Raw genomic sequence first — 71105 nt, forward strand, 5'->3', positions numbered from 1 at the left:
TTTTGCGATACTGGGGATGGAACCCAGAGGATCGTGGTTCGCGGATAGCCTCAGCTACTTAGTGAGGCCCTTTGCAACTGAGTGAGAACCGGTTTCAAAATTAAAAAAAAAAAAAAAAAATTGGGCTGGACTTGTAGCTCGGAGGTAGAATGCCCCTGGGTTCTATACCAAAAAAAAAAAAAAAAAAAAAAAAAGATGGGCATGGTAGTGAACGCTTGTAATCTAGTGTTTGGGAGGCTGAGACAGGAGGATTGCAGGTTCATGGCCAGCCTCAGCAACTTAGTGAGACCCTGTTTAAAAAAATAAAAATAGGGCTAGGGAGCTGGGTGTGGTGATGCACACTTGTAATCCAAGTACTTTGGTGGCTGAGAGGAGGATTGTGCAGGTTCAAAGATAGCCTCAGCTACTTAGTGAGGCTCTCAGCAACTTAATTAGACTCTGTTTCCAAATAAAATATAAAATAGGTCTGGAGTGTAGCCTGGAGGTAGAAAGACCCTGGGTTCCACCCCCAGTACCTCAAAAAAAAAAAACAACCTAGGGCTAGGGGTGTAGCTTGGAGGTAAAGTGCCCCTGGATTTAATCCCTAGTACTGCAAAATAGGGGGAAAAATAGGGCTGGGAGCACAATAAATAAATAAATAAATAAATAAATAAATAAATAAATAAGTATGCCTGGGTAGCCAGGTGTGGTGGCTTATGCCTATAAGTACTACTTGGAAGGCTGAGACAGAAAGATCTCAGCCTCAGCAACTTGGACCCTGTGTCTCACTCACTCGGTAAATAAATGAAAGAGCCAGGCATGGTAGCACACATCTGTAATTCCAGTACTTTGGAGGCTTGTTATAGGTTCAATATCAGTCTTACCAACTTAGTCTTTCTTTCTCTTTCTTTCTTTCTTTCTTTCTTTCTTTCTTTCTTCTTTTTCTTTCTTTCTTTCTTTCTTTCTTTCTTTCTTTCTTTCTTTCTTTCTTTCTTTCTTTCTTTCTTTCTTTCTCTTTCATACTGGGGATGGAACCCAGAAGCATTCTACCTCAGAGCTATACCCCCAAGCCCTATTTTTTATTCTTTATTTTTTTTGTGTGTGTGTGTGTAGTACTGAGGTTTCTGGAAGCCTTTCTACCTCCGGGCTACACTCCCAAACCAATTTTTTTAAATTTTTATTTGGAAACAGGGTCTCTTGCTGGCTTCGAACCTGCGCGATACTTCTGTCTCCGCCTCCCAAGTGTGGGGATTACAAGCGTGTGCCACCATGCCTGGCTTTATTCTTTATTTTGAACCGAGGTCTCACTGAGTTGCAAAGACACTCACTAAGTAGCTGAGGCTGTCCTTGAACCCAGATCCTCCTGTCTCAGCCTCCCAAATGCTGGGATTACAAGGGTGCGCCACCACGCCCAGCTAATGCGACCCTATTTCAAAATAAAAAAATCAAAATGAGATCTAGAGCATAACTAAGAGGTAGAATGTCCCTGGGTTCATTCCCCAGCATCCCAAAAAAGGGGAGGATCTGGAGGGGGATAGCTTGGAGGTAGAATACTTTGGGTTCAATTCCCAATACTAAAAAAAAAAGTCTGAGATAGACAGATATTGGGGGTAGAGGGGGAGTCTCACTATATTTACCAGGCTTGTCTTCAAACTCCTGGGTTCAAATGATCTCCTACCCTAGCCTCCTAGACACCTGCAAATACAGGCACATGCATTGTCCCTGGCTACTGCTGTCTTCACCACATCACTCAAGAGTTTCCTGCCAGCTGCAAGGACCATGGCAGTTTGCTAGGGTTCTGGAGGCACCTGCCTGCTCCCAGCACCCAGGCACTAACCTAGAACGGCCCAGCCAAACCCAGGCACTAGATGGGCCCAACAGGATGGCCCCATGGCAGACATGGGCGAGAGAAAGCCCAGCCTGAGAGGAGAGTGTAAGGCAAACGAAAGCAAAGCTTGCTTCTTCACTCTCTTGATTTTCACCATCATGAACACAGGGGGACCCAGCCAGGAGATTGTACCATTTGTGTGTCCAAGCTCTACAGAGAACCCCTCCCCTGTTTCCTTGTGACCCCAATATCCATCTACCCCTAACTCCTTGTGGTCAGCCTTGTGCAGGTGATGGGGGCAGCCAACCGTGGGCAGACCCTGTCCTGCCTTGGTCAGGACCATACTTCACCCCAAGCGAGAGCGGTAAGGGCTATGTCCTCTCTGACCTGTACACAGTTGCCTATTCTCCTACCTCAGCCCTGTATCTGGCCTACCTTGGAAGAAAAAGCCAGGTTTATCAAGTTGGAGAAACGTGTAAAGAAGTGGAAAACTTAGAGAAAAGATGCTTCCAGTGAAGTAATTAATTGACTCCATCTAGTCTTCAAATCTGACCCTGCCGAGGCCTCCCTAATGTAAGAGTTTCTGGGGAGGATTGGCTCTTGTGTCACCTTATCACAAGGGGGCAGATGGGGTGAGAGAGAGGCACCTTGGCAGTCAAAGCTACCTTCACACCAGCGTCCAATTCCCAGAACACAGCCCCAGCTCCTCCCCAGTGCTCCACACTGCCCGGGGAAAGTCCAGCTTGCAACACTAGTTCTCAGCTCAGACTCAAAGCCCCTGTCCTCAGATTGCCAATTAAAAGTGCCATAATTACTACTTAAAGATCTGTGAGTGCTTTGAAGTTTGAAAGACTTGCTCAGGGCCCAGAAACTAGACTCAACTCCTCTGCTTTCTGCCCTTAAACCCAACTTCCCACACCATTTAATTAAAAAAAAAAAAGTGTGGTGTGTGTGTGTGTGTGTGTGTGTGTGTGTGTGTGTGTGTTACAGGGCAATGAACCCAGGGACATCTCCTAGCTCCACTCCAACCCTATTTTATGTTTTATTTTTACAGGGTCTCACTAAGTTGCAGAGGGCCTCACTCAAAGCTGTGATCCTCTTGTCTCAGCCTCCCAAGTACTGGAATTATAAGCGTGCTTCACCACACTTGGCTCCCCAGACCTTTTTATGTTTTATTTTGAAACAGGGTCTTGCTAAATTGCTGTGCTGAGAGTCTTGTTATGTTGCTGAGGTTGTCCTTGAACCTGCATCCAGCCTCCCATGTACTGGGATTACAGGTGTGCACCACCACGTCTGGCTTAATCAATTCTTTAGGATCATACAACCCTTAAATGTCAGCCCCACTCCATTCTCAGCTACTCATCTCATGGCATGCATACTTTCACCAAAGGAAGGGCTCCCTTTTCTCTCTGCTACTCAAAGTCTTTGAGTCTCAGCCCTCAAAAAAGTAAATTTAAGCAAGGAAGAGGGTTTCTCCCGGGCTTCATTGGTGCATTGGGAGAAATGTTTGTGTGCATTAGATAAACTCCATCTGAGTGACCAGAGTGAAAAGTAAATGTCCAGCTTGCTTGAGCAGGCTACTAAAATAAGGGAAGGCACTAGCTTGTACTCCAAAGATGCCTAAAGTTCCTTGGGATGTTTATCTGTCTTTCAAGGAATAGAATAAACAAAGAAGTTTGACTCAAGAAGCTAAATCCTGCCCTAGGCTAGTACAGCCATCCTTTAGTAGATATCTGTGGATACGTTTTCAGGATCCCCTTGGATATAAAAATTTGCTGAAGCTCAAGTCCCCTATATAAAACGGTGAAGCATTTGTATATATCCTACACTCATTCTCCTATATACCTTATTTATTTTGCACTACTGAGGATTGAACCCAGGGACATTCTACCTATACTCCAAGTCCTATTGTTGTTGTTGTTATTATTATTATTATTATTATTATTATTATTAATTATTATTATTATTACTACTGGGGATTGAAACCAGGAGCATTCTACCTCAGATTATGTCAGCTATACTGGGACATCTCTTCTAACATGTAAAAGAGTCCTTTTTCTTTTTCTTTTTTTTGGTGGTACTGGGGGTGGAACCCAGGGGCTTTTCTACCTCCAGGCAATACTCCCAGACCTATTTTATACTTTATTTGGAAACAGGGTCTCACTAGGTTGCTGAGAGCCTCACTAAGTAGCTGAGGCTGGCTTTGAACCTGTAGATCCTCCTGTCTCAGCCTCCCAAGCAGTAGGATTACAAGTGTGTGATACCAAGCCCAGCTTAACAGAGGCCTTTTATTCAGTTATTTTTATTTTATTTTTTGTGGTACTGGGGATTGGGTGATCTACTTTTGAGCCACATCCCTAGCCCTATTTTATTTTTTATTTTGAAACAGGATCTCACTAAGTTGCTGAGGCTGACCTTGAACTTTTGATCCTCCTGTCTCAGCCTCCCAAGTACTGGGATTATAGGGGTGAGTCACCAGGCCCATCAACAGAGGCCTTTATAGAGGGCTTGTCCTCTGCATGCAGGGAGAGAGCAGTTCATGCAGGAGTTCTCAACACACTAAACCTTTCTTTAGCATGGGCCCCACAGTGCTGTCCACGTTAGCTGAACTATACATAAGGCTTAGCCATACACTGAATGAATATGCCCCAGACACCTGCATGCTGAGGAATGATGCTGTGTGCAAAGTGGCCACTCAGTGCAGGACATGCACAGGGCTCCTCAACAAGGAGGACGGAACAATTCCAGTGGGCTCCTGAGTTATCCCTGCCTCGGATTGGTTGGTGCTGGATCAAGTTGTAATCCTTATCAGAGAGGACTATACCAGCTCCTTTTTTTGGGGGGGGGGGTACTGGGGATGGAACCCAGGGGCATTCTACCTCTGAGCTACATCCCCAACCCTATTTTTATTCTTTATTTTGAAACAAGGTCTAAGTTGCAGAGGGCCTCACTACGTAGCTGAGGCTGGCCATGAACCTTGATCCTCCTGTCTCAGCCTCCCAAGTCCTGGGATTACAAATGTGTGCCAGCAAGCCCAGCTACCAGCTCCTTAGAACCTCTTACTGCTGTGGGTATGCAGGAAGTGGACTGTCTGCTGAAAGCCCTCTGCAAAACAAGACTCTGGTGCTGGTGGAGACCGGCTGGAGGTGGCACCAGAGAGGCCAGATTCCCATGTGGAAATGCTGGTGTTAGAGCAGCTAAAGTCCTGGCTGGACATCTGCCACTTGGGGCTTGGGGACTCGTGACGGGAAGAGTGCAGGCAGTGCATGGGGTCAGAGTGGTGGCTAGAGTATGACTGCTTTCCCGTGTGAATATTCTGGACAAGCAGGCTGGAGATCAGAGAAACATGACTTGTAAAGGAAACTTTTGCTACTTAGCTGTGTGAGTGCTTCCGGGATGAGGAGAGGGTGGCCCTTGTCCAGCTCTTTCCATGATCAGTGGTTGGCTCCTTAGAGGTGGACCATGTGGGCTATTATTAGCAAAGGTTTTAGGACAAACAGGCATCATGACAGAAGAGGCTTGGAGCTGGAAGCTGCTCCTCTAGAGGGCCACTTCATTTGTGGAAAGATCTTTGTGATTCTATTTGTAAACCTGTATTGAGATAATTTTTTGCCAGGCTTTTAACACTGTCATTCTCCAAATTACTACTCTTCTTCTTCTTCTTCTTCTTCTTCTTCTTCTTCTTCTTCTTCTTCTTCTTCTTCTTCTTCTTCTTCTTCTCTTTCCTCCTCCTCCTCCTCCTCCTCCTCCTCCTCCTCCTCCTCCTCCTTCTTCTTCTTCTTCTTCTTCTTTCTCTCTCTCTCTCTCTCTCTCTCTCTCTCTCTCTCTCTCTCTCTCTCTCTGGTGGTACTGGTGTTCCTGGAAACTCTTCTACCGCCGGGTTACACTCCCAGACCTATTTTTATATTTTTATTTGGAAACAGGGTCTCTTAAGCCAGCGAGCGCGGCTGGCTTCGAAAGATCCTCCTGTCTCCGCCCTTCAAGCGCGGGGGATTACAAACGTGTGCCACCACGCCCAGCCGTTCTTATCTCTTTTAAGGAGAATGGAAAATGCCATCTTTCCTTCATTTGTCTGGTTAGGCAAGAAAACACAACCCATGGCTGCTGCCCCCAATCACTCACACAGGACAAATTAGCTCATTAGCTGTCAAGAATGCTACCAAACTTGTTTCAGCAAGGATAGAAAAATGACAAGATTGGACTATTGTCTTTCCAGGGTCATTTTTGCCTGCATTCAAAGCTATACCCAGGGCAGTGTTCTGAGGCCCCCTTCCTCTACAATCTGGAGAATTCCTTAAAGGCCATACGGTGGTTCTTTCTCCATCCAGTTCTTCTCTCTACTCCGTCACTCTCATGGGCAAGCAATCCTGCATCCCCGTGAGAAAATCTAGGAACCAGGGAGTAACTCTCCTAGGGATTGAATTAAACTCAAGCTTTGGGGGAAATGGAGGGGAGCAGTAGACTGATAGGAAAAAAAGAAAGGGGGGAGATTTCCTCTGCGAAAAGAGCTCTAGCTTGGCCCCTTCAGCACCTGGAACCTGTGGGAAGTAGAAGGAAAGGGCGGAGTAAGGAGTGTGGAGAAGAGAGGGGGAGGAAAGGTGTTTATCCTTACATGCCTGGGCTTTCTTCAGATAAAACATAATGGAGGGCAAATAGGGGTGGGAAAAGTTTTGAAAGCACAGGCCAAGCTCAAGGGGAGATGCCTGGCACACACCTCCCACTTAATCCCCCAAGCACTTCGGGGGACAGAAACGGAACCGACCCTTACAGCCCGGCAGCCTGCGGGATCGGGGCGGAGAGCGCAAGCCCTGTTGTCCAATCACTGAGCTCACCGGGCAGTGGGGGCGGCGCCTCTGGGATGGAGGCGGGGCTGTCTCCTTGGCAACTCTCCTAGCCCTGCAGGAGGGGGCAGGAAGGGCTAGGAGCGGGGACGGGAGGGGGCCTGGAGCCGGGGTGGGCGCGCGGGTGTGGGAGCCTGGAGTTCAGCGGAGGGGTCCCAGGCTCCAGAGCCTAGTGAGGTCAAAGCGGCGTCCGCCTAGGCTCCCGAGCGCGGCCGGAGCTGACCCGGAGGCCGGGAGCGGAGAGGCGCTCAGACACCGCCCCCGCTGGCGCCGGTAGCGTCGCTCCTTCTCGTTGACCTTGGTCTCTCTTGTCGCCTCGCCCTTGGCCACACGCACTGACGGACACAGGGCCCAGGAGATCAGACAGGCCCCTGGACGGACGGAGACCCAGGACACAGGCACACAAACTGCCGTAGCTTCTCCCGCCGGCTCCGGGACGCCGGGTCTCCCCTCGCCCCATCGCCGGGGCCATCCAGCCCAGGGTTAATGCCAACGAGTTTCCACCTCCAGCCGCTCCTAGAGAGGCCGCGGCGCTAGCCAGAGGGGGGAACTGGCCGCGGACGGACACTTCCTGTGTGGGGGGAGGGGGTCGCGAGCCGCAGCCCAGCCCAGGGCTGGGGGGCCGGACCGCGGGGTCTTGGGCGAGCCGCGGCGGCCAGGGGCTGCGGGGCCAGTCGTGAAGCCCCTCATCTCCGAGGCCACGACGCGTGGGGGGGGCGGTGAGGGCCACAGGACCAGCCGAGACCTTGGGGGGCGGGGCCGCGGGTGGGGAGGGGCCCGGCAGGCCCGAGAGGCCCAGGGTCAAGACGTCCGGCCTCTGGGGCCGGGGCTGGGCAGCCGGGTCCCCTGGGCAGCGCTGAGCGGGCGAGTGGCGAGGGCCCAGGTCTCAAGGTGTTCAGGCAGGGTCGCAGGATCGTCCACCATCACCACCGCCGCTGCACTGGGAGCTGGCGGGGATGGAGCGGGAGGCGTCGCCGTGGGGCCTCGAGCCCCGGGAGGTGCAAAGTCCTGACGAAATGGGGAACCCCGAAGGGTGCCTCAAAGGTGAGGGAGGGAATACTCCTCCGAGGAGTGTACCTGGGAGTGGGAGAAGGGGCCGTGGTCTGGGAGGGAAAGAGAGCGGGAGGGGGCTTGGACTCCTGGGACTTGGGGTGGGGGCTGGGGACTGGGTTCCCGGGTCTGCCCCCAGGGATTGGGAATTTCAGCACCTGCTCTAAGGCCAGCAAGCCTGCTTGGGGAGCTGAAGAGATTTGTGGCAGCTAATGGGTCAAATGACCTTCCAGGCCCCACACACAATCTGGATTTTCTGTAATTCTCTGACCCTGCAGGCAACACGAATGAGAATGAGGAAGAAGAAATTTCTCACCAAGAAGGCAGTGGGGACTATGAAGTTGAAGAGATACCTTTTGGGCTTGAACCACAAAGCCCTGGGTTTGAGCCACAAAGTCCAGAGTTTGAATCCCAAAGCCCCAGATTTGAGCCGGAAAGCCCAGGGTTTGAGACCCGAAGCCCTGGGTTTGTGCCCCCAAGCCCTGAGTTTGCACCCAGAAGCCCTGAATCAGATCCTCAGAGCCCTGAGTTTGAAACCGAGAGCCCTGGGTATGAACCCCAAAGCCCTGGCTACGACCCTAAGAGTCCTGGATATGAACCCCGGAGCCCTGGGTATGAGCCCAAGAGCCCTGGGTATGAATCCCAGAGCCCCGAATTTGAATCTCAGAGTTCCAGGTATGAATCCCAGGGCCTGGAGTATGAGCCCTCAAGCCCTAGAATTGAACCTCAGAATGCTGAGTTTAAAACCCAAAGCCCTAAATTTGAAGCTGAAAGTTCTAAGTTTCAGGAAGGCGCAGACATGCTTCCAAACCCAGAGGAAAAGAATACCTTAAATATCCCCTCCTTAGGAGTTCACCCCCTGGACTCCTTCACTCAGGGGTTTGGGGAACAGCCCACAGGAGCCCTGCCCCTAGGGCCGCCTTTTGAGATGCCTACGGGGGCTTTGCTGTCTACACCCCAGTTTGAGATGCTTCAGAATCCCCTGGGTCTGACAGGGACCCTTCGGGGTCCGGGTCGACGGGGCGGCAGGGCCAGGGGTGGGCAGGGCCCTAGGCCTAACATTTGCGGCATCTGCGGGAAGAGCTTTGGGCGGGGCTCCACCCTGATCCAGCACCAGCGCATCCACACGGGTGAGAAGCCCTATAAATGTGAGGTCTGTAGCAAGGCCTTCTCCCAGAGCTCCGACCTCATCAAACACCAGCGCACTCATACGGGCGAGCGGCCCTACAAGTGTCCCCGTTGCGGCAAGGCCTTCGCTGACAGCTCCTACCTGCTTCGCCACCAGCGCACCCACTCTGGCCAGAAGCCCTACAAGTGCCCACACTGCGGCAAGGCCTTCGGCGACAGCTCCTACCTCCTGCGGCACCAGCGCACCCACAGCCACGAGCGGCCCTACAGCTGCCCCGAGTGTGGCAAGTGCTATAGCCAGAACTCATCCCTGCGCAGCCACCAGAGGGTGCACACCGGGCAGAGGCCCTTCAGCTGCGGCATCTGTGGCAAAAGCTTCTCACAGCGGTCGGCACTTATTCCCCACGCCCGCAGCCATGCCCGTGAGAAGCCCTTCAAGTGCCCGGAGTGCGGCAAGCGCTTTGGCCAGAGCTCGGTGCTGGCCATCCACGCCCGCACCCACCTTCCAGGCCGCACCTACAGCTGCCCCGACTGCGGCAAGACCTTCAATCGCTCCTCCACGCTGATTCAACACCAGCGCTCGCACACGGGCGAGCGGCCCTACAGGTGCGCCGTGTGCGGCAAGGGCTTCTGCCGCTCGTCCACGCTGCTGCAGCACCACCGGGTCCACAGCGGGGAGAGGCCCTACAAGTGCGATGACTGTGGAAAGGCCTTCTCCCAGAGCTCTGACCTCATCCGCCACCAGCGGACCCACGCGGCGGGCCGGCGCTGACCCGGCCCCGTCAGGGGTGGGGAGGTGGCGGGCAGAAGGGAGGGGGCCGGGAGCTGGAGAACCCGTTAGAGAGGATAGTGGAAAAGCTGGAGGAGAATGCAGGAGCTGAGCATTCTAAGAGATGGGCCAGGGCGCAGGAACTTACATGCCCTGGGGACTTATGGGAAATGGGCTGTGGAGAGGGGTTGGAGGGAGGCCAAACGGGCAGCAGGAGACCCTGGGAGAGATGCGGAGAGAGGTCAGCGAGAGCGGCCTGGGCAGCAGCATGCTCCTTCCTGGGTGCCTGGCTTGGCAACTTGCTAGATGGGGAGGGGGGAGGGAGAGGGGGGCTAATTAGAGTGGGTAGTTTAGACTGGTAGCTGCTGAGACGCTCATTGAATCAGGAAGGGGGTAAAAGGGTAGGTAGGGTGGGGACCGGGGCCCTGGGGTAGGGCCTGGGCCTCGAGTGCAAACCCCAGCCTGCCTTGTCTTCCTCAGGCTTTGGAGCCCCTGACTTTTAGTTCAATAAAAACCTTCTGTGGTAAAAGAGACTTGTCCTTAAAATGCGTGTGTGGACAGTGCCCTGGGCAGCAGGAGACGCTACGCATAACTGGACAGCCAGGGAAGCCCTAGGGCCTTGTCTAGGAAGTGTTTTTATGTTCAGTGTTTCCTTGGAATCTTATCTGAAATTCAGGAGCCATGATTTGCCCATATCCAGGTTCACGTCCCGTGCTTTGTGTACTGCACAAACTCAGGCCCAGTGCAGGAGGTATGAGAGAGCCCTTGACACTGCGGATCCCACCCCTTAGACCCAGAGGGTCGTTGGGCATGGGCGTGGTGGAACACACCTATAATCCCAGTACTTGCGAGGCTGAGACTGGAGGATTGAAGGCTTGGGGACAGCCTCAGCAACTTAGTGAGACCCTGTTTCAAATTAATAAAAAGGAAGCCTGGCGTGGTGGTGCACACTTAAAGTCCCAGCATTTAGGAGGCTGAGACAGGAGGATTGTGGTTCAAGGACAGCCTCAGCTACTACTTAGGCCCTTTGCAACTCAGTGAGACTCTTTCAAAATAAAGAATAAAAAATAGGGCTGGGGTGTAGCTTGAAGGTAGAATGCCCCTGGGTTTCATCTCCAGTACTGAAAAAAAAAAAAAATAATAATAAAAAGGGCTGGAAGTGTAGCTCAGAAGTAGAATGCCCCTTAGGTCAATCCCTAGTGCCCTACCACCAAAAATTACAGGGCTTGTCCTTGGGCCAGAAAACAGACACTGATTCTCATCTCTCTCTGGTTCCTAGCACTTATCTGCTAGTTCCCCAGGCTGGAACCTCTAGCCATCATCTGGGTGAATCATTTCTCCAGGCTTTAACTGCTATGCCAGCCTCACCTAAAGGAGGGTATATATTTGGCTAAGTGTGAGGATTGGCCCACTGCTTCAGTCCCTATGATTCTTCTAACAGGCTGGGCCTGATTTGCCAGTGTTGCTTCCTTTTTAGGACTCCTATGCCGATTGGTGGGACCACCCTGCCCTGCCCACCTTGAAGCGGCCTTCCCATCCCAGCTCCACTTGGCCGCTGTGGAATGGAGGTGAAGTCAGCACCATCAGTGAGTCTGAGGCTGTTGGGAGTGTGACCTGCTGTGGTCTTAGCTCAGGAGGACAGCCCACACCTTGGGCGCCACTTGCTGCTGGCACATCTGGAGATAAAGTCTACTAATAGCCTGATAGTCCCCTCCAAAGGCTTACTCGTTTTATTTCACAGATGAAGAAAATGGAGCTAACAGATCTAAGTGACTTGCTCAGTCAGTCTGTGGTTAAGAGGAGTTGTGATGCTCAGATCATGTCTACCTGGCTCCACGTCCCCCAGGACATGGCCACAGAGGCGTACTGTGTCTTTTGGATCTTTGAATCCAGATGTCACTCCCAGCTCAGTGCTCATCATCAGGGCCTTGTATAGCTTATAAAGAGCAAATAACCTCTCTGAGCACATTTCTATCAGCCTCTCAGAACCCACCATCTCTGGAAGAGACCCAGTGTTCATGTAGCTCAATTCAGTTTGCATGGTTTTCAAACCATTATTATTATTATTATTATTATTATTATTATTATTATTTTGCAGGTCTGGGGATAGAACCCAGAGGCATTTGACCTTTGAGCTACACCCCCTTCCCAATTTTTTATTCTTTATTTTGAAACAGGGTCTCACTGAGTTGCAAAGGGCCTAAGTAGCTGAGGCTGGCCGGGAACCACAATTCCCCTGTCTCAGCCTCCCAAATGCTGGGATTACAAGCATGCGCCACCATGTCCGGCTCTTTATTATTTTTTTGGTGAATCTGGGGATCAAAACCAGGGGCTTTCTGCCTCTGGACTATACTTCCAGCCCTATTTTATTTTTTATTCCTTTGAAACAGAGTCTCACTAAGTTGCAGGAGGGAGGCCTCGCTAAATTGCTGATCACAAACCTGTGATCTATCTCAGCCTCCCAAGTACTGAGATTAAAGGCATGTGACACTACACAGGGCTTGCTTTTCAAACTTTAAATATTTTTTGAGCCAGGCATGGTGGTGCATGCTTATGATCCCAGTACATGGGAGGCTGAGACAGGAAGATGGCAGGTTTGTGCCAGCCTCAGCAACTTAGGCCCTCTGCAACTTAATAAGACCTTGTTTTTTTTTGGGCGGGGGGGTCTGAGGATGGGATCCAGGGGCATCTGACCTCTGAGCTACACCCCCTGCCCTATTTTTTATTCTTTCTTTCTTTCCTTATTTATTTATTTTTGGTCATACTGGGGTTCTTGGTAGCTCTTCTACCTTCGGGCTACACTCCCAGACCTATTTTTATATATTTTTGGAAACAGGGTCTCTTAAGCCAGCGTGGCTGGCTTCGAACCTGCGCGATCCTCCTGTCTCCGCCTCCCAAGCGAGGGGATTACAAGCGTGCACCACCACGCCCGGCTTTATTCTTTATTTTGAAACCGGGTCTAAGTTGCAGAGGGCCTCACTAAGTAGCTGGGGCTGTCCGCAAACCGCGATCCTCCGGTTTTTGCCTCCCGAATGCTGAGATTACAAGCGTGCGCCACCACGCCTGGCCGAAACCCTGTTTTAAAGTAAAAAATAAAATAGGGTTGGGGGTGTAGTTCCAAGGTAGAATGCACTTAGGTTCCATCCCCAGTGCCACAATAGCAACAACAACAAAATTTTTAAGGTAAAACATTACTCCTGTAATCCTAGTACTTGTGAGGCTGAGAAGAGTTGCAGGTTCCAGACCAGCCTCAGTAATTTAGGGAGACACTGTTTCAAATTTTAAAAAAAGTAAAAGGGGTTGGGGATGGCTGGGGATGTAGCTCAATGATAGAGCACTTGCCTAGCATGCCCAAGGAACCTGGTTCAATCCCCAGGAACGACAACAACAAAACAAGAACAAGAACAACAACAAAAAAAGAGGGGTCGTCTAGGGGCATTGCTCAGAGGTAGAATGCCCTTGGGTTCACTCTCCAGAACTACTACTACTATGAAGAAGAAGAAGGAGGAAAAGGAGAAGAAGAAAATAAACTGGGCATGGTGGTGCACGCTTGTAATCTCAGCATTTGAGAGGCTGAGACAGGAGGATCCAGTTTCACAGCCTCAGCTACTTAGTGAGGCCCTTTGCAACTCAGTGAGACCCTGTTTCAAAATAAAGAAAAAAAAATGGGGCTGGGGGGTATTGTTTGGAGGTAGAATGCCTCTGGGTTCCATCCCAGTTCCATCCCAGTCCTGAAGAAGAAAATAATAATAAGAAAGAAGTGGCTTGTATGACCCTGAGTATAGTCATCCTTAGTATCCATGGCTGACTGGTTCCAGGACCCTCTGTGGAAACCAAAATCTGAGGATGCTCAGGTCCATAATAAAATAAAATGGCCATCATGTGTGGTGGCACATGTTTGTAATCCCAGTACTTGGGAGTCTGAGACAGGAGGATCACAGGTTCGCAGACAGCCTCAGCTACTTAGTGAGACCTTGTTTTAAAATAAAGAATAAAAATAAGGCTGGTGGTATAGCTTAGAAGTGGAATGCCCCTGGGTTCCATTCCCAGTACCACAAAAAAAAATACAATAAAATAAAATGGTATAATACTTGCATATAACTTATGCACATCTTTCCGTAGTTTTTTTCTTTTTTTTTCAATACTGAGGATGGAACCCAGGGACATTCTACCTCTGAGCTACACCCCCCGCCTGAATTTTTTATTCTTCACTTTGAAACAGATCTCACTGAGTTGCAGAGGGCCTCACTAAGTAGCTGAAGCTGTCCACAAACCTGGATCCTCCTGTCTTAGCCTCCCAAATGCTGGGATTACAAGTGTGCACTGTCATGCCCGGCCTTCCTGTAGACTTTATTATTTATTTATTTATTTATTTATTTATTAATTTTGGTGGTACTGGGGGTGGAACCCAGAGGCTTTCTACTTCCAGGCTATACTCCCAGACCTATTTTATATTTTATTTGGAAACAGGGTCTCACTAAGTTGCTGAGAGCCTCACTAAGTAGCTGTGGCTGGCTTCGAACCTGCACAATCCTCCTGTCTCAGCCTCACAAGCGCGGGGATTACAAGTGTATGCCACTACCCCCCGATGGTATCATACTTCTGAGCCACACACCCAGCCCTATTTTCTTTTTATTTTGAAACAAGGTCTCACTAGGTTGATGAGAGTCTCAGCCTTACTGAGGCTGTCCCTGAAGCTACCATCCTCCTACCTCAGCCTTCCAAGTACTAGGATTACCGGCATGTACCACCTCACCTGGCTTGATCTGCTTTTCTATACAATCCTATCTCCTTATCCACAGGCTTCACATCTGCCAATTCTACCACCATGGACTGAAACTGCTTAGGACACTGAGTGTTGAGCTCAGAGGCGAGAGCGTGCCTAGCATGATGAGACCCTGCATTCATGCTCTAGCACCACCAAATACGTATTCAGGGGAAAAACTGCATTTGTTCTAAACACATATAGACATTTTTTTCTTTTTATTATTCCTATGTATTTATTTACTATGGCACTGGGGATTGAACCCAGGGGCATTCTACCTCCAAGCTACAACTCCAACCCTATTTTATTTCTACCACCACACCTGGCTTCATTGTTCCTTAAGAAATACAGTATAGGCGGGTGTGATGGTACACGCTTGTAATCCCCACGCTTGGGAGGCAGAGACAGGAGGATTGCGCAGGTTCAAAGCCAGCCTTGCTGGCTTAAGAGACCCTGTTTCCAAATAAAATATAAAATAGGTCTGGGAGTATAGCCCAGAGGTAGAAAGCCCCTGGGTTCTACCTCCAGTACCATCAAAAAAAAAAAAAAAAAAAAGTTCAATACCCCTGGTTTAATCCCCAGTACTGCCAATATTAGATAAATAAGTAAATAAATAGCAGAATCAAGCCATGTGTGGTGGCACACGCTTGTAATCCTAGTACTTGGGAGGCTGACAGGAGGATCTCAGTTTCACAGCCAACCTCAGCAACTTAATGTGGCCCTTTGCAACTTGGTGAGACCCTGTTTCCAAATAAAAAATAAAAGTCGAAGTCAGGCGTGGTGGTGCGTGTTTATAATCCCTACGTTTGGGAGGCTGAGACAGGAGGATCACACAGCTTTGAAGACAGCCTCAGTTACTTAGTGAGGCTCTCAGCAATTTAGTGAGACCCTGTTTCCAAATAAAAATATAAAATAGGTCTGGGAGTATAGCCCGGATGTAGAAAGCTTCTGGGTTCCACCACCAGTACCACCAAAATAATAATAATAATAATAATAATAATTATTATTATTATTATTATTATTATTATTATTTAAAGCTGGGCATGATGGTGTATGCTTGTAATCCCAGCATTTGGGGTTGAAATCAGAGAACTACAGCAACATATGCATACCCATGTTCATAGCAGCACAATTCGTAATAGCCAAAATATGGAACCAACCCAAGTCCCCATCAACAGATGAATGGATTGCAAAATTATGGGAAATACACACAATGGATTTCTATTCAGCTATAAAGAACAATAGCATGTCATTTGCAAGAAGATGGAAAGACCTGGAGAGCATTATGTTAAGTGAGATCAGCCAAGCACAGAAAGAGAAGGGACATATGTTTCCTCTAATATGCCCAAACTAGGGAGCATTGGGGACACCATAGGGACTCCAGAGATGGAGGGGAAACCTCAGGAAAGCTAGAATGGAAGGATAGGGGAGGAAGAAGGCTGAGGTTGATTAATGGAGGAGCTACATCTGAATATGTGTAAAAAAAAACCTGGACACTCATTGTTGGGAGTGGGGGGAACGGAAAACGGGGCGGAGGGAGAGGGCACCAAGTATAGTATAAGTGTATACCATTTATTTTCAATAAAGATAAATAAAATAAAATTAAAAATAAATAAAGATGAAGAAAATAAGCCCAGGAATGTGAAGTCATTGCCTACATGACACATCTGGGAGGCAGCACAGCCTGAATCCAACCCGGGGAGGACTGGGTTTTGACTCTTCCTCGGCCATACTAAGATGTTTTGTACTTTTTTTTTTTTTTTTTTTTTTTTTTTTTTTGCGGGTTTGGGAATGGAACCCAGGAGCATTTGACCTCCAAGCTACACCCCCTGCCCTATTTTTTATTCTTTATTTTGAAACAGGGTCTCACTAAGTAGCTGAGGCTGTCCGCAAACCATGATCCTCCGGTCTCAGCTTCCCGAATGCTGGGATCACAAGTGTGCGCAACCACGCTCAGCTTTGTTCTGTACTTTTTATCCTCTTTTTCTTTTTCTTTAATACTAGGGATGGAACCCCTGGGCATTCTACCTCTGAGCTATACCCCCTGCCCTATTTTTTATTCTTTATTTGAAACAGGGTCTCACTGAGTTGCAGAGGCCTCACTAAGTAGCTGAGGCTGAGAACTGCGATCCTCCTGTCAGCCTCCTAAATGCTGGGGTCACAAGCGTGCGCCATCACACCCGGCCATCCTCCTTTTATTGTAAGTGCAGTGTTTTCTAGAGGCCACAAGGCAGGGGATGACAGATGTCATCACCCTGGCAGCTCATGTGTAGTGTGGGCTTGAGTGTTCTCATGTTTTAAGATTTTCTCACTTTAACTTCTAAATTGATACATATCATGTAAAAAAAGGATCTTTGGGACCCTGGGCACAGTGGCCCATTACTGTAATCCCAGTACTTGAGAGGCTGAGACAGGAGGATTGGTTTGAAGCCTGCCTCAACAACCTAGTGGGATTGTTTTAAAAAATAAAAAATAAGCCGGGCATGGTGGCGCACACTTGTAATCCCAGCATTCGGGAGGCTGAGACCTGGAGGATTGCGGTTCGCAGACAGCCTCAGCTACTTAGTGAGGCCCTCTGCAACTCAGTGAGACCCGGTTTCAAAATAAAGAATAAAAAATAGGGCAGGGAGTGTAGCTCGGAGGTCAAATGCCCCTGGGTTCCATCCCCAGACCCGCAAAAAAAAAAAAAAAAAAAAAAAAAAAAAGCCGGGTGTGGTGGCGCATGCTTATAATCCCAGCATTCGAGAGGCAGAGACCAGAGACCAGAGGATCACAGTTCGCTGACAGCCTCTGCTACTTAGCGAGGCCCTTCACAACTCAGTGAGACCCTGTTTCAAAAAAAAAAAAAAAAAAAAAAAAGCCCGGTGTGGTGGTGGCACACGCTTGTAATCCCTGTGTTTGGGAGGCAGAGACAGGAGGATCGCGCAGGTTTGAAGCCAGCCTCGCTGATTTAAGACACCCTGTTTCTTGAGCCGGGCATGGTAGCGCACGTTTGTAATCCCAGCATTTGGGAGGCTGAGACTGGAGGATCGCAGTTCGCGGACAGCCTCAGCCACCTAGTGAGGCCCTCTGTAACTCAGTGAGACCCGGTTTCAAAATAAAGAATAAAAAATAGGGCAGGGGGGTGTAGCTCAGAGGTCAAATGCACCTGGGTTCCATTCCCAGAGCCACAAAAAAAAAAAAAAAAAAAAAAAAAAAAAAGAGAGAGAGAGAGACCCTGTTTCCAAATAAAAATATAAATATTGGTCTAGGAATGTAGCCCGAAGGTGGAAGGGTTTCAGGAACCCCAGTCAGTACCACACACACACAAAAAAAAAGACTAAAAAATAGGGCTGAGGGCATAGCTTGGAGGCACAATGCCTCTGGGTTCCATCCCTGGTACTGCAAAAAAAAAAAAAAAAAAAAAAAAAAAAGTCAGTCCTGGTGGCAGAGGCTTGAAATCCCAACATTCAGGAAGCTGTGACAGATGGATTGCAGTTTGTGGCCAGCCTCGGCTACTTAGTGAGGCCCTTTGCAATGTAGTGAGATCTTGTTTCAAAATAAAGAATAAAAAATAGGGCTGGGGGTTTAGCTCTGAGGTAGAATGTCCCTGGGTTCAGTCCCCAGTACTGCAAAAATAAATAAATAAAGAAGTAAATAAATAGAATATAAAATGGCCTTCTCCATCACCCCCTAAACTGTCATCCTGCGTTATTTTCTTCCAGCCCTTTTCTCCTTTCACTTCTGTACTACTTTCTTGCTGGAGCAAAGTTCCTGAGAGTGGGGACTCATCTTCTCATGACTACATCGTCAGACCTCAGAACAGAGCCTGGCACAAAGCACTCGAGAAATACTGGATGAATAGAATCTGGCCTACATTTCATGACACCCACGTGTCTTTTCCTGTGTTCTTAGTAATTCCGTGATATTTCTGACAGTTATACATTTTCTCCACGCTGTGGGAAAATGGGTCTGTTTCCTTCTTGATATATTAGGAGCCATCCGCATGGTTCCTTGCGGGCTGGACCAGGGGCTGGTGAGACTGGAGCGACTGGCAGGCTTTGCATGGCTGTCTCGGGTCTTTCCGGGCTTGGGAGCGTTTGTGTACTCCCCCTAAGCAGAGGGGCTGTCAAAGGTCACTGACTGTGCTACCTCTTACCTCTTGCCTTATTCAGATGCACCATTGTCTCTTTTCCCAGTGCCAGATCAGGAGCTGCCTTAGTGACTCAATATTCCAGGGGTGGGGAGTATCCTATTAACTATACTAGGGTAGAGTGAGGCCCCCCTCTCCATTTCTTTTTCTTTTTCTTTTCTTTTTATTGCAGAACTGAGGATGGAACCCAGGGGCACTCTACCTCTGAGGAACACCCCCAGCCCTAGTTTTTACCCTTCCTTCCTTCCTTCCTTCCTTCTGCGGCTCTGGGGATGGAACCCAGGGGCATTTGACCTTTGAGCTACACCCCCTGCCCTATTTTTTATTCTTTATTTTTTGAAACCGGGTCTCACTAAGTTGCAGAGGGCCTCACTAAGTAGCTGAGGCTGTCCGTGAACCTCTGGTCTCAGACTTCTGAATGCTGGGATTACAAGCGTGCGCCACCACGCCTGGCTTCTACCTCTGAATTATATCCCCAGCCTCATTCTCTACTCACTAAGTTGCATAGGGCCTCCCTAAATTGCCAAGGCTGGCTGCTATCTCAGTTTCCCAAGTACTAGGATCACAAGTCTGCATCACAACAACCATCTCCATCCTTACTTTTATTGGGGGGGGGGTTTACTGGGGATTGAACTAAAAGGCATTCTACCCTAAACTATACCCCAGCCCAATTTTATTTTTTATTTGGAAACAGGGTCTCATTAGGTTACTGAGAGCTTCACTAAGTAACTGAGGCTGGCTTTGAACCTGTGATCCTCCTGTCTCAGCCTCCCAAGTGCTGAGATTATAAGAGTGCACCACCACTCCTGGCTTCATCCTTCTTTTAAATAAAAGAAAGTTGGGTGTGGTAGCACATGTTTATAATCCAAGTACTTGGGAGGCTGAGACAGGAGGATCGCAGGTTTGAGAACAGCCTCCACAATGTAGAAAGTCTCTCAGAAACCTACTGAGACCCTTTTTCAAAGTAAAAAATAAAATAGAACTGGGGGTGTGGCTCAGACGTAGAACTCCCCTGGGTTCAATCACTAGTACCACAAAAACAAATAAATAAATGAAAAAGAAAGAGGTTCATAATCCCCCCTTTTTTTGAGGTGCACATGCTAGCTGGGCAAAAGCTCTACTACTGAGCTACACTTCCAGGCCCGTCTACTCCCATCTCTTTTATATATTTTTCTTTTATAGTATTGGAGATAAACACAGGGCCTCATGCATTTTCATTCTGCCTCAGCCTCCCATGTAGCTGGGATTACAGGAATGTGCCACCATGCCCAGCTTTCATATTCTCATCTGAATGAATTGTGAAATTCATCTGACCCCTGCCTTTTTCTCTAGTTCAGTCTCATTTATTCCTATTCTCTCTGTCTGTCTCTGCCTCAGTCTGTCTGTCTCTCTCCTGCTTCCCCGCCCCCAACCCCTGGTTCTTTTTATTCTTTTTGCTGTGTTGGGGATGGGACCCAGGGCCTCATGCATATTGGCAAGTTTTCTACCACTGAACTACAGCAGCAGTCTCTCTCCCTTTGTTTGAAATTAACTCATAATGTCAGGTACAGGTCAGTATTTGAGGGTCATGATGGCAAAATAATTACCAAAAAAAAAAAAAAAAAAAGCCAGGTGTGTTGGCACATGCTTGTAATTCCACTACTTGGGAGGCTGAAACAGGAAGATGGACAGCTTAAGGCCAACTTCAGAAACCTAGTGAGGCCCTCTGCAACACAGTGAGATCTTACTTCAAAACAAAAAATAAAGAAGCCTGGCGTGGTGGTACTTGAGAGACTGAGACAGGAGGATCGCCGTTTGAGGCCGGCTTCAGCTACTTAGTGAGGCCCTTTGCAACTCAGTGAGACCCTGTTTCAAAATAAAGAATAAAAAATAGGGCTGGGGATGTAGCTTGGAAGTAGAATGCCCCTGGGTTCCATCCCCAGTACTGTAAATAATAATCATAATAAATAAATAAAAAATAAGCCGGGCATGGTGGCGTACGCTTGTAATCCCAGCTCTTGGGAGGCTGAGAAAGGAGAATCACACAGGTTCGAAGCCAGCCTCAGCAACTAAGTGAGGCTCTCAGCAACCTAGTGAGACCCTGTTTCCAAATAAAACATAAAATAGGTCTGGGAGTATAGCCCGAAGGCAGAAAGTCTCTGGGTTCCATCCCCATTATCACAAAAATAGTAATAATAAATAAATAAAAATAAAAAAATTAAATAAATAAAATAAGGCTGGGGTTATAGCTCAGAGGTAGGATGCCGCTGGGTTTAATCTCCAGTACCACAAAAAGAAAAGAGAAGAAGAGAAGAAGCAGAGCTGATTATTTCGGTCCCACTTAGTGGAGGCTGAAAGGGAGGTTGTCATTTAATTGAGCCAGGCTAGAACATTGCACATCACAAAATTGGACAGAATCTCACATTTATTGAGTGAGTATGTTCAGGCGCTGTGCTGGGGCTCCAGGTGAGCAGACATGTCCCCACCTTGAGTGTGGGCCAGGGGCAGGGAGGGGTGTCACTGAATGGGAGGAAGGAGCCTGGGCAGGCTGAGCCTTGAAGGACAGAGAGGCCAGGGGCCAGTCTAGACCTTTTCTATATATTTTCCCGAGACTACATCATCAGTCAATGAAACTGTGTCAAGCACCTACTCTGTACACAGCTCTGTGACATCGCCAGCGATCCCAAGGTGGACACTCGTGCAGTTTACTGTTTGAGAGATAGAAATTAAAGAAATCGCCGGGCATGGTGGCACATGCCTGTAATCCCAGTGCTTGGGAGGCTAAGACAGGAGGAAAGCAGGTTCGAGGTCAGTGAGGTTCTCAGTAACCTAATGAGAACCTGTTTCAAAATAAAAAATAAAACAGGGCTGGGATTATAGCTCAGAGGAGATATGTGCCTGGGTTCAACACACACACACAAACACACACACACACACACACACACACACACACACACACTAAATCATTAAGCGAGGGACAAGGGACAGGTGAGGTGGACAGTGCAGAGCCCAGCTGAGCCGGGGTCGGCTTTCCTGAGGAATGTTGTATGCTGCAAAGATCTGGAGGCTGAGAGCAAGCCAGGGAAGAAGAGGAGGCAGAGTGATCCAGCTGAGGAGGGCCTTCTGTGTGAACACAGGAAGGAGCTTGGCGCCTGGGAGAGGCCAAAGTAACTGGAGCCTAGAAATCGAGGTGGGACTTCCTCAGAAGAGGCTGAGGAAGGCCGCGGGGGTCCAGTTGTGCAGGGCCTTGGGAAGCATCTCAAAGGAATTTGGTTTTTGGCCAAAAAGCAAGGCCTCTGCAGCAGCAGTGCAGAGACGCAGAGGGTGCGCTCTCTGGAAGCAGGGTGTGGGTGAGAGTGCAGGGGCAGGTTGTGGGCAACTAGGGCATCTGGGTATCCAAGGGCAGATGTGAAGGCCGCACTGTCATCAGGTCCTGAGACTACACTTTCTTAAATTTTTTTTTATAGCACTGGGGACTGAACCCAGGGGCATTATACCAGTGAGCTACCCAGCTCTTCCTTTTTATTTTTATTTATTTTTGTGGTACTGGGGGTGAAACCCAGGGGCATTCTACCTCTGAGCTACACCCCTAGCCCTATCTATCATCTATCTACCTATCATCTATCTATCCTTTCTTTCTTTCTTCCTTTTCTTTCTCCTTCCTTCCTTCCTTCCTTCCTTCCACTTTCTTATTTTTGCGGTACTAAAGAAATGGAACCCAGGAGGATTGTACCTCTGAGTTATACCCCCAGCCCTATGTTTTAGTCCTTTTTTATTTACTTATTTATTTTGTGGTACTGAGGGTGGAACCCAGGGGCTTTCCTACCTCTGGGCTACATCCCCAGCCCTATTTTTTAAAAAATAATTTATTTGGAAACAGGGTCTAAGTTGCTGAGAGCCTCACTAAGTAGCTGAGGCTGGCTTCGAACCTGTGTGATCCTCCTGTCTCAGCCTCCCAAATGCTGGGATTACAAGTGTGCGCCACCACGCCCGGCTGTCTTTTTTAATTTTTAAAACAGGGTCTCACTGAGTTGCAAAGGGCCTTGCTAAGTAGCTGAGGCTGTCCGCGAACTTCTATCCTCTGGTCCAGTCTTCTGAATGCTGGGATTACAAGTGTGCACCACCACGTCCAGCTATTCTTTATTTTATTTATTTATTTTTTGGTGGTACTGGGGTTCCTGGAAGCCCTTCTACCTCCGGGCTACACTCCCAGACCTATTTTTATATTTTTTATTTGGAAACAGGGTCTCCCTAAGCCAGTGCGCACGGCTGGCTTCGAACCTGCGCGATCCTCCTGTCTCTGCCTCCCAAGCGCGGGGATTACAAGCGTGCACCACCACGCCTGGCTTATTCTTTATTTTAAAACAGGGTCTCACTGAGTTGCAAAGGGCCTTTCTAAGTAGTAGCTGAGGCTGTCTGGGAACTAGGATCCTCCTATCTTAAACCTCCCAAATGCTGGGATTACAAGCGTGCACCACCGCATACAGTTATTTATTTATTTATTTATTTATTTTTGTTTGTTTGTTTGTTTGTTTGTCTAGATTTTTGCAGTGCTGTCGCTCAAACTCAGTGCCTTGAGATGCTAGGCAAGCGCTCTGCCTCTGAGCTACACCCCCAGGGCCCTTTTTATTTTTTACTTTGAGACAGGGTCTCACTAAGTTGTTCAGTTGCCACAACTGGCCTGGAAGTTGTGGTCCTCCTGCCTCAGCCTCCCGAGTGGCTGGGATTACAGGTGTGCACCACCATGCCTGGCAGTTTCTTCAAATTTAAATCAGATGTTCTCTTCCAAGGGAGAAAACCAAGACAGCCAGGGCCATCCATAATCACAAGGCCTCACCTCTGAAGCCTTCCTGGCTGGTCCCTTAGCAAATTCACCGAAAGCCTGCAGACGAGGCAGGAAGGAACAAGGTCCGCTCATGACGGAGAAACTGAGGCCTAGGGAGAGCCGTCAGTTGCCAGAGGACACACAGGGAGAAGCAGGCAGAGCTGAGCACCCCCAGGTCTCAAGTCCAGTCCTGGGCCCTCCGTGCACCCGGCCAGGGCCTCAGTCCTTGTCGGCTCCACCCTGGGCCTCGTCCTGATGGAGGGGCTCCAGACAGTCCTGATCTGTGGCCTGTTCTTTAGATGCTGCCAGGGGCTCAGCGTCTTCTCCGGGGAACCCATTTGGGATGCTCCCATTGGCCTCCATCTTCTCCTTCAGGTTCCGTTTGAAAAAGCCAACCTGTAGGAGGAGGAACAGTGAATGAAAAGAAGTCCATGCAGAGCTGGCCGTGTGCACACGCCTGTCATCCCCGCGCTTGGGAGGCTGAGACAGGAGGATCGCAGGTTCAAAGCCAGCCTTAGCAAACTTAGTGAGGCTCTCAGCAACCTAGCGAGACCCTGTTTCCAAATAAGAAATAAAATTGGGCTGGGGCTGTCTGTAGCGTGGAGGTGGAATGCCCCTGGGTTTGATCCCCAGTACCCAAAAAGAAAAAGAAAAAAAAAAAACAGACTGGGAGTCAAGTGTGGCGGTACATGCCTACAACCTCAGTATTTGGGAGACTGAGACAGGAGTATTGCATGTTATAAGTTAGTCTCAGAAAATTAACAAGACTCTGTTTCAAAATAAAAACTAAAATGATGCTGGGAGTATAGCTTGGGGGTAGAATGCCTCTGGGTTCAAACTTCAGTACAGAAAAGAAAGAAAACACAAGCTCCCAAGTGGTTTATATAGAAGGTCTCATTTATGATCTGAACATATACACAAATCAACTTTTCCTCTCATATTCATACATATACACATACATTAACAAAATTATAACTTGAAGAAATATAAAAAATGGGTGTAAATGGCAACCCTCTGGGGATACAATAGACAGAAAATGATCTCCTATGTTCTGTTCTCTTTTCTGTAATATTTGAGGTTTTAAAATTTTATTGATTGATTGATTGATTGATTGATTGTGGGTTTGGGGATGGAACCCAGGGGCATTTGACCTCTGAGCTACACCCCCTGCCCTATTTTTTATTCTTATTTTGAAACAGGGTCTCACTAAGTTGCAGAGGCCCTCACTAAGTAGCTGAGGCTGTCCGCAAACCACGATCGCTCAGTCTCAGCCTCCCGAATGCTGGGATTACAAGTGTGCGCCACCACGCCCTGTTTCTATTTGAGGTTTTTTTACATGGGACATCTGCCCTCCACTTTTCTTCCTCTCCAACTTCTATCATCTTTCAAATACCACCTTGGATGTCATCTCTGCCAGGAGGATTTCCTGGGCCCTCCCGGCCTGAGTCAGGCCTCTGTTCCCTCCTGCAGAGCACACAGGTCCCCGTGGCCCTCATTCTCCACATTCCTGCCTGTCCTTCCTTCTAGACTGCGGGCTCCCAGGCAGGGTCCTACCTGTGCTATGTGCCTGTGTTTTATGGGGCCTGGCACAGGGCCTGCACTAGGAGGCCCTCACTATATAGGCATTTCCTGCTCCTTCTTCTCCCAGGGTACCTAGCCCTGGCTCTGCCAGTGCTCAGATGAACAATTGTGGAAAACTCTCGCTCGCTCTGTGGGCCTCAGTAGCCTTATCTTCAGGACAAAGCAGGTTGACACCTTTTTTGCCTCGAATGCTCCCTGGCCTTGGTGGGCTCCTCCTTGGCCCCTGCCAGCGTGCCCACCCCAGCTATCGCGGCAATGCCCATCCCCACCTTGTACAGCACTAGGAAAATCAGCAGCAGCAGCAGCAGTCCCCCGATGCCGCTCAGCACGTACAGATAGAGCATCTCCTTTTCGTACACCACGTCCACCTTCATCAGCACCTGGGGGAGGAGGAGGAGCTGAGTGCAAGGAAGCGCCTTCCCAGGCCGGAAGTCCCTGTGTGCCGTCCGGTCCCGGCTCGGCAGGTCCTCCTGGGCTGTATCATGGCACTGGGCTCCGGCTCCTGACCCTCCCTCCAGTGCATTGCCCACGGCAGTCACCATGGTGACTTGGCCAACACACATCACAAGCCCACCCTAAGACTTCAATGGCTTCTCATTAGCCCTAGCGTACTTTCAGCTCGGCATTCAAAACCTTCCAAAGTCTGGCTTCTGCTATTTATTTATTATTCTGGAAATTGAACCCAGGGGCATTCTACCTCTGAGCTATACCCCCAACCGCAATAATAAATAATTTTTTTTTGTGTGTGTGGTTCAGGGGATTAAACCCAGGTACATTCTGCCTCCAAACTATACCCCCAGCCCTATTTTTATTCTTTATTTTGAAATAGAGTCTCACTAAGTTGCAGAGGGCCTCACTAAGTAGCTGAGGCTGGATGTAAACCTGATATCCTCCTGTCTCAGCCTCCCCAGTACTGAGATTACTAGCATGTGCCACCACGCCCGGCTGGCCTAGGGACATTCTACCTCTAGCTACACCCCCAGCCCTATTTATTTTAATGATATTGGAGATGGAACTCAGGGGCATTCTACCTCTGAACTACACCCTCAGCTCTATTTTTTATTCTCTATTTTGAAACAGGGTCTCACTAAGTAGGTGAGGCTGTCTGCGAACTGCGATCCTCCCGTCTCAGCCTCCCAAATGCTGGGATTACAAGCGTGCGCCACCACAACCGGCTTTATTTTTCATTTTGAAATAGAGCTTCACTGAGTTGCTGAGGCTGGCCTTGAACCTGCGATCCTCCTGCCTCAGCTTCCCAAGTACTGGGTTTCCAGTCATGTATCACCAGGCCTGGCTTGCTTTCTCTATACTTGCTGCTCTCTGCCCAGGCTCGCCCTCTTTGCTTGTGGACCACTGGGATGGTGGTAAGCTGCCATCAGATTGATCCTTAGCAGACACCAGAGCCTGACTCATCTGACAGGGCACCTTGTGGTGAGCTTGCCTTCCAGCGGATGGGAGCTCTGGCTGGGGGCAGGTTTTGGCTTCTCCCACACCCAGCTCTGCCCTGGGGCTCCACAGCGCCTCTGCTGCCTCTTCCTGGGCCCCTGAGGAGGTAGGTACCTGGGCCAGGGACGCGTTGCTGCCGTAAAGGTAGAAGTGCTTGGTGCTGTTGAAGGAGATGGCCAGCGAGCTGCAGAGGCTGAACATGGAGGAGGCCTGCCAGAGGATGGGAACGAGGTCAAGAACCCACTGGCGCCTGCCCCCACCTCCACACAGTGGGGAGAAGAGGAGGGGAGTGGGTCCAGGGAGGTGACCCCACTCCACTGGGCTCTCTACCGGGGCAGTCTAGTGCGCCACACCCCATCCGAGGGGACGACGTCCTATCAGGTACATCTGAGCACTCTTCGCAGGCCCACAAGAACAGCCCTGCACATTTCAAACAAATCAGCGTTCTATTTCACTCACTGGCAACTGCGTAACCCCGAGGGATTTTTCATCAAATCAGAAAAGTGGAGAGAGACTATGGTGGGGGAGCCCACCCCCCAAGGCTCCTGGCCCCCCAGGCACTGCCAGTCTCGCGGTGGGCAGGTGCCACCTCTACCTCGATCTCTCCCACCAGCTCTATGGTCCCGGTCACTTGGACGAGGATCTCCTGCTTGAAGACAATTGGGCAGCGGAACTGGGCTCCGTGGAGACAAGGCTGACAGGGCAGGAAGAGGGGTCAGTGAGGCCGGGCTCCCCTTGCACGCCGCCCGCCCCTAGCCCGCTTTTAGCTCATCTGCCATACCTCCGCTGTGCTGGGTGGCCTCCTCAGATCCTCATGGTGGCAGGTGGCAGGAGGCTCCTAGGAGTGAGGGGCAGGGTCTCCAATTGGCCTTGGGTCTCTGCCCATCCCAGGTAAGACCAGGGCTTTCCAATTTTCCTCCCACTAGTCCTTGGTTGATTCAGACATTGGTGAGTCTGTGGGATTCCGATCCATCCTTCCTTCCTTCCTTCTTTCCTTCCTTCCTTCCTTCCTTCCTTCCTTCCTTCCTTCCTTCCTTCCTTCCCTCCTTCCCTCATCAAGCTCCCCATTCTCAACTGAGGACAGGCTCAGCCCCAGGCCTGGCAGCCCCCTCATCTGGATGGCACTCACCATCTGCACCCTCCACGTGTGTGTGATGGGTCCCTCGCTGGGAGGCCGTGGCACCCCAACCAAGGCCTCCAGGGCGGGCATGTCTTGGTCATGGATGGAAGGCTGGATCCTCACCTGGCACAGAGGACAGGGACAGCGGGGTCTGAATGCCGGGCACCCCGATCTCCATCCCACCCCATGAGCCCTGCAGTCCTCACCGGCTCAGTTCCAACAGCCCTGATGGTCAGGCAGTGTGCAGCAAGCGCCCACCCTAGGCCCTGTCCTCACAGCCTTCTGAGGTGGGTCCCACCCTTCTCCCTGCCTTCTCCACATGGAAAGCTCTCACGCCCTGTAAGGTCCTGCCCCAACATCGCCTCTGAAAGTCTGGTTAATTTTGAAAAGTCAGAGAAGCTTCCCTGTGCTGTGTCCCAGCGCACTCTAACATTGCTGACAGGACGGCAGAGAGGGCCTGTCAGGGTTTATCTCGTGAGCTTCTGGACTGCAGGAGTGGTGTCTTCTATCATCTCCCATTCCCTATTGCTTGGTGCAGTACCTAGCACTTATAGGCTGTGACAAAGCGGGCATTTGGCTTTTGTTTTGGTGTTGGGATTGAACAAAGGTTTCCCTCCTGTGAATCATATGTTGTATCACTAAGCTACATACTCCAGTCAAAAAATAGTTTTTTCCCCCCCCAGTATTGGGGATTGAATCCCAGGATGCTCTACCACTGAGCTGCATCTCCAGCCCTTTTTGAGAGAGGGTCTCACTAAATCGCCCAGCCTGGGCTCAGAGTTTGAGATCCTCCTGACTCAACCTTCCAAGTAAAAGACTGGGCTTGATCATTGCCTCCTCCGCCCTCAAGCCCCCTACTTGGAAGGCAGCTTCCCTCCTCTAAGCCCTGGTAAGAAACACTATTGCTACAGCCCTGACCCCACTTCTTGAGAAGCGGCAGATCATAAACCTGGAGGTGAAACACATGAATTTGCATATTCAAATCCATGTCTGAATCTGACCCTTTCTCCTTGTTTTCTGTAGCCCGGGCAAGCTACTGACCAGTCTGTGCCAGATTGCTCCTCTGAATCATGGGAATGGAAATGACTATCTTACGGGATCTCACGGGCTGGTGAGAATTGCAGGGGTGTGCATATAAACCACCAGTCGCAGGACTTGCGTTTGGGGCAGGGACCCGGCACCTAGCACTGTCCCCCAAGTAGAACACTAGCTCATTGAGTGTTTGAGTAAAAAACTAGCTTCTCCCTGAGCCTGCTCTCAAGTTCTGTGACTCCGTAACTGACGTGTCGGGAGGCAGGAGGTGTGTGGCGAGCATGCTGCCGGAGGAAGCGTTTAAGCGGAGGCTGGGCAGCCACGTAGCCAGGATTACACAACGGGTGGGGGCCGGACCCACTGAGGATGGGGACTGTCCCGTAGGCCTGCACATCCCCCATCTCCAGGACAGGCCTGAAGGACCCGTCCCCGCTGCGGTTCATACCTGGTAGATGTGTTTCACTGTGTGGGTCTTGGGGCCTTTGGGGGTGAAGCTGACATACACTGTGGAGTTTTCCTGGCTGTAGAGAGAGAAGAGCAGAGAAAGGGGAAAGCAATTCTAGGCACCTCTGAGCTGTCCGCACAGGGATTATCTCTCTTTTTTATTGTGGGGAGAGGTACGGGGGATTGAACCCAGGGGCATCTACCTCTGAGCTACATCCCCAACCCTTTTTTATTTTGAAATAGGGCCTCACTATGTTGCTGAGGCTGGCCTCAAACCTGTGATCCTCCTGTTTCAGCCTCCCAGGTATTGGGATTACAGGCATGGGCCACCATGCCTGGCTCATAGGTACCATCTAATTTAGTCTTTGGAAGCTAAGGCCAGCTCTTATCCAAAGCCCCACAGTGGAAGGACAGGACTGGAGACTGGGGGGCTGAGGCTGTGCCTTGAGGGCTGTGTCCTCCCTGCTGTGGGCAGCTCACGTGTCGCCTCTGTTCTCTAATCCTGCTCACCCCTAGATGACCACATGGGCCTCTGCCCCCCTCACCCACTCCATGCTTCCACTGACCTTCCTGATTTCCTCTGATCCTGCCTCTCACCTACTCACAACCTGTCCACAACTCCTGGCTGCCCACGAGGGTCTGGTCCAAGCCCCCGCGCCCAGGCTGCCTCCCCGCCACTCGCCTGCACACATCTGTCCTCCGAGGAGCCTGCCCACTCCGTTCCCCACACCGCCCCTTCCTGCCTTCGCCTGTGCTGTGTTCTCTGCCTCCTTCAGGCCCTTATCCCCTGCCCCCTTCACACCTCAGTGCAAGCCTCACCTCTCCAGGGACCTTCTGGTCTCTCCCCACCTACCCTGAGCTTTCCCAGCTCTCATGGCCTATCAGTGAGACTCTGTTTGGCATTTATGTTCCAAAGCACTGGAGACCTGAGTTCAGACACCATTCCTATCCTTCTCGCTGGGCTGACTTGGAATGCCCCTCTCGGTTTCCAGTTTCCTTTTCTACAAACTAGAAAACCTACTAGAGATCCCTGGGAGTCCCTTATGCCATGGCGTTCTGAGAGACACAGATTCCGCACACGCAGGAGTTTAGTCTCTGACTCCACCGTAAACTGAGGGCAAAGGTGGGCCTTGTCTCCTAGTGCTCCCTGCACTGCCGGCCCCGGGGAAGGGAAAGAATCCGCAGAGCTGAGAACAGCCAGGAGTTTGGCTGTGACTTTTGAAGTCAAGCAGGCTCATGTTCAGACCCTGGGTTCTGTCCTTCCTAGCTGTACAACCTCGGACAAGCAAGAGCCTGCCCCTCCGGGTCTCAGCTTGTTCATTTATGGAATGGAAGGAGGCACAGCTGCCTCCCAGATGTGCCAGAAGCTGGCACAGTGTGCGACCCAGGTCAGCTTTCAGCATGCTTTTTCCTCTACCAGTAAATGCTGACCTGGCTCAGAGCTCTTGAAGGGCCCTCTGTCTTTGGAGCACTGAAAGCCTTTGAGGTTGTGGCTGGGATCAGTTCTAATGACTCTCCCACTGTGAGGCTCTGGAGAAGGAAGAGGGTTTGGTGGGGGAGCCCTGGGTGGCAGGCTGGGTGCTGGGTGGGGAGGCTAGGGTGGGAGGATGGGTGTCACGGATCAAGGACTCACTCGTTGATGAGGATGTCGATCGGGTAGAGGACGGGGATGCTGGTGGTGGCGGAGTTGTCCTCCAGGAGGCCGGAACCCTCGTTCTCACTGCATTGAGGTGAGGCAGAGGAATGTCAGAGAAGGGCTTGGCTGGGAGCGGGACCCCAGCGTGGATGCTGGTGGCGGGGACTGCTTAGGGCCTGCTCACCAGTTCACAGTGGCGTTCAGCTCCACGAAGTCCCCCCAGGAGCTGTTCAGCACCGTATTAAACATCACCTGGATACCAACCTGGCAGGGAAAAGATGGGGCCTCAGGCGCAGCCTCGGCACCTCACAGCCCCCGCCCATCACCATAACCACAGCAGCCGCGGACCAGGTGCTCATGACACCACAAGCTCTGAGCTAGGTGCTTTGCCCCCATCATACACAAGAGGAAACTGAGGCTCCAGATGGCTAAACCATCTGCAAGGTCACAACCACCAATAGGCCAATCCCAGCGTTGTCCAGGCTCTCAAGCACGACACAGAACAGCCTTCCCTGGCCAATCACCACATTCTTCTCCACAGCCACCCGCTCCCCTGCCTCCGCTCTTGAGCTGCTTGGCCCCAGGGACCACCGAGCACTCACCGAGCCACCTGCTCTGAGGATGGGAGAGCTCACATTGCACGCGAGGGTCCTGGCCAGGAGCCCGGGGTCCTCGGGGAGCTCCTCGCAGCTCACGGGCACCTGGCTGTGTGGCTGGGAGTGAGGGGAGAGCAGGGCTTGATGGTGGACAGGCTAAGGCGTCAGCCCCCGGGCTCGCCTCCTCCAGGCTCTGTCCCTGCCACGACACATTCTCAAGAGGCTGAAGACTCGGGGCGTAGCCAGGTGGTAGTGTGCGTGTGTAGTCCTAGTTATAGGGAAGGTTGAGGCAGGAAGGTGTGTGTGTGTGTGTGTGTGTGTGTGTGTGTGTGTGTGTGTTTTACTGGAGATTGAAAACAAAGGCATTCTACCTCCAAGCTATACCTACAGCTCCTTTATTATTTTTAGTTTGGAAACAGGGTCTCACTAAGTTTGTAAGTCTCTCTAAGTTTCCAAGGCTGGCCTCAGCCTCCCAAGTGCTGGGATTATAAGTGTGTGCCACCATGCCCAGTTCAGGAGGATTTCTTGAACCTAAAATTCAAGACCAGTCTGGGCAACATAGTGAAACCCCAATACCCTCCACTCAAAAACACTAATGCCAAATAAAATAAGCCAGACACAAAGGGAAAATATTATATCATTTCATTTATATAAACTATCCAGAATGTGAAAATTCACAGATACAGAAAGTAGATCAGAGGTTAGGGGCAGAGAGGGTAGGGAGTGGGAGTTATTGCTTAACGGGTCTGAGATGATGCAAAAGTTCTAGAAATAGTGACAGTCAGACAACATTGTGGAAGTGCTCAATGCCAGGGAGCTGTATGCTTAGGAATGGTTACAATGGTGAAAATTAAAGCCGGGTATGGCCGGGCGTGGTGGCGCACGCTTGTAATCCCCGCGTTTGGGAGGCCGAGACAGGAGGATCGCGCAGGTTCGAAGCCAGTCTCGGCTACTTAGTGAGGCTCTCAGCAACTTAGTGAGACCCTGTTTCCAAATAAAATATAAAATAGGTCTGGGAGTGTAGCCCAGAGGTAAAAAGCCTCTGGGTTACACTCCCAGTACCACACAAAAAAATTAAAAAATAAATAAATAAAAATAAAGCCGGGTATGGTGGCGCACACTTGTAATCCCAGTGCTTGGGAGGCTGAGACCAGAGGATCAAAGGTTCAAAGCCAGCCTCACTGGCCGAGTGAGGTTGCTTCACTAAGCTGCTTCACAACTCTTCACTAAGACCTTTTTTGTGTGTGTGGTACTAGGGATAGGAACCCAGGGGCTTTTCTACCTCTGGGCTATACTCCCAGACCTATTTTATACTTTTTTTTGGAAACAGGGTCTCACTAAGTAGCTGAGGCTGGCCTCAAACCTGTGCAATCCTCCTGTCTCAGCCTCCCAAATACTGGGATTACAAGCGTGTGCCACCACGCCTGGCTCTTTCACATCTGTTTGGATGACCCTTCCCCCAGCCCTGTGAGTGTCTCCAGCTTCACTTTGTGTGTGTGTGTGGGGGGGTACTAGGGATAGAACCCAGGGACATTCTACCTCTGAGCTGCACCCCTTAGTCCTTTTGATTTTTTATTTGGAAACAGGGTCTCACTGAGTTGCTGAGGGCCTCACTAAATTGTTGAGGCTGGCTGGGAACTTGTAATCCTTCTCTCTCAGACTCCCAAGTACTGAGATTTCAGGCATTTGCCATTGTGTCTGGCCCTGGCTTTATCTTGTATATATGTGGGGGGTACTAGGGATCAAACTCAGGGGCATTCGACCTCTGAGCTACATGCCTTATTTTATTTTTATTTTATTGTATTTATTTATTTTGGTGGGTCTGGGGATGGAATCCAGGGGCATTCGACCTCTGAGCTATACCCCCTGTCCTATTTTTTCTTTCTTTCTTTCTTTCTTTCTTTCTTTCTTTCTTTCTTTCTTTCTTTCTTTCTTATTTTGGTGGTATTGGGGGTGGAACCCAGAGGCTTTCTTCCTCTGGGCTATACTCCCAAATCTATTTTATATTTTATTTGGAAACTCCCAGACCTATTTTATTTTTTGTTATTATTATTACATATATTTTTTTGGTGGTACTGGGAATGGAACCCAGGGGCCTTCTATGTCCGGGATATACTCCCAGACCTATTTTATATTTTATTTGGAAACAGGGTCTCTTAAGCCAGCTGAGGCTGGCTTCGAACCTGTGTGATACTCCTGTCTCAGCCTTCCAAGCGTGGGGATTACAAGCGTGTGCCACCACGCCCAGCTTCCCAGACCTATTTTATATTTTATTTTGTTTTGGTTTTTTGGTAGTACTAGGGGTGGGACCCAGAGGCTTTCTACCTCCGGGCTATACTCCCAGACCTATTTTTTATATTTTATTTGGAAACAAGGTCTCACTAAATTGCTGAGAGCCTCACTAAGTAGCCGAGGCTGGCTTCGAACCTGCGCGATCCTCCTGTCTCAGCCCCCCAAGCGCAGGGATTACAAGTGTATGCCACCACGCCCAGCTTCCAGACCTATTTTATATTTTATTTGGGTCTTGCTAAGTTGCTGAAAGCCTCACTAAGTAGCTGAGGCTGGCTTGGAACCTGCGCGATCCTCCTGTCTCAGCCTCCCAAGCGCGGGGATTACAAGCATGTGCCACCACGCCTGGCTTATTTTTTATTTTGAAACAGGGTCTCACACTAAGTTGCGGAGAGCCTAAGTAGCTGAGGCTGTCCGCAAACCACGATCCTCAGGTCTCAGCCTCTAGACTGCTGAGATTACAAGTCTGCGCCACCACACCCGGCTTATTTTTATTTTGAAACAGAGTCTTGTCTCACTAGGTTGCTGAGAGTCTTACTACTTGATGAGTCTGTCCTCGAACCTGTTATCCTCCTGTCTCAGCTTCCCAAATTCTGGGATTACAGGCATTTGTCACCATGCCTGGCTTGGCTTTGCTGCTTGATTGTGGAGTATGAGGCTCAAGGAGGGTAAACCTTGCGCTTCTGAGAGCAGAGCCTGAGTGGGACCCTCAGGCTGGGAACCAAGATGTGACCCGTAGACCTGGGCGCTCAGGCTGTCCTGGCTGCCCCAGGCCGAGAGCGGGAGTAGGAGCTTCGGACTCACCTTGAGCATCTCCACCTTGCGGAAGGAGAGTCCCCAGGGGAAGCTGAGGTTCAGCTGCACCCAGTAAGCATCTTCTCCAGTATTACTCAGCGTCCACTGCACGTCCAGGCTAGCCGAGGGGGTCAGACGCAGGGCTTTGGGTCTGGGGGGAGAGGGGGCCAGAGAAGCGCCATAGGGACCAAGGTGAAGGACTCAGGACCAAGGTGGGGCTTGAGAACGGAGGCCCTGGGATCTGGCAGCCACACAGCCTCTGCTCCTATGCTCTGTGGTATCCAGCCCTGACAGATTTTCACATGGGAACAAGGGACACACGTTTCTAGAGAAGCCAGCTCAGGCCCCAAGAGGGAAGGGCGCACGGGGTGAGTGGAGGCGGGTCTGAGTCCAGGTCCTCCTGCTCACAGGAGCGCCTGCCTAGGAGCATGGAGGCATGGCTGGGGCGGGGGGGTGGACGTTACAGACCTGGCTGGGGAGGACAGCACCAGGTTTGCCTCACACTTCTTGTCCTCCCCGCAGTTCTTCTCGAAGGGGATCTGAAAGTCCAAGAAGAAAGGACTGGGGGGCTCAGGCTCCAGACACCCCGGGCCTGTGGGTGGCCCTTCTCCCCTCTTACCTCCTTGGTCTCTGAGTGTGGGGCAGGTCTCAGGATGGGCTGCACGTCCTTACCCTGCTGGGCACAGAGGGGTGGAAGCGGAGAGCCGGCTGAGGCAGCAGGACTGGACTCAGCTGGCTAAAGCAACCTCCATAGGAGCTCCTGGCCGCACAACCTCTGGACTCCCCTGCCTGACAGCAGCCTCCCTCCCTCCATCCCTTCTTTTCTTCCTTCCTTCCGTCTTTTAGTACTGGGATATTCTACCACTAAGCTACACTTCCCGTCTTATGTTCTTTTTATTTCAGAACAAGTCTTGCTAAATCCCTGAGGCTCACTAAGTTGCTAAGGCTGTCCTTGAACCTGCCTCTTACACCCCTCTTGAATGCACCTCCTCCTTTCTGCTCCCACGGAAAATAGTTTGGTTCCGGCTCACCAGCCTCCAGTGGGATCCCCTATTATGGCAGCTTCCCTGCCCGCGGGCTGACATCCTCAAAATTAGCCCCCCGTACCACTGCTTGAATTAGCTTCCTAAAATACCTCCACAACAGGCCACTCGCCCTCTCCCCACTCTTCTGCACACCTCATCCCAGCCAGGGCTTTGGTTTTCCCCAAATATCTATGTCCTGGATGTGTATTGACGCAGGCCTGGTCCAGGGATTGGTTTAGAGGCGTGGATATGATAGGGCCAGAGAAGATGACGTCTGACAACCGTAGCAACACAAGGATAACAGGTGAGGAGGTGAAGAGAGACAGAGTCCTGAATGCCATGTCCCCTTCTCCACCTGGGGACCTCAGGGGCACCGCAGAGGGTGGGCTTTCCTTACCCCTCTCATCTCTGGTGCAGATGATCGCTGCTCTGTGTCTAACCTGATCATAGCATCGGCAAGTGGATTGTCACCACAGACTTCGTGTGTGTGTGTGTGTGTGTGTGTGTGTGTGTGTGTGTGTGTTACTGGGGCTGGAAACCAGGGGCATTCTACCTCTGAGCTATACCTACAGCCCCATTTTATTTTTTTAATTTTGAAAAAGGGTCTCACTAAGTTGCAGAGGGTTTGCTAAATTGCTGAGGCTGTCCTCAAAGGTGTGATCCTCCTTTTTTTAGCTTCCCAAGTACTGGGATTACAGACATGTGCCTCTACACCCAGCCACCAGTGACGGCTTTCCCTTTCCATCAGCTGACTGTGAGCTCCTCAGGGCTAGGGCTAGGCTTATTACCTCAACAAGCCTGTGCCTGGAAGGTTAGCTTAGTGCAGGGCTTAATCGGCTTTGCACCAGTACATGGATAGGCAGAGCTTTATTTTTGGTAAGCACTCCTGGTATCTTTAAATTCCAAGAGAGGGCCGGGCATGGTGGCAGACGCTTGTAATCCCTGCACTTGGGAGGCTGAGACAGGAGGATCGCACAAGTTTGAAGCCAGCCCTCAGCTACTTAGTGAGGCTCTCAGCAACTTAGTGAGACCCTGTTTCCAAATAAAATATACAGTAGGTCTAGGAGTATAGCCCAGAGGTAGAAAGCCCCTCGGTTCTAACCCCAGCACCACCAAAAAAAAAAAAAAAAAAGATAGGCACAGTGTATGCGTGTAATCTCAGTACTTGGGAGGCTGAGACAGGAGGATTGGAGGCTTAAAGCCAGACTCAGCAACCTAGTGAGATCATGTTTTTTTAAAAAAATAGGGATAGGGCTATAGTTTGGAGGTAGACTCTCCAGTTCAATCCCTAGTGCCTCTCCAAACACAAATAAATAAATAAATAAATACTCTCCAAAATGCCTTTTTTGTTTAAGTAAACCATATTTGCTTTCTGTTGCTTACAACCAGATATTCCTGTATAATGCAGCCATTTACTGCTAAATGGAATTCCTGTGGTTCCCTATTCCTCATCAATCCCTCCAAAGACAATCTCTTCTTACCATTGTTGGGTCCCTTGATATCTTTTCTTCCTCCCAAAGAGAGAAATTCAGGGAGACATTGATGGGAGAGATGAGGTCTTGAATGCAGACCTGAGAGTAAGAAGAAGAACACGATTTATGTCTGAGTCTATACCACAAACTGTGTCTTATCAATGATGAAATTCTAGTAGTTACTTGTCTAAGAACTTGTCAGTGGTGAATTTTTTTTTTAAACTTAAATACTTACTAGTAGTAAATACATTTATATCATCATGTGTTTACACTGTACCAGGGTGTTTCTCAGCTCCAATTCTATGGAGACATCATTAATTAATCACAGCACTGTTTCCCATTGAATCCTATTGGAACCTTCTCATTCTTTATCATACTGCTCTAGACAGTTAAAACAGCTCAGAGGTAGAATCCCCAGTACTGAAAAAAAAACACCAAAAAACAACAACAACAAAACCCCAACAACAATAACAACAAAACAAAACAAAACAATTATAAGTGGATATTTCAGCAGTTGTTAAAAATAAAAGCTCAGAGGCCGGGCGTGGTGGCGCACACTTGTAATCCCCGCACTTGGGAGGCTGAGACAGGAGGATCGCACGGGTTCGAAGCCAGCCTCAGCTACTTAGTGAGGCTTTCAGCAACTTAGTGAGACCCTGTTTCCAAATAAAATATAAAAAAGGTCTGTGAGTATAGCCCAGAGGTAGAAAGCCTCTGGGTTCCACCCCCAGTACCACCAAAAAATAAAATTAAATTAAATCAAAAAATAAAATAAAATAAATAAAAGCTCAGTGGTGCAGGCCTATAATCCCAGCTGCCAGAGGCTGAAAGAGGAGGTGCAAGTTCAAGGCCAGCCTTGGCAATTTAAAAATATTTTAAAACCTCTTCCTAAAATAACAAAGCCAGTTGTGGTGCCTCATACCTATAATCCCAGTTATTTGGGAGGCTGAGACAGGAGAATTATAGGTTCAAGGACAACCTCAGCAGATAGTGAGACACAGATTAGCCTAGTGAGACCCTGTTTTAAAATAAAAATAAACACTGGGTGTGGCACACACTTGTAATCCCCGCATTTGGGAGGCGAGACAGGACGATTGATCCGATCGTGTTGGTTCGAAGCCAGCCTCACTGGCTTAAGAGATCCTGTTTCCAAATTAAAAAATATAAAATAGGTCTGGGAGTGTAGCTTGGAGGTAGAAGGGTTTCCAGGAACCCCAGTACCACCAAAACAAACAAACAAACAAACAAACAATAAAAAGGGAATCCACAAAATGTTTAAACAATAAAATAAAAATAAAAATGGCTGCTGAAACAGAAGGATCACGGTTCGCGTACAGGTTCAACTACTTAGCGAGGCCCTTTGCAACTCAGTGAGAACCTGTTTCAAAATAAAGAATAAAAAAATAGGACTGGGGCTATAGCTCGGAGGTAGAATGCCCCTGGGTTCCATCCCTATTACTGCAAAAAAAAAAAAAAAAAAAAAAAGGCTGAGGGTGTATCTTGGAGGTAGGATGTCCCAGGGTTCAATACCTAGTACCCCTCATACACACACACACAAACTATGAAAAGAAGCTGGGCATGGTGGTGTGCACCTGTAATCCCGGTGCTTGATGGCTGAGACAGGAGGATCACAGGTTAAAGGCCATACTGAGCAATTTAGCAAGATCCTGCTTCAAAAAAAAAAAAAAAAAAAAAAAAAAAGAGCTGGGGATGTGGCTCAGACGTAGAATTATGAGAGCTGAGTAGCACATTAATATATAATGTGGGAAATGACTAGGGGAAAATATAAGTACATTACAATCATCATCATATTAAAAATACCTTTCTAGCCAGGCATGATGGCGCATACTTATAATCCCAGTACTTGGGAGACTGAGACAGGAGGATGGCAGGTTTGTGGTCAGTCTCAGCTACATAGTGAGGCCCTCCGCAATTTAGTGAGATCCTGTTTCAAAATAAAGAATGAGCCGGGCGTGGTGGCGCACGCTTGTAACCCCCACGCTTGGGAGGGGGAGACAGGAAGATCGCGTAGGTTCGAAGCCAGCTGCGCTGGCTTAAGAGACGCTCTTTCCAAATAAAAAGTATAAAATAGGTTTGGGAGTGTAGCCCAGAGGTAAAAGGGTTTCCAGGAACCCCAGTACCACAAATAAAGAAAGAAAGAAAGAAAGAAAGAAAGAAAGAAAGAAAGAAAGAAAGAAAGAAAGAAAGAATAAAGAATAAAAAATAGGACTTGGGGTGTAGCTTGGAGGTAGAATGCCCCAGGTTCAATCTCCAGTGCCACAAACAAACAAAACCTAGTTAGGAGCAGAAAAAACACTCTCAGAGTGGGGTGTTATCCCTATTATTATTTTGTGTGTGTGTGGTACTGGGGATGGAAACCAGGGGCATTCTACCTCTTAGTTACACTCCCAGCCCTATATTTTTTTCTTTTTTCTTTTTGCAGGTCTGGGGATGGAACCCAGGGGCATTCAACCTCCAAGAAACACTCTCTGCCCTATTTTTATTCTTTATTTTGAAAAAGGGTCTCACTAAGTTGTGGAGGGCCTCACTAAGTAGCTGAGGCTGTCCACAAACCATGATCCTCAGGTCTCAGCCCCTCGAGTGCTGGGATTACAAGTGTGCACCACCACACCCCGCTCCAGCCCTATTTTTTATTCTTTATTTTGAAGCAGGGTCTCACTGAGTTGTAGAGGGCCTCACTAAGTAGCTGAGGCTGTCCGCAAACTGCGATCCTCCGGTCTCAGCCTCCCGAAAGCTGGGGTTGCAAGCGTGTGCCACCACGCCCGGCTCATCCCTATTATTGTAGAGCAGAGGAAACGGTAGTATAGCGAGATAAGTATGATTTGTCACCCAAGTGGACAGCTGCGGAGCTCAGCCTGCACCCCATGCTGCCTCTCACTGCGGCCAGCTCCTCGGCCCCTTTCCAGAATGCCAGCCCTGGCTCCCTTACCGGGAAGTGAAACCAGAACCCCAGGCAGTCCTGTCCGCCTGTGGTGACAGCTGTGTTCCCGCTGAGTTCGTGCTTCCCTCCTGGGAACAAGCCCCGGCTCCTGGTCCGATGGCCATCCAGCTGCAGGGTGTAGTTGAGATTGGCAACCAGGGGCCCTGCGCAGGGTCAAAGAGGCGGGCATTGAATGGTGGGGGATCCTGGGCCCAGAGGCCTGGCTCTGGGATTGGCAGCCACTCTGGGAACAGGAGGATGGCACTGACCTGGGAACTTGGGGTCCAGCGGCTGGAGATGGAAACAGACTGTGATGTTAACGCCTTCCTTCTTCTTTTGACTGGCTGAGGAGGAGCACTCCACCTCATGCACTGGGATCTCAGCCGGGAAGAAGGACATCAGAGTGATGACGTCCACCACGGGTCGGGAGCTGCCAGGCAGAAAACCAGGTCTCTCTCTTGGCCCCAGCCGCACACTCCCATCAGCCCCAGAGCTGCAGCCAGCAGAATCCAGAGGACTCTCCTACCCTAAAGCTGACCTCCAAGCTACATCTCCAGACCTATTATTAATTATTATTTATTATTATTATTATTTTTTTGCAGTACTGGGAATGGAACCCAGGAGCATTATACCTCTGAGCTACACCGCTAGCTCTATTTTTTTATTCCTTATTTTGAAACAGGGTCTCACTGAGTTGCAAAGGGCCCCGCTATGTAGCTGAGGCTGTCCGCAAACCATGATCCTCCTGTCTCAGCCTCCTGAATGCTGGGATTACAAGCGTGTGCCACCCTGCCTGGTTTTATTTTTATTTTGAAACAGGGTCCCCTTAGATGAGTTGAGAGTCTCAATACTTCTTGAGGTTGCCCTTGAACCTGAGATTCTCCTGTCTCAACTTCCCAAGTACTGGGATTACAAGCATACACTACCACACCCAACTTTATTTGTTATTTTGAGACAGGGTCTCTGGAACTTGCCCGGGCTGGCCTCAAACTTGCAATCCTGCTGCCTCAGCCTTTCAAGTAGCTGAGATTATAAGCATGTACCAGCTGGATGTGGTGATGTATGCTTGTAATTCCAGTACCTGGGAGGCTGAGAGAGGATCACAGGTTCACCGCCAACCTCCACTACTTAGTGAGGTCCTCTGCAACTTAGTGAGACCTTGTTTAAAAAAAAAAAAAGAAAGAAAGAAAGAATTGAGCTGGGCATGGTGGCGCACGCTTGTAATCCCAGCATTCGGGAGGCTGAGACAGGAGGATCGTGGTTCAAGGACAGCTTCAGCTACTTAGTGAGGCCCTTTGCAACTCAGTGAGATCCCATTTCAAAATAAAGACTAAAAAATAGGCTGGGGGTATAGCTCGGAGGTAGAATACCCCTGGGTTTCATCACCAGTACTGCAAAGTAAAATAAAGAATTGGAGGTAGAATGTCCCTGAGTTCAAATCCCCAATACTGGAAAAACAAAGAAACAAACAAAACTAGCATGTATCACCATGTCTGGCTGGCTTAATTTCGTTTGTCCTCTCCCTCACTACACATACACTCTGGAGCCAATGCCTGGTTCAGTGTTCAAGACATTCAGGTAATCGATAAATATCTAGTCCCTGTGTGAATGATGCTTCCAGCAACTCTAAGACATGGAAATATCACCACCATCCAAACATGAGAAAATGGAAATGGGGTCCTGAGAAACAGGCGGCAGGCAGGTCTGCAGCCCCTCTCCCACCCGGCTCATCTCATGAGGATGCTTCTGCGGGAGCTTTGGTGTCAGGCGGGCCTGGGTGCCAGCCCGGTGAACCTGGAGCAAGGCCTGACGCCCCTATAAGAGAATCTATCTCCCCGGGCTGGCGCCCCACAGCGTGGAGTGCGCTGCACAGTCCACTATGTATGCCACGGCTAGAGCTGGAGTTATCAGGGGCCTCGGCCCATCTTACCTCAGCACGATCACCTGGCCTTCGGCTCCCACAGCCACATCTGCCAGCCCGTCCCCTCCAATGTCCTTCACCCCGTGAATGGACCGTCCGAACCAACGAATTCCTGAGGACACCTGGGCGCCTTGTATTCGCTGAGAGCAAGAGAAAATCCATGCTGAGCATGGACAGGAGGAAGGCAGGAAGAAGGGGTCCAGGTTTGGAGGCTTTCAGGTGCCTGAGATGGGGCCTGGAGGGCAGGCAGGGTGCCTCACCTGACTTGGCCGGGCTCTGAGCCCGCCATTCCGCCCATTGAAGATGTACACAGCTCCCTGCTCCTCCAGAGGGGCTCCCACAGCCACATCCACCAGCCCGTCTCCGTTGATGTCCGTCAGGGCGGAGATGGCTGCTCCGAACTGCCCCAGGGGGTAGCCAGGATCTCCCTGCAGTTCTGAGGCCATTTTGAACTGCAGCTGGGAGGGGGCAAGGAGAGGCATTGTCATGAACAATTTAGCTAAGAAGGCTAAAGAAATGTGAGATGCGGTCCCTCGCAGAACAGAAAGGTGCTGTGAGGCCAGCCTGGGTCCCGGTGCCAGCTGCACCCTGCGCTGAGTGGCTGGAAAGTTACCCAGCCTCTCTGGGCCCCGAGTTCCCACATGTGAAATAAGGTTTGTAGGGTCTCGGGGGGCAATTAAAGGATGAAATAAAACGAGGTCATGTAGATGAACGGATTGCAAAATTATGGGAAATACACACAATGGAATTCTACTCAGCTAGAAAGAACAAAATCATGGCATTCGCAAGAAGATGGAAAGACCTGGAGAGCATTATGTTAAGTGAGATCAGCCAAGCACAGAAAGAGAAGGGACATATATTTTCTCTAATATGCCCAAACTAGGGAGTATTGGGGACACCAGAGGGACTCCAGATAACGGAGGGGAAACCTCAGCAAAGCTAGAAAGGAAGGGTAGGAGAGGAAGAAGGCTGAGGTTGATTAATGGAGGAGCTACATTCGAATATGTGTATAAGTGTGAATGTAGCAATGGTCAACCTGGACACTCATTGTTGGGAGGGGGGAAGGAAAAATGGGGGGGGCACCAAGTACAGTCTGAATGTATGCCATTTTCAATATGATCCACATAAAAATAAAAAATTGAAAAAAAAAGAAAAAACAAACATGTGGCCCCGAGGCCTGCACACAGAAGTGTCAGCCCTTGCTCCTCTGCTGGGCTAAGCATGAGCACGTGATCAGAAGGGAAAAGCCTCCAGAATAACTAAGGCCCCGTGGGCCTGTGAATCTCGCTTCTCTCCTGCCTCACTTAGGTCCTGGGTTCCCACCTGATTTCTCTGGTAGATAAACACCCGGCCTCCTCTCTGATCCCCATAGAAGAGGGGGGCTCCAATCAGCAGCAGCTCTGTCTCCCCATCCTGGTTCACATCAACACCACATAACTCCCCACCAAAATAAGAGCCGACCTGTAGGGAGAGGAAGATGTTTGAGGAAGATCCTGAAGGGCGAGCAGGAGGGGAGGATTACCTCCGACCCCCGGCTGCACCGTGACCATCTTCTGCCAACCCTGAAAATGCAGGTTCAAGTCCACGAGTCCCGGGTCCACCCTTAGAGTCCATGTGAATTGAGACAGGTTGGACTCCTGAAAGTTCAGGTCCTTCATTCCTCTTCCTTCCTTTCCTTTCCTTTCCTTTGTGGTGCTGGGGATTGAACTCAGGTGCATTATACTTTCAAGCTACACACCCAGTCCTAATTTACTTTTTACTTGGAAACAGGATCTTAATAAATTACTGAAAGCCTCGCTAAGTTACCGAGGCTGTCCTCAAACCTGTGATCCTCCTGTATCAGCCTCCCAAGTACTGGGATTACGGGTGTGTGCCACTATGCCTGGCCAGAGGTTCAGTTTCTTTCTTTCTCTTTCTTTCTTTCCTTCTTTCTCTCTCTCCCTCTCCCCCTCTGCCCCTCCCCCCCCATGGAACTGGGAATTGAACCCAGGAATATTTACCTCTGAGCTACACCCCCACACTGATTTTTTTGTGTGTGGTACTGAAGATGAAACCCAGGGGCTTTCTACATCCGGGGTACACTCCCAGACCTATTCCTATTTTATATTTTCTTTGGAAACAGGGTCTCACTGAGTTGCTGAGAGCCTCGCTAAGTAGCTGAGGCTGCCTTCGAACCTGTGCGATCTCAGCTTCCCAAGTACTGGGATTATAAGCATGTATTATCACGCCCAACCTAGACTGATCTTTTCTTTCTTTCTTTCTTTCTTTCTTTCTTTCTTTCTTTCTTTCTTGTTTCTACAGTATTGGGGGTGAAACCCAGGGCCATTCTACCTCTGAGCTATACCCCAGCCTTATTTTTATTCTTTATTTTTGAAACAGAGTCTAAATTGCAGGAGGCCTCACTAAGTAGCTGAGGCTGTCCACGAACCACGATCCTCCTGCCTCAGCCTCTCAAATGCTGGGATTATAAACTTGCGCCACCATGTCCAGCTGATTTTTATTTCTTATTTGAAACAAAGTCTCACTAGATTGCTTAGAGTCTCACAAAACTGCTGAGGCTCAAACCTGTAATTCTCCAAGTACTAGGATTACCAGCATGTGCTACCACTTCCAGCAGAAGTTGAGTTTCTTAAATTAGGAAATGGAGACTTCCCTCAGAGGGTTTAATGAACAACAAATGTGTTAGGGCCTGCCAGCAATAAGGGGACACGTGCTCAAAGGATGGCAGGAGCCTCCCCATGCTCACCTGGGTCCCACCTATTTCCTGCACCTGGCTCCAGGGTCCTCCGTTCTCTGGTTCTTGAAACAGTAGTACCTGCCCCACGTGCTCGTATCGGGGGGCTCCAGCTGCCAGCAGTGATGTGGGTCCCCTGGAGGGCAGCCAGGTCACCGTGTAGCCTGAGGACAAAGTGAGGGGCTTAGAGTCAAAGAGAAAAAAGGGGATGATGATGGAAGAAGGAAACACTCAGAGGAACAGAGCAGAGGTCCTGGGAACGAGGGCTCCCAGCAAAGATGAATGGAGAAAGGCAGCCATGTGCTCCGAGTATTCTGAATCCTGCACCATGGCCCTGGGCCATGCTTCTCAAACTGGAAAACATGCACGCCACACGCCTGGGAGAGGCTGCCGTGTACCAGAAGATGAACACCACCCACCTTCCCAGGCTCAATCCACCTGAGCGCTGGTAAGGAGTGTGTGTGTGTGTGTGTGTGTGTGTGTGTGTGTGTGTGTGTGTGTGTGTGTGTGTTGAGCCCAGGGGGTCTAGCTCTGAGCTATACCCCTAGCCTGATATTTTGAAACGGTCTTCCTAAGTTGTGAGAGTCTTGCTAAACTGCTTGGGAATCTTCCTGTCTCAGCCTCCCAAGTACTGGGATTATAGGCGCGCACTACTATGCCTGGCTGAGACTTTATTTTTAAAAAAAGAGTAAAAAAGCTGGGTATGGTGGTGTGTGCTTGTAATCTCAGTACTTGGGAGGCTGAGACAGGAAGATCACAGGTTCCCAGCCTACTTAGTGAGGCTCTCTGCAACTTAGTGACTCCCTGTTTCAAAATAAATAAAAAATAGGGCAGGGGTGTAGTTTGGAGGTCCAATGCCCCTAGGTTCCATCCCCAGACCCACAAAAAAACAAACAAAAACAAAAACAAAAAACAAACCATACATACATACATACATACATACATACATGGCTGAAGGTTATTCAGCAATAGAAAGCCCCTGAGTTCAATCCCAGTATCAAAAATAAAATGAAGTAAAATAAAATAAAAAGGGCTAGGGATATAGTTCAGTGATAAAATATCCTTTAGGGAGGAAAGGAGGGAGGGAGGGAGAGAGGGAGAGAGGAAGGGAGGGAGGGAGAGAGAAGAGAAGAGAAGAGAAAAAGAAAGAGAAAAAGAGGGAGAGAGAGACTCACCCAAATACCCTGCTCTCACGTCTGGTTCTTTCATGTCTGTTTCTTTCCCAACACGTCGTTCATTCCCAACAAAGGCGCCATCCTGCAGGTCCGCCTTCAGGTCCAGAAAGCCCCCAGCCCAGTCCTTGGCTCCAACTGCCCCCACGACTGCATGGCCCTGCGCAGGGACGGAGACGAGACGAGGGGCATCACGACCCTCCCCAAAGAGCCGCGTCCCCACAAGGTCCCTGCACGTTGCTTCGGGCCGCCCTGCACCTTGCAGAGGTCTGCGCTGATCCCGCTGGAGGAGAGCTCCATGTTGAAGGACGTCAGGTCCTGTTTGCTTGTGCCTGAGAGACAGAGTAGGGGAGGAGAGGCTGCGGCCCAGAGAACGAGAAAAAGAGCAAGCAACACCGAGGGAGGCCGGAGGAGGCCCGCAGGCACCTTCACGCCAGGCAGAAAGCAGAGCCGGACCTACGGCCTGACCTCTGAGCCGGCTCTCCCCAGAGCCCTGCGGCCACCTCAGCACGTCCATTGCAGCCCTGAGTCTGTGCCCGCCCGGCCCTCCCCGCTTCAGGGAACGGCTCCCCAGCCTGAGGGAAACGCTAGGAAACTGAGCGACCTTGGCTCTTCCCTTCCGTCCTATCTCTAAACTCACCAGGTCGTGGCCTTTCTGCCTTTCACACACCCTGTCCCTTTTCTTTCTTTCTTTCTTTCTTTTTTTTTTTTTTTTTTTTTTTTTTGGTGGTACTGGGGGTGGAACTCAGGGATTTTCTACCACCGGGCTATACTTTTATATTTTTATTTGGAAACAGGGTCTCATTAAGTTGCTGAGAGCCTCACTCAGTAGCTGAGGCTGGCTTCAAACTTGTGTGATCCTCCTGTCTCAGCCTCCCAAGTACTGGGATTACAAGCGTGCACCACCATGCCTAGCCTGGGGCATTCTACCTCCGAGCTACACCACAGCCCTATTTTTTATTCTTTATTTCGAAACAGGGTCTCACTGAGTTGCAGAGGGCCTCCTAAACAGTAGCTGAGGCTGTCCACAGACCTCCATCCTCCTGTCTCTGCCTCCCAAGCGCGGGGATTACAAGCGTGCGCCACCACGCCCAGCGCTAGGAGAGTTTTTAAAGAGAACTTTCCAGACTCTGTCCCGGGGACTCACTCACCCTCAATGACATAGATCTTCCTTTGCAGCTCAGTGAATAGATCTCTGAGCTTCTCAAATGTGTCCAGAATTTTTACAAAGTCCTCTGTGGGTCTTGAGGCAAAATTGTGGAGTGTCTCCTGGTTTTTCTTGATCATAAAATGTTTTCCAATCTGTGAGGGAGTAAAGAATGCGGAGCTGGTATCCCCCAAATCTCACACCACTTTTTCATTATGTTCACAGGACTCTGGCCCCCGGGAGAACCCGAGGTGGGGGAACAGAGGACAGACGCGCTACCCCGATGATGTAGCGGATGATGTCTTTGGCCATGTCGATGCTGCCCTTGTCGGTTGCCTCCCCGTCGGTGATGATGATGAGGACTCTGGTGGCATCTGGCCGGGCCCCCAGCTCTGGCCGGAACACTTCTTTCCTATGTCCAGGAAAGGGGGATATGAGAGATTCCCCCCAAACCAGAGTCTCAGGTCTCCCTGCTCATTAAATCGCCATTCTGCCAATTACACAAGAGGCCTCTGGCATCTCCCAGGCAGGCACTCCAAGCCTCCAGCATTCTCCTCTGAGCCTCCTGCCCTGGGTGCCGCCCTCTCTCTCTGGACCAGTGGTCTCCTTGTTGTATTCTGGGCAGCCTGGAGGGTGCCCCGGAGTCCATGGGCTGGGAGGAGAGGTTTCTTGTGAACTTCGTACCTTCCATGCCAATCACATAGCATTCACCCTTTAATCAGCTAGAGATGTTGACCTAGGTGAGCCTTCAGCAAGAAAAAAAGGGCTACACAGCCGACGACAAGAAGTCAGCCTTCCAAGCAAGCGGCTCCTCTGCCTCCCTTCCCCACGCCCCCCAGGCTGACTCTGAAGCTCTACCACAGCAGTTAAACTAGTAAATTCAGTGACTTGTTTCTGAGCTGATTTTCCCCTGGACTGTGGGCTCCTAAGGGAAGGACCCTGTTTCATTCACGACTGTATCTATGGTTCCTGGCGTAAAGTAGGTGCTCAGCACATGGGAAATAAAAGAAGGATGAATGGAATCCTGGACCATCTGCAGCTTCTGTGTGTGTGTGTGTGTGTGTGTGTGTGTGTTGTGCTGGGGATTAAATCCAGAGGATCTACCTCCAAGCTGCACCACAGACCTCTTTTAGTTTTTATTTTGAAACAGTTGCTGAGGCTAGCCTCAAATCTGTGATTCTCCTGTCTCTGCCTCCCAAGCATTAAGATTGTGGGCGTGTGCCACCAAGCCCGGCTGGCCCACAGGTCTTGTCCCCAAAGGCCTGCTGTCAAGATCTCTGGTTCTGTCTCAGATGTAAAATGTTTCTTCCCCTAAAAGGGCCTGTCAGGAGTCCTGTTCATGATTCCCGGCTGGCTCCAACCACGATCACCCGTCACTTGGACTTTTCCGTAGCCTAACTGGTCTCTGCTTCTGCCCTGGCCACTCTAAGCTCTATTATCAGCCCTGCAGCCAGAGGGGTCTTTTTCGTTTTTTGTTTGTTTGTTTGTTTGTTTAGTTTTTGTTTTTTTGGTACTGGGGATGGAACTCTTCTACCTCCGGGCTATACTCCCAGACCTATTTTATATTTTTATTTGGAAACAGGGTCTCTTAAGCCAGCAAGGCTGGCTTCGAACCAGCGTGATCCTCCTGTCTCCACCTTCCAAGCGCGTAGATTACAAGCGTGCGCCACCACGCCCGGCTTAGAGGGGTCTTTTTCAAAATGTATCTTCTTAATATCCAGGGAGGCCGGGCGTGGTGGCGCACGCTTGTAATCCCAGCATTCGGGAGGCTGAGACCAGAGGATTGCAGTTTGCAGACAGCTTCAGCTATTTAGTGAGGCCCTCTGCAACTCAGTGAGACCCGGTTTCAAAATAAAGAATAAAAAATAGGGCAGGGGGTGTAGCTCAGAGGTCGAAGGTCGAATACCCCTGGGTTCCATTACCAGACACACACACACACACACACAATATATATATATATATATATATATATATATATATATATATATATATATATATAATCTCCAGGGAAATCTCCAGGGAAATATATAATCTCCAGGGAAATCATTTTTTTTGGGGGGGTCTTGTTTGTTTCTTTGTTACTAGGAATTGGACCCAGGGTATGCTACCTCCAAGCTAAACCCCAGGTCTTTTTATTTTATATTTTGAAAGAGGGTCTTGTTAAATTGCTGAGACTGGCCTCAAACCTCAAACCTGCAATGCTCTTTGTCTCAGCCTTCCAGATACTGGGATCACAATGTGTGCCCTATGCCCAGCTGAGAAGAACTTTTTCTAAGACACAGATATGGGGCTCCAGCATTCACATTCACCTGACCCCACACCATAAAGTAGATCCGGGCCACAGCTGGGTGGACTCATGGACACCTAACCCAGCCTCAGGCAATCAGGTTTTCTCTCCCAGAAACTGGAATTCAGGTTGTTCATCTGAATTGAGGAACTGAGGCTGCTACTTTTCAAGCAATTGTGGCTTGATTATGTCTCCACCAAAGCTGTCTACACAGAGAGAAGGAGGTGGGCAGCCCAAGTAATCCTCCTCCTGACTCAGCCTCCCAAGTACTGAGGTTCCAAGCCACCGCCACGCCCTGCCCACACCGACTGCTTTCATCTAGACCTCAGCTGAAATACACTCTCTTATTCAATTCTAGGGGGAAAGTTTCTATACTGGGCGTAGGAAATCAGGATAGGGTAGTTTCTTTTTCTTTCTTCTTCTTTTTTTGTTTGTTTGTTCGCTTTTGTTTTTGTTTTTGCAATGCTGGGGATTGAACCCAGGGCCTCCACACATAGTAGGCTAGTGCTTTACCACTGAGCTATATCCCCAGCCCTATTTTTATTTTATTTTTTATTTATCTGGTACTGGGGGTTGAACCCAGGCAGGGCATTCTACCTTCAAGCCATACCTCAGCCCTGATTTATTTATTCATTTACTGGGGATGGAACCCAGGGGTATTCTATCTCCAAGGTATACCCCCAGTCCTATTTTTTATTCTTTATTTTGAAACAGAGTCTCACCAGGTTACAGAATACCTCACTAAGTAGCTGAGGCCAGCCGCGAACCTGCCATCCTCCAGTCTCCGCCTCCTAGGTATTGGGATTACAAGTGTGCGCTACCATGTCTGGCTTCCCCAGCCCTATTTTACTTTTCTTTTGAAGCAAGGTCTCGCTAAGTTGATGAGGGTCTCAGTACTTGCTAAGGCTGTCCTCACACCTGTAATCATACTGACTCAGCCTCCCAAATACTAGGATTACAGGTGTGCACCATCAGCCTGGCTAAAATTTTATTTTGTTTTTAAGCAGGGTCTTACTAAAATTGCCCAGGCTGTTCTGGAACTTAGTGAGCCTCCTGCCTCAGCCTTCTATGTAGCCAGGACTGTACCAGTGTGCTCTGCTGGAGAGTTTCTTTCTTTCTTTCTTTCTTTCTTTCTTTCTTTCTTTCTTTCTTTCTCTCTTTCTCTCTTTCTCTCTTTCTCTCTTTCTCTCTCTCTTTCCTTCTCTCTCTCTTTCTCTCCCTCCCTTTCTTTCTCCCTCCTTTCCTTCCTTCCTTCCTTCCTTCCCTCCTTCCTCTGCAGTACTAGGGACTGAATCCAGGGCCTCACACATTCTAGCAAGCACTACATCTCTAGCATAAATGGTAGTTTCCAAGGGCCTCACTGAGTAGCTGAGGCTGTCTGTGAACCGCGATCCTCCGGTCTCAGCCTCCCGAATGCTGGGATTACAGCGTGCTCCACCAGGCCTGGCTGGCACAGGTGAATGGACGTGCTCTGCCCTCCAAACAGAACTCACACGACATAGTTGATGGCACCAAAAGTGTTGGTCAGCTCGCGCATGTGTTTCACGTTGGCCAGTAGAACGTCGGGGTCCTTTAGTTTAACATAATCCAAGAAGTTAAATTCTGTTTTGAAGGTCGTGGAAAACTGAACAGCAGCAAACTAGGAAGGGAAGGAAGAAACGTAGTTACACAGCCCACCCCACCGTGGTCTCCAAGCTCTCGGCTCTCTTTTTTAAGGTACTGAGAATTGAACCCAGGGTATTCTACCTCCAAGCTATACCTTCAGTCTGATTTTTTAAATTTCTTATTTGGAAACAGGGTCTTGCTAAGTGGCCGAGGCTGGCTTTGAACCTGTGATCCTCTTGTCTCAATCTCCCAAGTACTGGGATTACAGGCGTGCACCACCAGGTCTGGCTCAATCTCCATTCCTTATGCGGGGACCTTGGCAACCCAACTTCACACCTCTGCTTCCAGTAATTCTTTTGAAAAGAATGCAATATGTAGCCGGGTGTGGAGGCACACGCTTATAATCCCTGTGTTTGGGAGGCTGAGACAGGAGGATCGCACAGGTTCAAAGCCAGCCTCAGCTACTTAGTGAGGCTCTCAGCAACTTAGTGAGACCCTGTTTCCAAATAATATATATAAAAGGTCTGGGAGTATAGCCCGGAGGTAGAAAGCCTCTGGGTTCCACCCCCAGGACCACCAAAAAGAAACAGAAAAACTAGAGAGAATCTTAGGAGCTTCCAACTATCTGGATTTTGTCTTGTTCAGAGGCTATGTCTAGAGATTCTGGAGCTATGACTCATACTATATTTTTCTTGAATGGCTTAAGCTGATTCAGGTAGGGATCTGCTGCCTGGAATCAGACACGTGCCCGTAATCCCAGTACTTGGGAGGCTGAGACAGAAAAATCATAGGTTCGAATTCAAAGCCAGCCTCAGCAACTTAGTGAGGCTCTCAGCAACCTGACAAGACCCTGTTTCAAAGTAAAAATAAAACAGGGCTGGTGGCATAGCTCAGAGGTAGAATGCCCCTGGGTTCCATCCCCAGCACCACGCACGCACCCACCCCCTGACTGGCATATTTACCTGGTAGGAAGTGTTGCTGAGTTTCCTCATCACATCCTTCATGAAGTCCACAATTTTCTGAAATTCATCTTGCTGCAGGCTCATCGATCCGTCAAATAGAAATACCAGGTCTACATTGCCCTTTATACATTCTGCAGAGACCAGATGGGAGGGACTGGTGACGTGTCCCCAGAGTTTGACCCACCCTGCTGCTTCCCACGGGGGGCAGCTGCTGACAGGTATTTTGTGCACAGGCTCCCCCGTTTCTTTACCCTGATAACCAGGATATCCTTGAAGCACAGGCCCTTTCAGATTCTGGAGAAAGAGGTAACACTGGCCACTCAGATAGGTGTTCTGGTCACATCTCCTAGACAGCCCAGGGTCACAGACCTGAAGGAGACAACGGATAAAGGACAGAGGCTTCCTCTTGCTACGTGTCTTAGGCATCATCAGCAAAGAATAAGAACCTGCAGAATCCTGTCCCCTCCCTCATCACCTACATCCAAATGGTGACCCCCAAGCAAGGTAATTCTATCTCCACGAGGCCTCTCATAGCCAGCTCTCCATCCCTACAGCCAGTACTCTATGCCAGTGGATGCTCGCTCCCATGGAAAGAAGTCTAAACACCTTGGCATCCATACTGTGCATGGCTGGGCACTATCCAGGCTTGCCCCCTCCCCCCAGCCACACATCCTATGTAAGCCACATCGAAAATGCACCGTTCAAGCCGGGCGTGGTGGCACACGTTTGTAATCCCAGCATTCGGGAGGCTGAGACCAGAGGATTGCGGTTCGCAGACAGCCTCAGCTACTTAGTGAGGCCCTCTGCAATTCAGTGAGACCCGGTTTCAAAATAAAGAATAAAAAATAGGACAGGGGGTGTAGCTCGGAGGTCAAATGCCCCTGGGTTCCATCCCCAAAACCCGCAAAAAAAAAAAAAAAAAAAAAAAAAAAAAAAAGAAAACACACTGTTCCCTGAATATACACTGCGGCTGCTTTCAGTTATGACTGTCTTTCCCAGCAGGCTGCAAGCTTGCAGACAAGGCTTGTGTCTAGATATCTTTGTTTTTGTTTTCTTTTTGTTGCCATTGTTTTGGTACTAGGGATTAAACCCGGGGCATCCTACTTCCCAGCTACACCCACTAGCCATTTTTATTTCTTAACCTGCGAGCCTTCTGTCTCAGCCTCCCAAGTACTGGGTTTACAGGCTTGTGCCACCACACTCAGCTCCTCTCTGGCGCCTTTAACCTCCTATGGGATCTTTTATTTTTTTCTCCCTCTTTTCAATCTCTAACCTGTTCTTCACAGGCCCTGATGTCACCACTATGCAAAACTCTTACCAAAAGGCTTCCACTTGCAGAGTCTGTCACCAAGGTCATTCCCAAGTACTTGGAGGTATGGTTGGAACCTGCAGGCACCAAGGGTTGTTCTGGAGGAGCTGGGCAGTCCAGGCGCGTTGGGCCAGCCTCGCTTTCCCCGCGACCCCATCCCTCCCAACTTGGTCCGCAGCTACTCACCGCTCAGGCTAACTGGCAGGCAGTGTCCGACGCCTGGCTGGCACTGGTACAGGCCCCCTGTGCGGTTCCCCTCACCCGGAGCGCCCACGACAACCCTGCTGAGGAAGCCCACCTGTGAGACGAAGGTGCGCAGGTCTTTCCCCACGCACTCCTGCCTCTGAAGCAGGTTCAGACCCCCAGCAAGCGTCCTGAAGCAGTGCTGAGGTGAGAACGAGCTGCCAGAATGTGGCATTATGAGTTCACTCACCCAGTCAGCAATTCAAGAGCTTTTTTTTTCTTTTCTTTGCAGTGCCGAGGATGGAACCCAGGGGCCTTCTGCCTCCGGGCTACACTCCCAGACCTGTTTTATATTTTATCTGGAAACAGGGTCTCACTAAGTTGCTGAGAGCCTCACTAAGTAGCTGAGGCTGGCTTCAAACCTGTGCGATCCTCCTGTCTCAGCCTCCCAAGTACTGGGATTACAAGCATGCGCCACCATGCCCGGTGAGCATTTTTATTTTTTTTTAAGTACTGGGTATTGAACTCTGGGGCATTTCACCTCTGATATATAGCCTCAGCTCTGTTTTGTTTTTTATTTTGAAACAGGGTCTCACTAAGTTGCAGAGGGCCTCACTAAGCAGCTGAGGCTAGCTGCAAACTCTTGATCCTCTTGTCTCAGCCTCCCAAGTACTAGTATTACAAGCATGTACCACCGTGCCCGGCTATCAAGAGCCATTTTATTTATTTACTGGAGCACTGGGCATTGAACCCACTGTTCTACACCCCTACCCATGTATATATTATATATGTATATATGTATATATGTATATATTATATAATATATATGGGTATATTATATATGTATATGTACATATAATATATAATATATATATATATATATATATATATATATTCTATCTATGGAGATATACAGATATACATTTACTGGAGATTGAGTCCAGGAGTATTTTATCTTTGAGCTATACCACAGACCTTTTTCCTTTTTATTTATTATTTTTTATTCCTTATTTTGAAATAGGGTCTCACTAAATTGAGAAGGGTCTCACTAAGTAGCTGAGGCTGGCTGTGAAGTTAGGATCCTCCTGTCTCAGCCTTCCAAGTATTGAGATCACAAGCATGCACTACTACATTTGGCTTTTTTTTTTTAAGTTTGATTTTGAGGGGTATTCTTTTTTGGTACTTGGAATATAACCCAGGGCATTAAACATTCAAGGCAAGCATTTTACCACTGAGCTATATCCTCAGCCCTTATTTTTTATTATTATTATTATTATTATTATTATTATTATTATTATTATTATTTGGGATACTAGGGATACTAGGGATTGAACCCAGGGGCATTCTATCTCTGAGCTACACCCTGGTCTGATTTTATTTTAATTTTGAAACAAGATCTCCCTAGGTTGATGAGAGTGTCACTACTTGTTAAGGCTGTCCTTGAACATGTGATCCTCTTGTCTTAGCCTCCCAAGTATTGAAATTACAAATGTATGTCTGGGAACTGGGCATAGTGGCGCACGCTTGTAATCCCAGCATTTGGCAGGCTGAGACTGGAGGATCGCCATTCGCGGACAGCCTCAGCTATTTAGTGAGGCCCTCTGCAATTAGTGAGACCCTGTTTCAAAATAAAGAATTAAAAATAGGGCAAGGGGTGTAGCTTGGAGGTCGAAGACTCCTGGATTTCATCACCAGACCTGCAAAAACAAAACAAAACAAACAAAAAACACCATGTGTGTCTGGCTTTCATTTTTATTTTGAAACAGGCTTTACCTAAATTTCTGAGGCTGTCCTTGAACCTGCCATCTTCCTGTCTCGGCCTCCCAAATACTGGGATTACAGGCATGCATCACCATGCCCAACTTAAAAGCCATTTATGGCCTATCTACTAGGAAGGGGAGAAAGATGAATCTCTGCCTTCAGGAAGCTCATTGTATAGTCAGAGAAGAGTCAAGACCTAGGACAGTCAGGTGTGAGGGTACACACCCAAAATCCCAGTACTTAGGAGTCAGAGACAGGAGGATTGCAGGTTTGAGGCCAGCCTCAGAAATTTAGTGAGATCCTCAGCAATTTAGCAAGACCCTGTTTCAAAAAGAAAAATAAAAGCTGGGCGTGGTGGCGCACGCTTGTAATCCCAACATTTGGGAGGCTGAGAATGGAGGATCCCAGTTCGCGGACAGCCTCCGCTACTTAATGAGGCCCTCTGCAACTCAGTGAGACCCTGTTTCAAAGTAAAGAATAAAAATTGGGCAGGGGGTATAGGTCGGAGGTCAAATGCCTCTGGGTTTTATCCCCAGACCTGCAAAATAAAAAAAGAAAAAAGAAAAAAGGAAAAGAAAGCCAGGCTTGATGATGTATGCCTCTAATCTGTACTGGAGAGGCTGAGACAGGAGGATCACAGGTTTGAGCACAACCTCTGCAATTTAGCAAGATCCTGTTACAAAAAAATAAAATAGAGCCAGGCATGGTGGCGCACACTTGTAATCCCAACGCTTGGGAGGCTGAGACAAGACGATTGCACAGGTTTGAAGCCAGCCTCAGCTATTTAGTGAGGCTCTCAGCAACTTAGTGACACCCTGTTTCCAAATAAAGCATAAAATAGGCCTGCGTGTATAGCCTGGAGGTAGAAAAGACCCTGGGTTCCACCCCCCAGTACCACACAAAAAAAGAAAAATAAAGTAAAATAGAGCTAGAGATGTGGCTCAGAGGCACAATGCCTCTTTATTCAATCCCAGGACCAAACAAACACACAACAAAAACCTAGGATGGGATGCAAAGTGTTTCAGAGGCCGTGAGGCTTCCTGTTAAACACTTACGTGGCACCTTAAGATGATCCCATCCTATTATCTGATGGACCAGCTTGGGTGAGGTGTTGCAGGACACTGGGGCAGCCCTAGGTGGACATCAAGGTGCCTGGTGCCGCATACTCTGCGGCCAGGGAGGACCTGGGGGCGGCAGCTCACCCGCTCTCCATCTGCAGGACCCGATACCCGAAGTGCCTCCCGGCCTGGGGGACAGAGAAGCTCTGCACCTGCCGCACTTCCAGGTTGTAGCTCATGACGGTCACTGAGGAAGGAGATGGTGGTCAGTCACTTCCAGCCGGGACCTCCCCATGGAACCCCAACATCTCCCACAACAGAGTCATGGCATTGATTGGCCTGGTCCCTAGAACCCAGCTGGCCGCCTCCACCCGGGCAGAGCTGGAACTCGTCCCTGGCCTTCCCCTCAAGGGCCTTGGCTTTGGGGAACATGGAAGCAGCTCTCCCTGCCACCCAGGGTTCAGGCCCCTCTTTGAAAGGCCCGAGCAGCACATGACTTCCCTTCCCTATCGGCAAAGAAGGAAGGGTGTGAAGGCGGAGGCGAGAGGGGTACAGAGGAAAGGGGCCCAATTCTAGGGTAGTGAATTTCCCAGGCAGGAACCAAAATGGGGATGCCCAGGGCAGGCTGTGCCTCCTCACACGCCCTCTTCTGTGGTCATGGGGCCCGGGCCCGGAACTCCAGCCAGCCTTGGGATTCAAGATCCCCTGACCCCGTGAGGCTGCCTCCTCACCCCCTCGCTCCTCTCTGTCTCTCTGTCTGTTTCTGTCTCTGTCTCTCTCTTTGTGTGTGTGGTACTAAGGTCTGACCCTGGGGCATTCTACCTCTGAACTATACTCCTAACCCTCTTTTCTTTTCTTCTCTTTTCTTTTCTTTTCTTTCTTTCTTTCTTTCTTTCTTTCTTTCCTTCCTTCTTTCTTTCTTTCTTTTTTTCCTTCTTTCTTTCTTTTTTTTGGCGGGTCTGGGGATGGAACCCAGAGGCTTTTAACCTCCGAGCTACACACCCTGCCCAATTTTTTTTAAATTATTTATTTTGAAACAGGGTCTCACTGAGTTGTGGAGGGCCTAAGTAGCTGAGGCTGTCCACGAACCACGATCCTCTAGTCTCAGCCTCCCGAATGCTGGGATTTCAAGCGTGAGCCACCATGCCCGGCTTCTTTCTTTTATTTTAAAACAGCATCTCATGCCGGGCGTGGTGGCGTACGCTTATAATCCCCGCGCTTAGGAGGCGGAGACAGGAGGATCGCGTAGGTTCGAAGCCAGCCGTGCGCACTGGCTTAGGAGACCATGTATCCAAATAAAAAAATATAAAATAGGTCTGGGAGTGTAGCCCGGAGGTAGAAGGGCTTCCAGCAACCCCAGTACCACATAATAATAATAATAATAATAATAATAATAATAATAATAAATACATTTCATTAAGTTGCTGAGGCTGGTCTCGAACCTGCAACCCCCCTGCCTCAGCTTCCCAAGTACTGGGATCATAAGCTTGCACCACCATGCCTGGCTCTCGCTCACCTCAAGCTCCTTTGCTCCCCACCAAGCTCCTTTGCGTTTCCCCCTGAACTGTCCATCTCAGTCCTCCATCCCTCCCCCTTATCCAGCAGCTAGAGTATCATCTACAAACTCCAACCTGTCCTTTCCGTCCCTGCTTTCCTTCCCGCAGCAGAATTAGCTCACAGCATCCTGAGGTATCAGGGATGCTGGCACTTTTTTATTATTTGTTCAGATGGAGAGAGGGAGGCCCACAAAGGGAAAAGGACTTACTCAGGCCCTGAGTAGCATCAGCCTAGTGTTCCCCTCCTAGCCCTACACGCGTACTCACCCTGGAACCCAGGGGCATTCTACCTCTGAGCTACACCCCAGCCTGATCTTATTTCTTTGTTGAAAACAAGGTCACCCTAAGCTGGTGAGAGTCTCACCAGGTTGCTGAGGGCTGGCTGCGATCCTCCTGTCTCAGCCTTCTCTAAGTCCTGGGATTGCAAGCATGTGCCACCACGCCCAGCCCATCTGCCCTTTTGCTTGGACGCTCTCTGCTGTCTCATCTGCTGCCTCTCTCTCTCCTCTGTCTCCACCTCCAGCTTTGCCTGCCCTTGGCTTTCTTTCTCTTTTCCCCCTTCTCCCTCCAGGATCCCGGGGTCCCCATTCCCTATGGCCAACCCCAACCATAAAACAGCTCCTCGTTTACTTCAGTTTCATGAAACCTACAGTCTCCCTGGCCACAGGCACACATCCCGACCCTGCCCTTCCCCATTTTCCTACCAAAGAGAAAGGGCCCAGATAGCAGCAGCCTCAGTAGGGTGATGGGGGAATTCTTCATCTTTCCCGCGCTGGAGGCACCAGCCGGCCCAGACTGTTTCAGAGGCCCTTGAGATTTGCTGGCAACCTAGACAGGGTAAAAGAAAGAAATGATAATCACCGGGCGGGCGCCTCTTGCAGTAGAGCTGGTGGGGGAGGGGGAGGGATGCCTTAGGGGTTGTGAAACCACAGGGGTTCAGAGAGGAAGTGTAAGCAGGTTAGACGTTTCCTGTGCCTGCTAGCATTTTCACATCACCCAAGAGAGGACAGCATGGTGGTTAGATGACAGCTTCTGCTCAGAGCAGCTGCATCCTAATCTCTCCCCAGCACACCAGCTGAAGGCTCTTTAAAAAGCTCAGCAGAGGACTGGTCAGATAAACAGTGGTATAACTGTAATAAAATGCTATGTAGGCCCGAAAAAGAATGCGTGTGGGGAAAAAATAAGATAGAGAAAGCTGGAAATGGTCAAAATAAGTGTGGGGAAAAAATAAGATAGAGGAAGCTGGGCATACAACTGTAATCCCAGTACTGGGAAGGCTGAGACAAAATCACAGGTTCAAAGCCAGCCTCCACAGTTTAGCGAGACCCTCAGTAACTTAGCAAGACTCTGTTTTAAAATAAAAAATATATATCCGGGCATGGTGGCGCACGCTTGTAATCCCCATGCTTGGGAGGCTGAGACAGGAGGATCGCGCAGGTTCGAAGCCAGCCGCACTGGCTTAAGAGACCCTCTTTCCAAATAAAATATAAAAAAATAGGTCTGGGAGTGTAGCCTGGAGGTAGAAGGCCCTGGGTTCCATCCCCAGTACCACACACACAAAAATAATAATAATAAATAATAAATAAAATAAAAATTAAGCTGGGCATGGTGATGCACACCTGTAATCCCAGTACTTAGATGGCTGAGATAGGAGAATCACAGGTTCGAGGACAGTCTCAGCAAGTAGTGAAAATCGCATCAACCTAGCAAGACCCTGTTTCAAAATAAAAATAAATTAGGACTGGGACCATAGCTTGGAGGAAGAATGTCTCTGGGTTCAATCTCCAGCACCACACACACACACACACAGCTACTGCTTCACATCACACCAACCAGGATGAAAAAAATTTAAAAAAGGAAAGAAAGGAAGGAAGAATATAAGTGTTGGTGAGGATATAGAGAAATTTGAGCCCTGGTACAATGCGAGTGGGAATGTAAGATGGTACAGCTGCTATGGGAAACCATTTGGCAGTTCTTCAAAAAAGTTAAAGAGAGCTGGGCGTAGCCAGGCATGTGATGCACGCTTGTAATCCCAGCCTTCAGGAGGCTGAGACAGGAGGATTGCAGTTTGAGTCCAGCCTCAGCTACTTAGTGAGGCCCTCTGCAACTCAGTGAAACTGTTTCAAAATGAAGAATAAGCCAGGTGTGGTGGTGCAGGCTTGTAATCCCAGCATTTGGGAGGCTGAGACAGGAGGATCACAGTTCTCGGCCAGCCTCAGTTAGTGAGGCCCTGTTTCAAGATAAAGAATTAAAAAAAAAAATAGGGCTGGGGGTGTAGCTTGGAGGTAGAATCTTCCTGGGTTCAATCTCGAGTACCACAAAAAAAAAAAAAAGAAAAAAAAAGAAAAAGGGCTGGGGCTGGGGGTGTAGCTCAGAGATAGAATGCCACTGGGTTCCATCTCCAATACTGCAAAAATTAAATAAATAAATAAATAAATAAATAAATAAATAAATATCAGGCTGGGCATGTAACACTAAGGTAGAATGCCTCTGGGTTCCATCCCCACTACCATAAAAAAAAAAAAAAGTTAAAGATAGAGTTACCATAAGATCCAGAAATTTTTTTCCTAGGTATATCCCCCAAATAATTGATGCCCATATAAAAATTTATACACAGACACTCATAGTAGCCTTGTCTATGCTAGTTAAAAGCTGGAAATTATGCTTATGTGCAACTGATGAATGGGTAAAGAAAATATGGCATGTCCATACTCAGTAATATTAATCACCCATAAAATAGAATGACGCACTGGTGAGTGCTATGGCATGGAAAAACCATGAAAATAAGCTAAAAAAAATCCAGGTACAAAGATCACATACTATATGAAAGTCTTTCTAGGCTGCTGAGAGGCTCACTACATTGCTGAGGCTGGGCTCGAACCTGTGACCCTTCTGTCTCAGCCTCCTGAGTACTGAGCGTGAGGGCATCGCCACCATACTGGCTAGGAATTAGCAGTCCTAACAATTGAAGCCACACATTCTTCATGAAAACAAACAGAGTTAATTCCAATAATCAATCATACAAGTTTGATCTGTTTGGGGAAACTGTAATGATCTCACCACAGAAGATCTGACCAAGAATTAGTAGTCAAATCAGCCATCCCCAGTATGACAGTTTTCCTTTGAGATTTTTTTTTTTCTTTTGTACTGGGGATGGAACCCAGGGGCATTCTACCTCCGAGCTACACCCCCAGCCCTATTTTTTATTCTTTATTTTTGTAATAGGGTCTCACTAAGTTACGGAGGGCCTAAGTAGCCGAGGCTGGCCACGAACCACGATCCTCCATTCTCAGCCTCCTGAATGCTGGGATTACAAGAGTGCGCCACACGCCTGGCGTTAAATTTATAGAAAATTTAAGTGTATCAGCAGCAATGAATAGCTGGAATAAAGAAGAATTCAGAAAATGATCTCAAAGTCTCCATTGCTTAAATCACAGGGTTTTTTTTTTTTTTTGGTGGGGGGAGGATACTGAGGATTGAACCAGGGTTGGAGGGGGTTCTACCTTTTTTTATCTTTTATTTTGAAACAGGGTCTAAGTTATTGGGGCTGGCCTTGAGCCTGTGATCCCCCTGTCTCCACCTATCAAGTAAGCATCTCTTCCGTGTGTGTGTGTGTGTGTGTGTGTGTGTGTGTGTGTGTGTGTGTGTTGGGGATAGAACCCTGCGCCTTGTGCACGTACTCTTCTACTGAGCCACATTCCCAGCCTGAGTCTCCTCTCTTACAACCATCACCTTAGGAGTTTAAGTTCTTTTTTTTTTTTTTTTTTTTTGTGGTACTGTGGTTGGAAACCAGGGGCATTCTACCCCTGAACTACACACCCAGCCTGATTTTTTTTTCTTTTTCTTTTTTTTTTTTTTTTTTTTTTTTTTTTGCGGTACTGGGAATGGAACCCAGGGACATTCTACCTGCGAGCTACACCCCCAGGCCTATTTTTTATTCCTTATTTTGAAACAAGGTCTCACTGAGTTGCAAAGGGCCTCACTAAGTAGCTGAGGCTGTCCGCAAACCGTGATCCTCCTGTCTCCAACCGTGATCCTCCTGTCTCAGCCTCCCAAGTACTGGGATTAAAAGCGTGCGCCACCATGCCCAGGTAGGGTTTAAGTTCTAACAATCAATTTTGGAAGGGCTTGTACACTGGATTCATAGCAAATACTTTTTTGTTGTTTTCTGTTTGAGTGCTGTAAGGCTGAGGAAGCTACAGGTGAAGTGAGCCTGAAGGATTACAAAAGTCAGGGACTCAAATGAGACAGCGGGTGATTCCCCTGGAGAATGCGGCTGCAAAAATCTGAGGCCAGGAGCACATGGGGAAACCCCGGAGGCAGGATGTCTCTCTCACCCACCCACTCCAAAGGTCAGCTCCCAGGCCCCCTCGGCTCTCCAGCTCCCAGTAGCATCCCTCTGCTTTGAACTTCTACCAGGTCTCAGCGTGACTATGGCAACCGTGGCTCTTCCTTTGCTCAGTCTCTTCATTTGCTCAGGGTTCTGAACCCTTAAAACCAGCCTTAGCCGGCGTGGTGGCGCACGCCTGGAATCCCAGTACTTGGGGGGCTGAGACAGGAGGATCCCAGGTTGTCAGTCAGTCTCAGTATCTCAGTGAGGCCGAAACTTAGCAAGACCCTGTTTCAAAATAAAAATAAAATATTCAGTTGGGCGTGGTGGTGCACACTTGTAATCCCAGTGCTTGGGAGGCTGAGACAGGAGGATTGCACAGGTTTGAAGCCAGCCTCAGCTACTTAGCAAGGCTCTCAGCAACTTAGTGAGACCCTGTTTCCAAATAAAATATAAAATGGGTCTGGGAGTATAGCCCAGAGGTAGAAAAGCCCCTGGATTCCACCCCCAGTACCAGACACACACACAAAATAAATTTCAAGCTGCGGGTGTAACTCAGAAGTAGAACAGCCCTAGATTCAATCCTCAGTACCAAAAACAAATAGCCAGGTGTGGTGGCGCACACTTGGAATCCCAGCATTCAAGAGGATTGCAGCTGGAGAACTATAGCTTGCAGACAGCCTCAGCTACTACTTAGTGAGGCCCTTTGCAACTCAGTGAGACCCTGTTTCAAACATAAAAAGGACTAAAAAATAGGGCTTGGAGGTAGAATGCCCCTAGGTTCCATCCCCAATACCGGAAAAAAAAAAAAAATATATATATATATATATATATATATATATATCCCCAAAAAGTCCTCTTGGGATTCCCCTTTCATATCTGCAAGATCAAGTCCAAGCTCCTCAAGGACCCCATTCATTACTTCACACCCCACTAACCAGCTCTACCATTACCAGGTTTCATCAGTGTTGAAAAAGCAAGTGTTAGCCAGGCATGGTAGCACATGCCAGTAATCCCAGTACTTGGGAGGCTGAGACAGGAGGATCACAGGTTTGAGGACAGCCTCAGCAAGTGGTGAGACTCCCATCAACCTAGAGAGACCCTGTTTCAAAATAAGAATTAAAAAGTAGGTCTGGGGGTATAGCTCGGAGATAGAATGCCTCTTGGTGTGTGTGTGTGTGTGTGTGTGTGTGTGTGTGTGTGTGTGATATTGAGGATTGAACCCAGGTGAATTCTTTCTTGAAGCTATACCCCTAGCCCAGTTTTATATTTTGGTTTGAAACAGGCTCTGCTAGGTTTCTGTGAGTCTCACTACTTGCTGAGGCTGTCCTCGAACCAGTGATCGTCCTGTATTAGCCTCCCAAGTGTGGAGCTTACAGGCATGCACCACCACTCTCAGCTTCAGTTCTTATGACTATATGATATCATGAAATAGAGCGCCTGACACAGGTGCTGGGTGTACAGGCCTAATCACTGTTCACAGAGTTGAGTGTGGTGGCACACGCTTGTAATCCCAGTACTTGGGAGGCTGAGGCAGGAGGATCGCAGGTTTGAGGACAGCCTCAGCAAGAAATGAGACTCTCGCTAAACTAGCGAGACCGTTTTTTTTTTTATTTACACATTTAATAGAAATATATTTGTATACTCTTACAAAAATACGTACACAAAACAGCCGGTAATTACAACTTTACACTCACCAAAATGATTCCATGCAAACCAGCAGGTCAGAGAAGGCTTTTGTTACATTGTGTCTTTACAGATTCCCCCGATCCAGTCATTACCAATATTCATATTACAATACACTGTTTACTTATCCGGGATCGAAATCATTCCAATACCTTTTTCAAAGTAGTTCTTTAAACATCAGTGTCTCCACTTAGTATTTACTGGCCAAAACACTTGTGAGGAGATAGAAAGGAAATAGGCAGATAGGGAAAAGGCCTTGGTAGAAAAAAGTTAATTTCCTGAGTTTCCTGAGGGGAACAAATGCCTGAAACTCCAAAGGCTCAGAGATAAGAAGGCCAGAGCTTCACAAGCCATCTGTTTACCAATCAACAAACCCAGGAGCCAGCACAGAGCAAGTGGACACTCCTACTGAATGAGAGGAGAGGAGACCCTTCAAAGGACTTGCAAATACCCTATGCAAATCCTGAGAGCTGCTTCCCAGAAATCCCAAAGTCACCCTAACCAAAAGCGGACTTGCAAGCGGTCAGGCCTTGCCTGACCTGCCGACAAATTGGGGACTTTCTCTCTCGGGACCCCCTCCCCTTTTGGGGAGCTGTTCTCTCTCTGAGAGAAGGCCTCTGCTGTACATCAAGGCTGGCCAGGCCCCTAGGGGTGACCTGCACCTCTTTTCTGGCAGATCGCGTGGACTCTGGGAGAAAGTAGTTTGCAACTGACGGGCACTTGGCTCGGGCGACACTCGGGTAGTGACCCTGAAGGCAGCTACTGGATCGCATGGACTCCGGAAGAAAGCAGCCTGCACCTGAAGGCAATTCGGCTTGGGCTACTCTCAAGTATTGTCCTGAAGGCAGCTGCTGGACCCAGAGTTCCAGCCCCTTTTGGGGTGTTCAGCCACCCTTGCCCCATTCCCTGCTGCTTCCAATACACCTTTTACTCCCCTTCCTGAGGTCTGCGGGTGCTCGCCGGTTTCCTCTCAAGAAACCCCCGTTTCACTTGACTTGTGGCTTGGAAATGTGCATCCCTTTGCGTTTGTAAAAGGTTTACAATTTAAAGACGACTGTAACTTATGAAAGGAACCACACTTGTTATCCAAAAGGAGGATCCAGACTAAGAGGAAATGTGGTATGAACAGCAAACGGAGAATGTCTTCCAGGTCATCTAGCACAGCGTTCCCACCGGGTCGGACCGGGTCGCCGGGCTTCCAGGTTTTATTAGTTTCTAGGGAGGGTGGACGCGGTCCTAGCGAGACCGTTTTAAACTAAAAATAAAATAGGGCTGGGGATGTAGCTTGGAAGTAGAATGCTAAGTCCCCAGTATAAAACACACACACACGCACACACGCACACACACACACATTGTTCACAGACCATCTCTGTACAGTTGTTCAAGATGGCCCTTGGAATTGGATACCTTCATGTGAACATCACTTCCTCAGAGGAGAGTCTTTCTGGAACTTTTTTTTTTTTTTTTTTTTTTTTTGCGAGTCTGGGGATGGAACCCAGGGCATTCTACCTCTGAGCTGCACCCTCTGCCCTATTTTTAATTCTTTATTTTGAACCCGGGTCTCACTGAGTTGCAGAGGGCCTCACTAAGTAGCTGAGGCTGTCCGCGAACCTGGATCCTCCGGTCTCAGCCTCCCGAATGCTGGGATTACAAGTGTGCGCCACCACGCCCGGCTTGGAACTTTGAGAATTTTCATTTCCTTGTGGCTGCAGCTGTAGCTCAGAGGGCACTTGCCTGGCATATGTGAGGCCCTGGATTTGATCCTCAGCACTGAAAAAAAGGAAGTCTCCTCTAGCAGAGATTCCTGAGATTTAAGCGCAGGTTATTTCATCAGCTCCTGGGCACACTGTTGATGAGACTCTTTTAAGGGACTTAAGGGGAGACTGAGAACTTGTCAAGAGGGTCCAAGGAGCCAGGAGCCTGACACCCTGAGGCAGCCTGGGAAATGCCCCCAGCTCCCTCCAGGCCCACCCCCACTTGGTGGAGACCGGCACGTTCTCCAATGTCGCCGCAGCTGCCTCCTGATGCGTCTCGTCTGCTCCAGTTCATGTCCACCTACAGCCACCTTCCTTCTCTGAAGCTAGGAGCGGCCATGGCAAGTCCCAGACTCAAGCCTGACACCATCCACCGGACCCTTCATGGATAACCCTGGGAAGTTCTCCTGGCCGCTCTCATCTTCTCTTTCCTCCTCTGGAAAATGGGGATCAGAATGCCTTCCCCTTAGGTATAAGCAGGAGTAAGCGCTTACTTATATCCATGTTCTTTTTCCTCCTTGTAAACACAGAATAGGTCACATCACTCCTTCTACTTAAGGCCTTTCACTTTTTTGTTTGTTTGTTTGGGTACTAGGGATTATTTACTTATTTATTTATTTTTGCGGTACTAGGGATGGAACCCAGGGACATTGTACCTCCAAGCTACGCCCCCAGTCCTATTTTTTAGTCTTTTTATTTTTTGAAACAGGGTCTCACTGAATTGCAAAAGGGCCTCGCTAAGTAGCTGAGGCTGTCTGAGAATTGGGAACCTTCGGTCTCTGCCTCCCGAATGCTGGGATTACAAACTTGTGCCACCACACTGGCCTGGTACTAGGGATTGAACCCAGGGGCATTCTACCTCTGAGCAACACCCCCAGCCATTTTTATTTTTTCTTTTGCAACAGGGTAAGACCTTGTTTCAAAGTAAACAGTAAGGGCTGGGGATGTAGCTCAGTGGTACAATGCTTGCCGAGCATGGTCTCCTGCGTTCAATCCCCAGCACCACAACAAAACAAAGTCAACAGTAAAATGAGCTGGGATATAGCTCAAAGGTACAACACTCCTGGGTTCAGCCTCCAGTACATACATACATTCATACATACATACATACATGTGAGGAAGCAGTGCAGGCATGCAGATAAGTGTTATAGTTTGAAATGGTGGGGTTCTTTTTCTTATTCAACTAAGGTTGGTTGAATAGAAAAATTAACGGGTAGCCCAGTGCAGCTTTAACAAATCTTTATTACAAAATTAGTAAATAGAGCAGTAAGAAATAGAGAAGAGCCGGGTGTGGTGGCGCAGCTTGTAATCCCCGCCCTTGGGAGGCAGAGACAGGAGGATCGCGCAGGTTCGAAGCCAGCCGAGCGCGCTGGCTTAGGAGACCCTGTTTCCAAATAAAAAATGTAAAAATAGGTCTGGAAGTGTAGCCCGGAGGTAGAAGGGCTTCCAGGAACCCCAGTACCACCAAAAAAAAAAAAAAAAGAAAGAAATAGAGAAAGAAAAAGCATCATGCTGACCCACATGCTGGAGAGCCCAAAAATGGAACTCTGGCCCTTTTTGGGGACCCCAACCTTTAAATAGATTTTGTATTGGTATCTTTCTCATCAGTGTTACCAAGGCAATGGGCTAGTTCCTTATTCCTTAGCCAGGTGGTGCCTCTTTGTCTCCAGTCAGTGCACTTACTAAGGGCAAGGGTCGAGAATCTACCTGGCCCTCGGCTCTGTTGTATCGGGCAGTATTAGTTGCTCATCAGCTAGGGTGCTTTGAAGCCGCACACAAAGTTTACCTTTCCTATGCCCAGGCCAGATCCCAGAGGAGGTAAACAGAGGCACCAGTTGCCTCTATTGTAGTTTTAGAGCTAAAGGCTTCAGTTGACTCTAAGGCTTTTACTATAGGCTAATGATTAGAATGAAGGGCAAAGACAGAGAGGAACTCTAAATTGTAATAGCTGCAGCCCCCTCCCTGCCTGAGAGCTTGCATCGCACCTAAGCTCTGACTAGATTTTACACTTTGGAAATTATCAAAGCAATTTTCCAATACCAGCACATTAATACATTTTGATGCCTCTTCCCAATACGGGCACAATAAGTAGATGTCTTTATGAGCCTTGCGCAGTGGTAAAGGCCTGTAAACATCCCAGTACTTGGAGGCTGAGACAGGAGGATTGCAGGTTCAAGGCCAATCTCAGCAACTTAGCAAGACCCTGTTTCAAAATGTAAAGAAATAATAAAATAAAGGCATTGCACTGAGGTGGAATGCTCGAGGGTTCAATCCCCAGTACTCCAAACAAAAAACAAAAGTCGTCATGAGAGCTAAACAGGCAGTTTACAAATGGGAACAGTGACTTGCAGAGTGGCCTCATTCCTAAGGCCCCTCCCTCCCTTCCCCTGTCCACACTCTCATACTGAACCTTTCCCTCTTAGGACTCTCAAATGCCGAGTATGGAAGAGTGTGCTCCTGGGGAGTTTCTGGTCTTGCTTGGGGAACAATGGGCCTCTGATGTGTAGGTGGCAGTAAAGTTCCAGCCAGAAAAGCAGGCTGGGGCCTCCCTGTCCTGCATCTCACCAGGTCTGACCACCCATAGACCCAAGACGCAGTGGGGTGAAAGCTCTCTCCAGAGCACACAGAAGATTCGCTGGTCCAGAAGCTGCCGTCGTGGGGTATGGAGGCACACGCCTGCAATCCCAGTCCTTGGGAGGCTGAGATAGGAGGATCACAGGTTTGAAGACAGCCTCAGCAACTTAAAAAATATAATAGGGCTGGGAGTATAGCTGAGAGGTAGAACACCTCTGGGTTCAATCCCCAGCACTACAGACACAAAGAGGAGGTGGGAGGAGGGAGAGGAGGAGGGGGAGAGGAAGAGGAGGAGGGAGAGGAGGGGGAAGGGGAGGAGGAGGCGCTGGGCCCAGGCTCCCCACCCACCACTTCCTCCTGGTGCGGTGACACAGGGTGACACAGGCACTCGGGTCAGAATGAGTGTGACAGTATGTGGGTCACCACAGTGTCCTTCCCCTTCTTCCCTCCTGCCCTGAGGTTAGGAGGAGACCTTGGCTAGGAAGAGGAAGTCACCGGGTAGGGCTTGGAGACCACCACCCAGTTCCAAGGCCCTTGTGATCTCACTCGGGTGGGCCTGAGCATTCCAAAGTGCTGGAAACCCATCCCAGATTTTCCGAGGGAAGCCTGAGCTGAACACACTCCAGGTAGGGAATCTCTAGGGCGTCCGTTTACCGGCTGCCTTGGGCCCCGTTGTCCTTGGGGGCCTCACTCTAGGGATCCCTTTCCAGTCTCTGGTGCTCTGGTGCGTGGTTGATATTGTGGGTGTATGTGGACAGAGGCGCATATACATCAAGGCCAGAGCCCTGGAAGCCAGGTCAGAAAATATCCTGCTGTGCCGTGTGTACATTTCTTCCCCTCTTGGAGCCTTGGTACCTTCCTCTAAACAAAGCTCTGACGTCTGTGGGGTTATGCTTGTCATCCCAGTATTTAGGAGGCTGAGACAAGAGGATTGCACGTTTGAGGCCAGCTTCACCAATTTAGCAAGGCCCTTAGCAACCTAGTGGGTGCCTGTTTTAAAATGAAAAATAAAATAGGGCTGGAGGTATAGGACTGGCCAACCTGTGAGATCAATAGGATCATAGGCCTCTTTGTTTTGTTTTAGGGTATTGGGGATAGAATCTAGGGGCATTCCACCTCGGAGCTACACCCCCATCCCAATTTTATTTTTTGTTTTGAAACAGAGTCTCACAAAGTTGCTGAGGGCCTTGATAATTTGCTGAGGCTGGCCTCAAGCCTGCGGTCCTCCTGTTTCAGCCTCCCAAGTACTGAGATTACAAGCGTGTGTCACCACACCTGGCTCGTGTGCCCCCTTGTTATTGCCTCGTTACCACATCTGCCAGTACAGATTTCTAGTTCCTGCAAATCCCCTGTGCACGGTGGAAAGTCTCTGCTGGTAGTTCACGTGTGCTCCGCCCCCTGGTGTGTGAGCCGCCCTGGGTGTCACACCTTGGCTGCTGTTCTGCCAAGACTCGACACGGCCAGGCTCCTTGCTGCTGGCCCTGATCGTTGCCAGGTGGTGTGGAAGGGTGCTGTGGCAGCATTGGCAAGAATAGCATGTTCTTCTTTGATTAATTACATCATTATAAAGGTGTCAAGCTACTGCTTGGGCTTCAGCATGTACAAGCCATAAAGTGCCTCTTTGGGTCTTTACTGGTCTCTCCCTCCCTCCCTTCCTTCCTTCCTTCCTGCTTCCTTCCTTCCTTCCTTGTTTCTTTCTTTCATGTGGTACTGGAGACTGAACCCAGGGGTGTTCTACCTCCAGTTTATACCCACAGCTCTATTTTATGTTTCATTTTGAAACAGGGTCTTGCTAAGTTGCTGAGGCTGGCCACAAATCTGCAATCCTCCTATCTTAGCTTCCTAAGTACCAGGGTTGCCAGCCTGTGCCACCATGCCCAGGGTGTATGTGTCTCTCTCTCTCTCTTGAACTCAAATTTAGTGTTCAGAGAGCTGAACCAGACACGTACTTGGGTACTAGACACCACACTATAGGAAGGGTCACCACTTCCCTCCGGACACTAAGACTTTGCTCCTGGGCCAAGCTCATTGTAACTGAATCCCTGCTCCAGCCCTGGATGCTCCTCTGCTCCCTCTCAAAAGAGTCCTCTGCAGGGTCACCTCATTCATTCTCCACGCACGATCCTGGAACTTCCAAAGTAGCCCAGACTTAAGCCTGACCTGCTCTATCCACAAGAGGGTATGGGTAACCCTGGCCCATTTTTATCTTGCCAGCAAGGAACGTGAACTCCCTACTGTGACCCTTTCTTTTTTGTTGTTGGTTTTTTTTGTTTGTTTTTTTGTTTTGGTGGTACTGGGCTTCCTGGTAACCCTTCTACCTCCGGGCTACACTCCCAGACCTAGTTTTTATATTTTTATTTGGAGACAGTGTCTCTTAAGCCAATGAGGCTGGCTTCGAACCTGCGCGATCCTCCTGTCTCCGCCTCCCAAGCGCGGGGATCACAAGCGTGCGCCACCATGCCCGGCGCCTGTGACCCTTTCTCAGTGGGAAGAAAGGAATATATTTGTCATCTTCCAACCAGGTAACTTGAGCTCATCTAGAAAACAAATCAAGCTAGGCATGGTGGCGTTCTTTGGAGGCTGAGACAGGAGGATCCCAGGTTCATGGCCATCCTCAGCATCTTGTGAAACGCTCCACAACTTAGTGAGACCTTATTTCAAAATAAAGAATAAAAAACAGGGCTAGGTATATAGTTCAGAGGTAGAATGCTCCTGAGTTCCATTCTCAGCACCACAAAACAATCCTCCTGTCTCAGCCTCCCACATACAGAAATTCGGACAAGGTTCATGTCATCCCTTAGTCTTCTCTCTTCCAGACGGAACATTCTTAGTTAATCTAAGAGTCCTTGTAAAATCAAGGCTCACATCCTCTGGCTACCCCAGGAAGAACACTTGTTGTTTCTGTGTCCCTCCTAAAACCTGCTGCCGCCAAATAAATGCAAAGGAATGTTCTTTTTGTTTATGTATTTATTTATGTATTGTTTTTTGTGGTACTAGGGATTGAACCCAGGGGCATTCTACCTCTGAAATTCACCCCCAGCGCTATTTTTATATTTATTTATTTATTTATTTATGTATTTATTTATTTATTTATTGGTACTGGGAGTGGAATCCAGGGGCTTTTCTACCTCCGGGCTATACTCCAAGACCTATTTTATATTTTATTTGGAAACAGGGTCTCACTAAGTTGCTGAGAGCCTCACTCAGTAGCTGAGGCTGGCTTTGAACCTGTGCGATCCTCCTGTCTCAGCCTCCTAAGCGCGGGGATTACAGGCGTGCGCCACCACGCCCAGCTTATTCTTTATTTTGAAACAGGGTCTAAGTTGCAGAGGGCCTCACAAAGTGGCTAAGCCTGGCCTCGAACTTGCAATCTTCCTGTCTTAGCCTCCCAAG

General features: G+C 49.1%; 1 protein-coding gene across 1 annotated transcript; it reads right to left on the minus strand.

Annotated features, from left to right (window-relative positions):
- Positions 1–23515: 23515 nt before the first annotated feature.
- Positions 23516–58130, minus strand: ITGAL (integrin subunit alpha L; the record flags this gene model as incomplete). Its single annotated transcript, XM_080703899.1, has 31 exons — positions 23516–23692; positions 25147–25257; positions 26438–26533; positions 26919–27017; positions 27105–27161; positions 27453–27566; positions 28921–28996; positions 30553–30639; positions 30740–30819; positions 31158–31268; positions 34245–34386; positions 34704–34774; positions 34855–34911; positions 36742–36831; positions 39683–39837; positions 39943–40103; positions 41604–41734; positions 41855–42052; positions 42918–43055; positions 44341–44492; positions 45504–45660; positions 45759–45832; positions 46652–46802; positions 46927–47059; positions 50428–50573; positions 51502–51632; positions 51753–51870; positions 52820–52887; positions 52997–53091; positions 55957–56059; positions 58073–58130. 31 exons carry the CDS (start codon positions 58128–58130, stop codon positions 23516–23518), a joined length of 3537 nt encoding a protein of 1178 aa, XP_080560025.1.
- Positions 58131–71105: the final 12975 nt, after the last annotated feature.

Source organism: Muscardinus avellanarius (assembly GCF_963383645.1).
Source record: "Muscardinus avellanarius genome assembly, chromosome: 10".
Lineage (NCBI taxonomy): Eukaryota > Metazoa > Chordata > Mammalia > Rodentia > Gliridae > Muscardinus > Muscardinus avellanarius.